Below are 71,654 nucleotides of genomic sequence, written 5' to 3'. Positions count from 1 at the left end.
TAATGGCGCACCATGGAAGCAGTGCGCCACTACTATATACTAATGGCGCACCAGAAACAGGGTGCGCCACTAGTATTAAATTATTATTTTTTCCATTTTTCCATACATACTAATGGCGCATCAGGTCGAAGTGTGCCATTACTAGTTCTAAGTAGTAATGGCGCACCAAGAAGACAGTGCGCCATTACTGTAAAAAAATTATTCTTTTTTTTGCAAAACTACTAATGGCGCATCGTTTCACAGTGCGCCATTACTAGTTTAAACTAGTAATGGTGCACTATTACCCGGTGCGCCATTAGTATATATATATATATTTTTTACTTTTTTGCAAAACTACTAATGGCGCACCACCTGCAGGTGCGCCATTAGTAACCAGGGTTACTAATGGCGCATTTGCTGGTGGTGCGCCATTAGTAACCTGGGACCCCAGCAAGATATTTTGGACAGCCCCACACCTACCCACTCACTTTCCCCACTTTATTCCCTCCACCTCCTTCTCCAAGCTTTCGGCCATCTCCTCCTCCTCACCTCATTTCCACCATATATTCATCAAAATTAAGTGGTGAAATTACCTTTTTTGATAGGTAAGTAAGGGGAAAGCTATCTTCATGATGTAGATCTACTTTTTTCTCCCTAGCTCGCTCCAACAACGTGCACATGCACTTTTTGTGGCCTAGCTAGATCTATGTATGTTTGTGGTGTTGCATGTGTTTGTGGTGTTGCATATATGTTTGTGTTTGAAGGTACCGGTATTTGAAATGCGATAGTTGCCAATATTTTGCCGGAATGTTTTGATTCATTTCCGTTTCGGCGAGAATTTTGGCACTATGCATTCTTTTTGGTCCTATTTTTAGGGAAGGTCATGCCAAATTTTTTCTTGGTTCTAAAATATTGTTTTGCTCTACCCCGCAGGAGACCATGGTCCGCACGATGACTGAAGGCATCGTGAATAGGTTTTTGAGCTCCGCGAAGGCCGAGATGCTTCAAAAGAACGAGACGGAGATAAGATGTCCGTGTCCAAGATGCAAGCTGAAGAGCCTTATTGCGGACCCGGATTCCGGGCAGGTGCGGGACCACCTGCTCTTGCGTGGTTTCATGGATGGCTATCGGTGGCAAGGTGATGAAGATGACTATGAAGTCGTCCATGGGGGCCGGGCAAGAAATGAGGAAGGGCAACAAGACAAGTACCACCGCGGCGAGGGCGGGCGAGAAGACGAAGAATCTCCAGGACATGATCACGACGGTGATGCTGTACACAGTCATCATGTAGAAGATGTCGTACATGATGATGAGGAAGATCAAGACGAAGGGCATGATCATGAAGATGAAGATGCCGGAGCAGACGACGATGGAGGCTGGGTGCAGGACCCTCATATTCAAGAGCTGCTTCTCAAGCAGACGGATAACGCAAGAGCTGCCGCCCGAGAGAAAGCCAAGCTGGATCAACTGGAGATAGACGCGGTTACTCCATTGTATGAAGGATGCAGGCCCGAGGATACCCGCCTGAAAGTAACGCTCATGGCTCTGGAGATGAAGGTAAAACACAAAATGACCGACGCATGCTTCGACGAGAACATGTCATTCTGGCACGAACGTCTTCCCAAGGGGAACAAGTGCCCGACCAGTTTCGAGGAGGCGAAGAAAATCGTGTGTCCTCTGGATTTACCGCACGTGAAATACCATGTGTGCATGAACAATTGTATCATTTATCGGGACGAGCACGCGGAGTCTACCATATGTCCGGTGTGCGGCGTCACTCGATACAAGAAGAGGAAGAAAGCTCCTCGAAAATCGGTGTGGTACTTTCCGATCACTCCTCGTCTGCAGCGGTATTTCACGGACCCTAAGGTAGCAAAGCTCCTGCGTTGGCACGCGGATAGGGAGGAGAAGAAGCGGGAAGATGACGGAAATGATCCGGAGATAAATAAAAAAGACAAGATGCTGAGTCACCCTAAGGATGCGAGCCAGTGGCAAGCGTTGAACTTCGAATACCCAGAATTTAGGAAGGATCCAAGGAACATCATGCTGGGCGTGAGCACCGATGGAGTCAATCTGTTTGGCAGCCAGAGAAGCACACATAGCACCTGGCCTGTGTTTGTGTGGATGTACAACCTTCCCCCCTGGTTGTGCATGAAGAGGAAGTACATTCACATGAGTATGCTAATTGAAGGGCCGAAACAACCAGGGAACGACATCAATCTGTATCCCGGGCTACTAAAGGAGGAGCTAGACACGCTGTGGAAAACGCCAGCCAATACGTGGGACGCCGCAGAGAAAGAATATTTCCCTATGAGAGCCGCACTGCTCACGACGGTGCACGACTATCTCGGTTACAGATATCTCATGGGGCAGGTAGTCCACGGATTTTCTGGATGCGTAAGGTGCATGGATGACACAACGTATCGCCAGCTAGATAGAGATCCCAGGTCTTCGAAAACCGTGTTCATGGGACATCGAAGGTGGCTTCGCGACGATGACTCGTGGAGGAAACGCAAGGATCTGTTCGATGGTGAAACCGAACCTCGAAAATGCCCGTGTACGAGGAGCGGCGAGGAAATAGACGAGCTGTTGAAAAATTAGAAAGACTGCCCACTGCCGGGAAAGAAGCAAAAGGCGCCAGAGCCGGGAAAGAAGCGAAAGGCGCCAGAGCCGCTGCTGAAGGTATGGAAAACGAGGTCTATTTTTTGGGACTTGCCGTACTGGAAGATCCACCGTGTGCCTCACAGCCTTGATGTCATGTATATCACGAAGAACGTATGCGAGAGTCTGCTTGGTACCCTGCTCAACATGCCAGAGAGGACCAAAGATGGGCCGAAAGCAAGGGCAGACTTGAAATCAATGGGCATCAGGCAGGAGCTTCACGCTAATGATGATGATGATGATGATGATGATGATGATGATGATGATGATGATGATGATGATGATGCGAAGCAGGACACAGAAAGTTGTCGCAAAGGCAAAAAGGCCAAGAAGACCGGAAATGACTACCCTCCCGCGTGCTTCACTCTAAGTCAGGAGGAGATCGAGCAGTTTTTCACCTGCCTCCTAGGAGTAAAACTTCCTTACGGTTACGCGGGGAAGATAAGCAGATACCTAGACCCAGCGAAGCAGAAGTTCAGCGGGATGAAGTCTCACGACTGTCACGTGCTGATGACGCAGATACTTCCAGTTGCAATCCGTGGGATCATGGACGCGCACGTCCGTGAAATGCTATTTGGCCTATGCAACTTTTTCGACGTCATCTCTCGGAAGTCGATTGGCGTGAGGCAACTCAGAAGGCTACAGGAAGAGATCGTGGTGATACTATGCGAGCTTGAGATGTACTTCCCGCCCGCATTCTTCGACGTTATGGTGCATCTGCTGGTCCATATCATGGAGGATATCATCCAACTCGGGCCGACGTTCCTGCACAGCATGATGCCGTTCGAAAGGATGAATGGTGTCATCAAAGGATACGTTCGCAACATGTCACGTCCAGAGGGAAGTATAGCCAGGGGCTTTCTGACCGAAGAGTGCATCTCCTACTGCACGAATTATCTAGGCATCGAGAACCCCGTTGGTCTGCCCGTCAACAGGCACCTCGGCAGGCTCGCTGGATGGGGTCACCGTGAGGGTCGCCGTGAAATGCATGTCGACTTCGAGGGTCGACTCGCCAACTTTGAAAGAGCAAACCTAGTCGCGCTACAACACATAGACGTGGTCTATCCATGGGTGGTAGAGCACAAAACCTTTATTGAGAAGACGTACAATGAATGAGGCCAACAGAGGACGGACGGAGATGTAATCAAAGAGCACAACTCATGTTTCACGCGTTGGTTCAAGCAGAAGCTTCTGTCGTACCCTTTACATGAGGATTCTTCCGCGGAAGAACAACTCATATTCGCCTTGTCACAGGGCGCCGAGCACAACCTGATGACCTATGAGGCGTACGATATCAACGGCTACACATTCTACACCGAGGACAAGGACATGAAGAGCGATGGTTATCAGAACTCCGGGGTAACGATGGAATCCTACACCGGTAACGACAAGGACAGATACTACGGAAGGATCGAGGAGATCTGGGAGCTGAGCTACGCTGGAGAGAAGGTCCCGATGTTCCGTGTCAGATGGGCCAAGAGCGTCCTAAAAGAAGACCGGTATTTCACCACCATGGTTATACCCGAAGCCAAATCCAAGACCGCAGGCGCAAACGTCATCGCGAAAAATGAGCCATGGGTACTGGCTTCCCAAGTGGACCAATGCTTCTTCATTACCGACCCGTCAAAGCCCAGTCGTGTTGTCGTGAGGAGAGGCAAAAGGAAGATCATCGGAATGGATGGAGTAGCCAATGAGCAAGACTTCGACAAGTACAGCGACCCGAAGATCGAACATGACGATGATGATGAAGTAGCAGCACACACCACAAGAAGAAGCAGAACCACCCTACCTAAAGGACGTCCGTTCCACAAAAGAACTCCATTTGCGAAAAATAAGGGCAAGAAGATTGTGAACAGATAGCTAGCTAAGATCGATTGTATTTAAATCGTAGTCTTCATTTCTCGATTGTATTTCATGGGAACTTTTTGATATCATGAATATTTTTAAATTTCATGGGCACTTTTTGAATTCATGAGGACACTTGATCTCGATCCCCCTCCATCTCGATCTCGATCCCCCTCCATCTCGATCCCACCCGCACCCTCCCCCGCTAGCTCCACCGCCGCCGACGACCCACCGCAACCCTCCCCCGCTCCACCGCCGCCAACGAGCACCCGGCCCCCCGCACCCTCCTCCGCTCCACCGCCGCCAACGGGCACCCCCCGCACCCTCCCCCGCTCCACCGCTGCCGCCGATGATATTTTCAAGTAACAAATTTGAACATATTTTTTAAAAAATTATTACTGTTTTTATAAAAAAAATATTACTGTTATGATTAAAACAAAATTCTAATGGCGCACCGAGGGGTGGTGCGCCATTAGAATAGTCGTACTTATGGCGCACGAGGGGGCGGTGCGCCATTAGAAAGCTTCCCCCACACTAAATTCTAATGGCGCACCGAGGGGTGGTGTGCCATTAGAATAGTCGTACTTATGGCGCACGAGGGAGTGGTGTGCCATTAGAAAGCTTCCCCCCACACTAAATCCCCAATCTCTCTAATCTCTCCCCTGCCTCATCGATCTCACCCGCTGCCCCCCGTGTTCGCCGTCCCCCTCGCCGCCCCCTCACCTCCTTCGCCATCCCCGAGCAACATGGCCAGTCCGGACCAGGGAGGAGTGCCCCACGCACCCACCCGACTGCGCCGCCGCCTCGTCTCCTCCCACCTCTCGGCCCTCCGGCCGGAACGGTGGAACCCCCTCCCCCGCCTCCCGCCGCCTTCCTGCGCGGCCCACTCCGACCTCGCCGTCCCCGAGTAACAGCAGCAGCAGCAGTGCTCCGCCCCCTCGCGCTAGCCTAGGGCTTCCGCTCAGGTATCGCCCCCTGTGACCTTGGCCACTTCGTTGCCTCCCGGTAGAGCAGAGATTCTACTGCTTGTCTTGTGTTTTTCTGGGTTGCTGTGTGCGCGCGAGAGAGGAGAGGCGGGGATGGCTGGGCTAGGTGGGAACCCGTCTCGGCGAGTGGAGGAAATCTGAGAGAACACGGAGTAGTCCGTCAGATGTAGTGTAGAATTGACTTTGTTTGGGCCGTGTTCATGATAGATTGTGGTAGCATATAGCTTTCGGTGTCACCAGTCGGACTGCCCGTCTGAGCAATTCCGGGGCTGCTTTGTACCACAGGGAGCTCGAAATTGTTGGTGTTGTCACTCTGATTTGTGTGACTTTGTGATGCATGGACTTGTTCTACCCCTGGTCTATGTACTGGAGATTTCTGAGGTAGATGCTTTTGTTCATCATAGTATAAAAGGTCAGGTCATGGAGCAGCGCCAGGCTGCTTGGGGAATTGAGAAAAAGGAACACTCCATGGTGCAGAGATGTGTCAGCCTTGGCGCGGTTCTGTTTCCACAGTTATAACGCAAGAATGCCCCTGACCTCATAGACTTAACGCATACACACTTTGGCTGGAGCTTGCTAGCCAACGCTCCAGAATCTAGAAAATTTTCCACTACTAGGCTGCCGACAACCATTGCATATATCGGATGGACCCATGCGTGAGCACCTCCAGGGAAACATACCCAACCTTGTGGTCTCCAACAGTGCTTGTACTCTGCAATTCCATGCCTGTAGGCTACTAGGCTGTAAGCTGCACATGACTGAGTCTCCTGTTCTGGGTATCCCTGTCAAGGTTCCTAGATCAGCCCCTTGTGTGGCCTATTTGATTTGTAAAACTGTTGATGCTACTCCAAACATATTCTGCTACTGCTGCTTGTTTTTTCACAGTTCTCCCAGTGAACTTACTAGCATTTTATGTTACTGCTTGATTACTAGCATTGGGTAGCACCAGTAAACCTTATTTCGTGTATATTCACCTAGGTTACATCACCACAACTCTATTTAAATCTCATTGCCGAAATTATATCTAGCAAATATCATCTCTGGCACTGCTTGTGCTTGTATGTGTTTGTAAATTGAAAACCTGGAGTAGAACAAGTCCATGCATCACAATCTATCATAATCTATTCCCCAAGCTATCACAATCTATCATAATTTATGTGTCCAGCTATCATAATCTATTCTTTGACCATGGCAGTAGGTGGCATTTTTATGGTAATTTCAGTATATATCTTACTGTCCTTTGCTGATCTCGTTGTATTTGGATGATTTTTTTATCATGTGAACTTGAATGTTGCAATGCTGTTTTCTTCAGAGGCTACTGTCAAAAACTTGAGCTACTGTCTTGCAAAGATGATGATCATCTTGCTAGTTTGCTGGGTTTTGTCTCCGACCATTGTGTCGTGATGAATTTGCAGGTACCCCGAGTTGCCCTTGAGTTTGCCGGAATGTCGATTAACTTCCGTTCCGGCAAATTCGGGTACTCCATATGTCCTATTTTCAGCAAAGGTCATGCTAAAATTTTTCGTGAATTTTAGCATGACTTTGCTAAAAATAGGACATATGGGGTACTTGCGACTAATGCATGGGCAGGGGTATCTTAGTACTTAGTTAAGTAGGATCAACTGCCCTGCCATTCTTGCTGCATTAAACCATAGGTGGCAATAGAGCCAAGTTATTAGGCCCAACTTAGAATTCTCCTTAGCATCGATAAACCCTAGATGATAAACCCAACATAGGTGGCAATAGAGCCAAGTGATTAGTGCCAAGTGATTAGGCCCAACCTAGGGTGCCTCGGCATCGATAAACCCTAAATGATGAAAACTTAACTTGGCTGCCCCGGATGCCTCGGTGTCGATGAGAACCTAAATGATGTACGCTTAGGCTTTTAGGGTGCCTCGGCGTCGACAAACCCTAAATGATGAAAGCTTAGGCTTTTAGGGTGCCTCGGTGTCGACAAACCCTAAATGATGAGACCATGATCTTGTTCCTTGACAATAACCAACTTTTTGACCAAACTTTTTTCCTATTTAGAGCAAAACATGGCCCACAACAATGAGGCCGGTGGTTCGGGCGGCAAGCAATTCTGGGAGCTGTCCCAGGAGATGGAGGAAGAACCTCACCGCTATGAGGACGCCGCGGAAGACACCGATCCTGACTACACAACCCCTAGTGGCGTCGGGGATGACACCACTGATGGTGCCGCTGAGGATGCCACCACAGATGATGGCGGCGCACACACAGATGGCAGCCAACCGAAGAAGCAAAGGAAGGACCGGCGCCCGAATGCGCTCCGCACCCTCAAGGAGGAATTCACTCAAGTGGACTCCGACGGGAATCCAACGGAGCCCAAGCATATAGTCAAGGGGTACTCGGTTCAGCTCGGGTGCATTCTCCGGAGCACCGTCTCGATCAACACCGAGAACCTTAGGCATAAGGACCGAGGGAATTTGCGCAACCTCCTCTTCACGAAGCTGCACGAACGATACAAGTTCCCCGCCGAATTTGAAAACACACGCCTCTCAGGGAATAAAGTGAACAGTGCCGCCCTCACGAAGATGAGCACGGCCCTGTCTACTTGGAAAAGCACGGTGAAGAGAATGATTGATAAAGGTGATAGTTATGAGAAGATCAAGGCGAAATATCCTTTGATGAGCGAAGATGAGTACAAGGAGTTCAAGATCAAGTGCGAGAGCAGTGCAACCTCCGAATCAAGTCAGTGGGGGAAAGAAATGCGGGAGTTGAACTTAGGGGAACACAAACTCGGTCCCGGCGGTTACAGAGTGGCGGAGCCTATATGGGACAAGGAGGACGAGGAGCGTGCCGAGCAAGGCCTACCGCCCCGCTTCGAGAAATACAGCGGTGACAAGCAGACCAGGAACTATGTCAGGGCCCGGTACAAGGAGGACCCGATAACAAAGGAGCTTACCACGGATCCGAAGACCAGGGCGCTTGAGCTTCTTCTGGTAAGGAATACACCCCCGCGTAATTAGCTCCATATGGTTGCACTCTAATTAATCCCCAATATTTCTAAATGGTTCACGTTCCTTTCGTAGGACACTGAAAGCAGTAGCGCCGGGTGGTCTAAGAGCTCCCCTTTCGACACCCCTTTAAATAGGGCGTTGAACGTAATGAAAAACAAGGATAAGCTCACTAAGCCGACGTTAGCTGGTCGTGTGGCCGACAAAGGCTTGTCCACAAAATGGGGGTCATACTATACCGCTGGTGTGCGGAAGGAGAAAAAGACCAGCTCGGAAAGCCAGACGCGCGAGGTTGAAGAACTCAAGGCACAAGTGGCGCGGATTCCGGAGCTTGTCCAAGAGCAAGTGTAACAACAACCTGGAATGACGCTCAACGCCATGGTGCCTACGTTGATTCATGGGCTGACGACGTGGATTGCGGGTGGCCAATAGGGGCCTCCCCCAGTTCCCAGCTTCACGGCCAGCAACTCGCACAGCGCGCAGGCGGCTCCATTGGTGTCTCCGGCGGCGCTATTGGTGTCTCCGGCGGCGGCGCCATTGGTGTCTCCGGCAGAGGCGGTATTCATGTCTTCGGCGCCGGCACGGGCATTGGAGCTTAATGCACCCGGGTGTACACCGGCCGGCACCTCACCAGCAAGCGCCCCCTCCGTCAGTTGCACGCCCGCCGTTGGCGGTGCCTCGACATTAGCCGAGCTCGACGGCATCACGGTAACTAAGCCTCTCGGCCAATGACTTCATCTCCTTGCCTTTGACTGGGCATCCCTGACGCCCTGTACATGTTTTCGCAGGGCACCGCCGACGTTCCTTGCACTCTTCTGCACTTCATGGGCGCCGAGTTGGTCGATGTCACCAAGGGCAAAATCGTTCAACCGGGCAACCCCATGTTCCACGGTAATCCGATGCCACCCACAATGTATAGGGTTGAAGTGGTTCGGGTGCTGCCAGGCTGCGACGAGCTGTTACCTCCGATTCGACCCGCTGGGGCCGACGAAGAAGATGAGATGACCCTCAGCACCTGCGTAAACTGGCCCCTACTTTGGCCGAAGAGCCAGATTCGTTTGGGGGCGGGGGACACCACCCCACAGACAAGACCGCCGGTCCTGCCGGCGCCAAGCCATGGCAAGAACGCCGCAATGCTACTGGACCTGCCAGACATCCCTATGGCACAGGATCCGGACAGCCCTATGGCACAGGATCCGGATGGCGACGACAACGACGATGGTGCATTTACCAAAGTTGATAAGTACTTTGCCGAACATGGGTACGCTGACGAGTTTTGCGGGCCTCTTTCTCAAGAACCCAACCAAGACGACTGTGATCTAGCTGGTACGACGGAGAAATCCAACTGCAACAGGCGTCGTCTGGCGTTCAGTTCTCAGGACACGCCTCCAGCTCCCGCCTTCACCGAGCCTCAGATAGCTGAGGTGCGAAATATTATCAGCCCCAACACGCTCAAGAAGGCGGTCTGTGAGCAGAACTCGGTCCCATTACAGGAGATCAAGAAGAAGGGACGGAAACGAAAGACTAACAAGGGCGCCGGTGCGAGCCAGCCGGCACCGAGTTCGATCCGTGCTCAGGACGGGCCACCTTCACCTAAGGATATCTCGAGGAGGGTGCATGTGGCGGGTAGGGCGATGCTACCGCCAAATATGCTGAATGCTGCAACCGGTGCTATGCGGAGTCTGCACGACAGTGTTCTTTCTTTGGAGAAGCGGCGTCTCAGAGAGAAGGATGTGGCATACCCGGTTTTCGTGGCCAAGGTGCCAGAGGGCAAGGGCTTTGTGGATGGCGACATCGGGGGTACGATCGTCCTGCGGTTTGATGACATCTTTGCTATGTTTAACCTTCATCCGCTGCACTACACCTTCGTTCGGCTGTTTTCGCTGAGTATGGAGATGCGGATCATTAGAGACAAGACCCCGGACATCGTGATAGTCGACCCCTTCTACATGCGTGCCAAGCACTTGAGCAGCGCTGGGGACCGCCAAGTTGCGAGTTCACACCTCGAAGGCGTCATTCTGGCAAACCCAGATAAGGATAACTTCCTTGTGGCTTACTTTCCCGAGTAAGTCATCCCTTAACCGCCCCGTAACATATGATTTCTTAGATTTCGATCGTTCTTTTTTTTCTAACATTCCGTGTTCTGTGCAGTGACACACATTGCACACTCATCCTCTTAAGCCCGAAATATTCCATGGCCACGTATTTAGACCCGAACCGTAACTCCAACATAGACTACACAAATGTCAAGAAAGTTCTTGATGATGTTCTCCCCGGCTACACCAAATCTGGAGGCACCTTCACCAGGGCAGTTCGTAAGTACGGCAAGCACATGTTCTCACACAATACGAAGTTCTGCTGCGTCAAGCAGCCGCCTGGCGGTCAGAAGGATGCCTACTACGCCCTCCATCACATGCGGGCGATCGTAAGGGACCATCATCAACTTCTGCTACCAGATAATCTCAAAGATTGGGCCGCGAGCTTGTCGGCAGTCCAGGACGCGGACCTCAGACAAGAATTCTTTCGCATCCAGTCGGAGTTTGCGGACATCATCCATCAAGATGTCCTTCATACCTCGGGGCAGTTCTTCCTCAGATATCAACCGTCCAACAGTGAGATAGATGAAATGCTACAAATGCAGGGTGACAACGACCGCGATTTCATGACCATCACGACAGACGGCGGCTTCATCCACGTTCCTGTCCGATGAGTCGAGTCGAAAGTAGTGATGTGTAGTTCTGAAACATTGATTGCCTCATGTTGTAATTATACTTTAATGAATTCGTATGTCTCTTTGGTTTGGACAGTCGTTCAACTTAGATGTAATCGATGCTATTTATTAGGAGGACCATGAATCATGCTATTAATGTCTTGCTTTTCTCTTCCGATCCTTTTGTTGCATACTTACATATTGCTTATGTATTGTCTGTTGTTTGGCTTGTGCATAGAGATGCCGTCGTATGTCATGTACAAGGGTAAGGTTCCCGGAGTCTACGACGACTGGGAGGAGTGTCGGAGACAGGTTCACCGTTTCAGCGGTAACAGTTACAAAGGGTACACCACTAGGGCGGAGGCCGAATGTAGATACGCCCGCTATCTAGCGGGAGAGAGGAGGGAGCGTTGGAGGAACCGGATAAAGACCAGTTTGATCGCGATGATGCTCATCGTGATGACCACAGCTCTCTTCTATGTGATGGTAGTTTAGATGATCGATATCGACTTGTAATGTGAAGGCAAACTCGATACTCGCGGTCTTGAGACTTGTAATGTTTTGTCTTTGTTCGGTCTTTTGAATTCGGAGACTAATATGATGAATTGTATTCGGAGACTAATCTTCTATTGTATTCGATGAATCTGATGTTGCTGTGTGCTGCTGTCTATATTCTGTCCAATAATATATTTTGTAACCTGTGTAAAAATCAGAAAAGCAAAAAAAATAAAACCTAATATTCATACTAATGGCGCACCACACAAGACACTAATGGCGCACTTTGATCATCACACTAATGGCGCATTAACTGCTAGTGCGCCATTAGAATGCCAAAGCACATGGGTACATATGGCCCCCTGGGAGGCATTCTAATGGCGCACTGCAGGCTATAGTAATGGCGCACTACATGGTGCGCCATTAGAACACCAGATACTAATGGCGCACCGGTGGTGCGCCATTAGAATTTAATTCTAATGGCGTGATGCCAGTGGCGCACCGGTAGTGCACCATTAGAAGGCAAATTCGGTGCGCCACTAGCATGCCTTTTCCTAGTAGTGCCAGGGGCACGGTAGAGACCGCTTATTAGTAGCGAGGGGTGAAAACCAGCGCTACTGCTATCAACTTAGTAGTAGCGAGGGTTAAAAACCCGCGCTACTACTATGGCATGTCCCGGGGCACGGTAGAGACCGCTGTTGGGGAATGTAGTAATTTCAAAATTTTCCTCATGGTGATGCATAGCAACGAGAGGGGAGAGTGTGATCTACGTACCCTTGTAGACCGACAGCGGAAGCGTTAGCACAACACGGTTGATGTAGTCGTACGTCTTGACGGCCCGACCGATCAAGCACCGAAACTACGGCACCTCCGAGTTTTAGCACACGTTCAGCTCGATGATGATCCCTGGACTTCGATCCAGCAAAGTGTCGGGGAAGACTTCCGTCAGCACGACGGTGTGGTGAAGATCTTGATGTACTACCGTCGCAGGGCTTCGCCTAAGCACCGCTACAATATTATCGAGGATTATGGTGGAAGGGGGCACCGCACACGGCTAAGAATATGGTCACGTGGATCAACTTGTGTCTCTAGGGGTGCCCCCTGCCCCCGTATATAAAGGAGCAAGGGGAGGAGGCCGGTCGGCCCCTATTGGCGTGCCAGGAGGAGTCCTCCTCCTAGTAGGAGTAGGACTCCTACTAGGAGGGGGAAGGAAGTGGGGAGGGAGAAGGAAAGGGGGACGCCGCCCCCCCTCTCCTAGTCCAATTCGGACCAGGGGGAGGAGGCGCGCGGCCCACCCTGGCTGCCCCTCTCTCTCTCCACTAAGGCCCATATGGCCCATTACTTCTCCCGGTAGGATTCCGGTAACCCTCCGGCTCTCTGGTTTTCCCCGAAATCACCCGGAACACTTCTGGTGTCCGAATATAGCCGTTCAATATATCAATATTTATGTCTCAACCATTTCGAGAATCCTCGTTATGTCCGTGATCACATCCGGGACTCCAAACTAACTTCTGTATATAAAAACTCATAAACTCATAATATAACTGTCATCGAAACCTTAAGCATGCGGACCCTACGGGTTCGAGAACAATGTAGACATGACCGAGACACGTCTCCGGTCAATAACCAATAGCGGAACCTGGATGCTCATATTGGCTCCTACATATTCTACAAAGATCTTTATCGGTCAGACCGCATAACAACATACGTTGTTCCCTTTGTCATCGGTATTTTACTTGCCTGAGATTCGATCGTCGGTATCTCAATACCTAGTTCAATCTCGTTACCGGCAAGTCTCTTTACTCGTTTCATAATACATCATCTCGCAACTAACTCATTAGTTGCAATGCTTGCAAGGCTTATGTGATGTGCATTACCGAGAGGGCCCAGAGATACCTCTCCGACAATCGGAGTGACAAATCCTAATCTCGAAATACGCCAACCCAACATGTACCTTTGGAGACACCTGTAGAGCTCCTTTATAATCACCCAGTTACGTTGTGACGTTTGGTAGCACACAAAGTGTTCCTCCGTCAAATGGGAGTTGCATAATCTCATAGTCATAGGAACATGTATAAGTCATGAAGAAAGCAATAGCAACATACTAAACGATCGGGTGCTAAGCTAATGGAATGGGTCATGTCAATCACATCATTCTCCTAATAATGTGATCCCGTTAATCAAATGACAACACATGTCTATGGTTAGGAAACATAACCATCTTTGATTAATGAGCTAGTCAAGTAGAGGCATACTAGTGACGTTTGGTTTGTCTATGTATTCACACAAGTATTATGTTTTCGGATAATACAATTCTAGCATGAATAATAAACATTTATCATGATATAAGGAAATAAAATAATAACATTATTATTGCCTCTTGGGCATATTTCCTTCAGTATCCCACTTGCACTAGAGTCAATGATCTAGATTACACAGTAATGATTCTAACACCCATGGAGCTTTGGTGTTGATCATGTTTTGCTCGTGGAAGAGGCTTAGTCAACGGGTCTGCTATATTCAGATCCATATGTATCTTGCAAATCTCTATGTCTCCCACCTGGACTAGATCCCGGATGGAATTGAAGCGTCTCTTGATGTGCTTGGTTCTCTTGTGAAATCTGGATTCCTTTGCCAAGGCAATTGCACCAGTATTGTCACAAAAGATTTTCATTGGACCCGATGCACTAGGTATGACTCCTAGATCGGATATGAACTCCTTCATCCAGACTCCTTCATTTGCTACTTCCGAAGCAGCTATGTACTCCGCTTCACATGTAGATCCCGCCACAACGCTTTGTTTAGAACTCCACCAACTGACAGCTCCACCGTTTAATGTAAACACGTATCTGGTTTGTGATTTAGAATCGTCCGGATCAGTGTCAAAGCTTGCATCAACGTAACCATTTACGATGAGCTCTTTGTCACCTCCATATATGAGAAACATATCCTTAGTCCTTTTCAGGTATTTCAGGATGTTCTTGACCGCTGTCCAGTGATCCACTCCTGGATTACTTTGGTACCTGCCTGCTAGACTTATAGCAAGACACACATCAGGTCTGGTACACAGCATTGCATACATGATAGAGCCTATGGCTGAAGCATAGGGAACATCTTTCATTTTCTCTCTATCTTCTGCATTGGTCGGGCATTGAGTCTTACTCAATTTCACACCTTGTAACACAGGCAAGAATCCTTTCTTTGCTTGATCCATTTTGAATTTTTTCAAAACTTTGTCAAGGTATGTGCTTTGTCAAAGTCCAATTAAGCGTCTTGATCTGTCTCTATAGATCTTAATGCCCAATATGTAAGCAGCTTCACTGAGGTCTTTCATTGAAAAACTCTTATTCAAGTATCCCTTTATGCTATCCAGAAATTCTATATCATTTCCGATTACTAATATGTCATCTACATATAATATCAGAAATGCTACAGAGCTCCCACTCACTTTCTTGTAAATACAGGCTTCTCCAAAAGTCTGTACAAAACCAAATGCTTTGATCACACTATCAAAGCATTTATTCCAACTCCGAGAGTCTTGCACCAGTCCATAAATGGATCGCTGGAGCTTGCACACTTTGTTAGCTCCCTTTGGATCGACAAAATCTTTCGGTTGCATCATATACAACTCTTCTTGCAGAAATCCATTCAGGAATGCAGTTTTGACATCCATCTGCCAAATTTCATAATCATAAAATGCGGCAATTGCTAACATGATTCGGACAGACTTAAGCATCGCTACGGGTGAGAAGGTCTCATCGTAGTCAATCCCTTGAACTTGTCGAAAACCTTTTGCGACAAGTCGAGCTTTGTAGATAGTAACATTATCGTCAGCGTCAGTCTTCTTCTTAAAGATCCATTTATTCTCAATTGCTTGCCGATCATTGGGCAAGTCAACCAAAGTCCATACTTTGTTCTCATACATGGATCCCATCTCAGATTTCATGGCTTCAAGCCATTTTGTGGAATTTGGGCTCACCATCGCTTCTCCATAGTTCGTAGGTTCATCATGATCTAGTAGCATGACTTCCAGAACAGGATTACCGTACCACTCTGGTGCGGATCTTACTCTGGTTGATCTATGAGGTTCAGTAGTATCTTGTTCTGAAGCTTCATGATCATCATCATTAGCTTCCTCACTAATTGGTGTAGGTGTCACAAAAACTGGTTTCTGTGATGTACTACTTTCCAATAATGGAGCAGGTACAGTTACCTCATCAAGTTCTACTTTCCTCCGACTCACTTCTTTCGAGAGAAACTCCTTCTCTAGAAAGTTTTCGAATTTAGCAACAAAAGTTTTGCCTTCGGATCTGTGATAGAAGGTGTATCCAATAGTTTCCTTTGGATATCCTATGAAGACACATTTCTCTGATCTGGGTTCGAGCTTATCAGGTTGAAGCTTTTTCACATAAGCATCTCAACCCCAAACTTTCAGAAACGACAACTTTGGTTTCTTGCGAAACCATAGTTCATAAGGCGTCGTCTCAACGGATTTTGATGGTGCCCTATTTAACATGAATGCGGTCGTCTCTAGAGCATAACCCCAAAACGATAGCGGTAAATCAGTAAGAGACATCATAGATCGCACCATATCTAGTAAAGTACGATTACGATGTTCGGACACACCATTACACTGTGGTGTTCCGGGTGGCGTGAGTTGCGAAACTATTCCGCATTGTTTCAAATGTACACCAAACTCGTAACTCAAATATTCTCCTCCACGATCAGATCACAGGAATTTTATTTTCTTGTTACGATGATTTTCAACTTCACTCTGAAATTCTTTGAACTTTTCAAATGTTTCAGACTTATGTTTCATTAAGTAGATATACCCATATCTGCTTAAGTCATCTGTGAAGGTGAGAAAATAACGATATCCGCCACGAGCCTCAACATTCATCGGACCACATACATCTGTATGTATGATTTCCAATAAATCTGTTGCTCTCTCCATAGTACCGGAGAATGGTGTTTTTGTCATCTTACCCATAAGGCACGGTTCGCAAGTACCAAATGATTCATAATCAAGTGGTTCCAAAAGCCCATCAGTATGGAGTTTCTTCATGCGCTTTACACCGATATGACCAAACGGCAGTGCCACAAATAAGTTGCACTATCATTATCAACTCTGCATCTTTTGGTTTCAACATTATGAATATGTGTGTCACTACTATCGAGATTTAATAAGAATAGACCACTCTTTAAGGGTGCATGACCATAAAAGATATTACTCATATAAATAGAACAACCATTATTCTCTGATTTAAATGAATAACCGTCTCGCATCAAACAAGATCCAGATATAATGTTCATGCTTAACGCTGGCACCAAATAACAATTATTTAGGTCTAATACTAATCCCGAAGGTAGATGTAGAGGTAGCGTCCGACCGCGATCACATCGACTTTGGAACCATTTCCCACGCGCATCGTCACCTCGTCCTTAGCCAATCTTCGCTTAATCCGTAGTCCCTGTTTCGAGTTGCAAATGTTAGCAACAGAACCAGTATCAAATACCCAGGTGCTACTGCGAGCATTAGTAAGGTACACATCAATAACATGTATATCACATATACCTTTGTTCACCTTGCCATCCTTCTTATCCGCCAAATACTTGGGGCAGTTCCGCTTCCAGTGACCAGTCTGCTTGCAGTAGAAGCACTCAGTTTCAGGCTTAGGTCCAGGTTTGGGTTTCTTCTCTTGAGTAGCAACTTGCTTGCTGTTCTTTTTGAAGTTCCCCTTCTTCTTCCCTTTGCCCTTTTTCTTGAAACTAGTGGTCTTATTGACCATCAACACTTGATGCTCCTTTCTTGATTTCTACCTCCGCAGCTTTCAGCATTGCGAAGAGCTCGGGAATAGTCTTATTCATCCCTTGCATATTATAGTTCATCACGAAGCTCTTGTAGCTTGGTGGCAGTGATTGGAGAATTCTGTCAATGACGCAATCATCTGGAAGATTAACTCCCAATTGAATCAAGTGATTATTATACCCAGACATTTTGAGTATATGCTCACTGACAGAACTGTTCTCCTCCATCTTGTAGCTATAGAACTTATTGGAGACTTCATATCTCTCAATCCGGGCATTTGCTTGAAATATTAACTTCAACTCCTGGAACATCTCATATGCTCCATGACGTTCAAAACGTCGTTGAAGTCCCGATTCTAAGCCGTAAAGCATGGCACACTGAACTATCGAGTAGTCATCAGCTTTGCTCTGCCAGACGTTCATAACATCTGGTGTTGCTCCAGCAGCAGGCCTGGCACCCAGCGGTGCTTCCAGGACGTAATTCTTCTGTGCAGCAATGAGGATAATCCTCAAGTTACGGACCCAGTCCGTGTAATTGCTACCATCATCTTTCAACTTTGCTTTCTCAAGGAACGCATTAAAATTCAATGGAACAACAGCACGGGCCATCTATCTACAATCAAACATAAACAAGCAAGATACTATCAGGTACTAAGTTCATGATAAATTTAGGTTCAATTAATCATATTACTAAAGAACTCCCACTTAGATAGACATCCCTCTAATCCTCTAAGTGATTACGTGATCCAAATCAACTAAACCATGTCCGATCATCACGTGAGATGGAGTAGTTTCATTGGTGAACATCGCTATGTTGATCATATCTACTATATGATTCACGCTCGACCTTTCGGTCTCCGTGTTCCGAGGCCATATCTGTATATGCTTGGCTCGTCAAGTATAACCTGAGTATTCTGCGTGTGCAACTATTTTGCACCCGTTGTATTTGAACGTAGAGCCTATCACACCCGATCATCACGTGGTGTCTCAGCACGAAGAACTTTCGCAATGGTGCATACTCAGGGAGAACACTTCTTGATAATTAGTGAGAGATCATCTTAAAATGCTACCGTCAATCAAAGCAAGATAAGATGCATAAAAGATAAACATCACATGCAATCAATATAAGTGATATGATATGGCCATCATCATCTTGTGCTTGTGATCTCCATCTTCGAAGCACCGTCGTGATCACCATCGTCACCGGCGCGACACCTTGATCACCATCGTAGCATCGTTGTCGTCTCGCCAATCTTATGCTTCCACGACTATCGCTACCGCTTAGTGATAAAGTAAAGCATTACAGCGCAATTGCATTGCATACAATAAAGCGACAACCATATGGCTCCTGCCAGTTGCCGATAACTTGGTTACAAAACATGATCATCTCATACAATAAAATTTAGCATCATGTCTTGACCATATCACATCACAACATGCCCTGCAAAAACAAGTTAGACGTCCTCTACTTTGTTGTTGCAAGTTTTACATGGCTGCTACGGGCTTAAGGAAGAACCAATCTTACCTACGCATCAAAACCACAACGATAGTTTGTCAAGTTGGTGCTGTTTTAACCTTCGCAAGGATCGGGCGTAGCCACACTCGGTTCAACTAAAGTTGGAGAAACTGTCACCCGCTAGCCACCTTTGTGCAAAGCACGTCGGGAGAACCGGTCTCGCGTAAGCGTACGCGTAATGTCGGTCCGGGCCGCTTCGTCCAACAATACCGCCGAACCAAAGTATGACATGCTAGTAAGCAGTATGACTTATATCGCCCACAACTCACTTGTGTTCTACTCGTGCATATAACGTCAACACATAAAACCTAGGCTCGGATGCCACTGTTGGGGAACGTAGTAATTTCAAAATTTTCCTACGCACACCCAAGATCATGGTGATGCATAGCAATGAGAGGGGAGAGTGTGATCTACGTACCCTTGTAGACCGACAGCGGAAGCGTTAGCACAACACGGTTGATGTAGTCGTACGTCTTCATGGCCCGACCGATCAAGCACCGAAACTATCGCACCTCCGAGTTTTAACACACGTTCAGCTCGATGACGATCCCCGGACTCCGATCAAGCAAAGTGTCGGGGAAGAGTTCCATCAGCACGACGGCGTGGTGACGATCTTGATGTACTACCGTCGCAGGGCTTCGCCTAAGCACCGCTACAATATTATCGAGGATTATGGTGGAAGGGGGCACCGCACACGGCTAAGAATATGATCACGTGGATCAACTTGTGTCTCTAGGGGTGCCCCCTGCCCCCGTATATAAAGGAGCAAGGGGAGGAGGCCGGTCGGCCCCTATTGGCGCGCTAGGAGGAGTCCTCCTCCTAGTAGGAGTAGGACTCCTACTAGGAGGGGGAAGGAAGTGGGGAGGGAGAAGGAAAGGGGGGCGCCGCCCCCCCCCCCCCTCTCCTAGTCCAATTCGGACCAGGGGGGAGGAGGCGCGCGGCCCACCCTGGCTGCCCCTCTCTCTCCACTAAGGCCCACATGGCCCATTACTTCTCCCGGTAGGATTCCGGTAACCCTCCGGCTCTCTGGTTTTCTCCGAAATCACCCGGAACACTTCCGATGTCCGAAAATAGCCGTTCAATATATCAATCTTTATGTCTCAACCATTTCGAGACTCCTCATTATGTCCATGATCACATCTGGGACTCCGAACTAACTTCGGTACATCAAAACTCATAAACTCATAATATAACTGTCATCGAAACCTTAAGCGTGCGGACCCTACGGGTTCGAGAACAATGTAGACATGACCGAGACACGTCTCCGGTCAATAACCAATAGCGGAACCTGGATGCTCATATTGGCTCCTACATATTCTACGAAGATCTTTATCGGTCAGACCACATAACAACATACGTTGTTCCCTTTGTCATCGGTATTTTACTTGCCCGAGATTCGATCGTCGGTATCTCAATACCTAGTTCAATCTCATTACCGGCAAGTCTCTTTACTCGTTTCGTAATACATCATCTCGCAACTAACTCATTAGTTGCAATGCTTGCAAGGCTTATGTGATGTGCATTACCGAGAGGGCCCAGAGATACCTCTCCGACAATCGGAGTGACAAATCCTAATCTCAAAATACGCCAACCCAACATGTACCTTTGGAGACACCTGTAGAGCTCCTTTATAATCACCCAGTTACGTTGTGACATTTGGTAGCACACAAAGTGTTCCTCCGGCAAACGGGAGTTGCATAATCTCATAGTCATAGGAACATGTATAAGTCATGAAGAAAGCAATAGCAACATACTAAACGATCGGGTGCTAAGCTAATGGAATGGGTCATGTCAATCACATCATTATCCTAATAATGTGATCCAGTTAATCAAATGACAACACATGTCTATGGTTAGGAAACATAACCATCTTTGATTAATGATCTAGTCAAGTAGAGGCATACTAGTGACGTTTGGTTTGTCTATGTATTCACACAAGTATTATGTTTCCGGATAATACAATTCTAGCATGAATAATAAACATTTATCATGATATAAGGAAATAAAATAATAACATTATTATTGCCTCTAGGGCATATTTCCTTCAACCGCTTAGTAGTAGCGAGGGTAAAAAAACCAGCGCTACCGCTATCAACTTAGTAGTAGCGAGGGTTAAAAACCCGCGCTACTGCTACTTAGCAGCAGCGCCTGATTTTAAAGCGCGTTGCTGGTAAGATTATGTGTATAGGCATTTCCCTAGTAGTGTTCCTTAGCCTTTTGACATGGCCCTCCGTGACGGAGGAGACCATCCACTTGCCTCCCGCTCCAGACATTGTTGGAGAAGGTTGAGGTAGGAAGTGCGGGCTTGGGCGCTGGAGCTCGGGTGCGCAGAAGATGGATAGGCAAAGGAGGAAGAAGGCGTAGGTAAAAAGGTGGATCCTTATCCCCTTATATGGGCGGATGCGACTATGCGTCCCCACCAGCCTAGTAAAACTCGCTTGCCTCTCAAGCGCCGTGATAAATGGCGCGGTTGGGTTACCCACGTCCGTATTGATGAGAATCCCGTAAATGGGGGACACAATCTCTGCTTTGACAAGACGTGCCAAGGAAACCGCCTCGCAAAACGCGCTGAGGTGGAAAAGTGAAAACAATTCGAATAAAGGCTTGGCTGTAGTGTGATGTCACGCTGCGGAATACGTCAGCAGATTAGATTTGTGTTAATATTATTCTCTCTGTGGCAATACGTGGAAACTTATTTTGCAGAGCCAGACACTACTCTTGGTGTTTACAAACATTTATGAAGAATTTGGAGGAGGAACCCGCCTTGCAATGTCGAAGACAGTCTACGCGCCGGACTCGTCGTCATTGAAGCCTGGTTCAGGGGCTACTGAGGGAGTCCTGGATTAGGGGGTGTTCGGGTAGCTGGACTATACCTTTAGCCGGACTCCAGGACTATGAAGATACAAGATTGAAGACTTCGTCCCGTGTCCGTATGGGACTTTCCTTGGCGTGGAAGGCAAGCTTGGCGATGCGGATATTCAGGATCGCCTACCATTGTAACCGACTTTGTGTAACCCTAACCCTCTCCAGTGTCTATGTAAACCGGAGGGTTTTAGTCTGTAGGACAACTTCATCATACAACAATCATACCATAGGCTAGCTTCTAGGGTTTAGCCTCCTTGATCTCGTGGTAGATCTACTCTTGTACTACCCATATCATCAATATTAATCAAGCAGGACGTAGGGTTTTACCTCCATCAAGAGGGCCCGAACCTGGGTAAAACATCGTGTTCCTTGCCTCCTGTTACCATCCGGCCTAGACGCACAGTTCGGGACCCCCTAACCGAGATCCGCCGGTTTTGACACCGACAACTTGCCTTTTAGTTTTTGTGGCACTCTCTTGTCACAGAGAATGCTAGAAGCTTGGCGCCACTTCATCCATCCGGCTTTGATTCGATGGTTCACATCTTCATCAATACCCCCATCCTCCTGCGGCATTGACCCCAAATACCGAAAGGTGTCCTTCTGAGGTACCACCTGGCCATCAAGGCTAACCTCCTCCTCACACCTAGTAGTACTGAAACAGCACATCATGTACTCGGTTTTAGTTCTACTAAGCCTAAACCCTTTTGATTCCAAGGTTTGTCTCCATAACTCTAACTTCCTATTTACCCCCGTCCGACTATCATCAACTAGCACCACATCATCCGCAAAGAGCATACACCATGGGATATCTCCTTGTATATCCCTTGTGACCTCATCCATCACCAATGCAAAAAGACAAGGGCTCAAAGCTGACCCCTGATGCAGTCCTATCTTAATCGGGAAGTCATCAATGTCGACATCACTTGTTCAAACACTTGTCACAACATTATCGTACATGTCCTTGATGAGGGTAATGTACTTTGCTGGGACTTTGTGTTTCTCCAAGGCCCACCACATGACATTCCGCGGTATCTTATCATAGGCCTTCTCCAAGTCAATGAACACCATACGCAAGTCCTTCTTTTGCTCCTTATATCTCTCCATAAGTTGTCGTACCAAGAAAATGGCTTCCATGGTCGACCTCCCAGGCATGAAACCAAACTGATTTTTGGTCACGCTTGTCATTCTTCTTAAGCGGTGCTCAATGACTCTCTCCCATAGCTTCATTGTATGGCTCATCAGCTTAATTCCACGGTAATTAGTACAACGCTGAACATCCCCCTTGTTCTTGAAGATTGGTACTAATATACTCCGTCTCCATTCTTCTGGCATCTTGTTTGCCCGAAAAATGAGGTTGAAAAGCTTGGTTAGCCATACTATCGCTATGTCCCCGAGACCTTTCCACACCTCAATGGGGATACAATCAGGGCCCATCGCCTTGCCTCCTTTCATCCTTTTTAAAGCCTCCTTGACCTCAGACTCCTGGATTCGCCGCACAAAACGCATGCTGGTCTCATCAAAGGAGTCGTCCAGTTCAATGGTAGAACTCTCCCCATTGAACAGCTTGTCGAAGTACTCCCGCCATCTATGCTTAATCTCCTCGTCCTTCACCAAGAGTTGGCCTGCTCCGTCCTTGATGCATTTGACTTGGCCAATATCCCTCGTCTTCCTCTCTCAGATCTTAGCAATCTTATAGATGTCCCTTTCACCTTCCTTCGTGCCTAATCGTTGGTAGAGGTCCTCATATGCCCGACCCCTTGCTTCACCAACAGCTCGCTTTGCGGCCTTCTTCGCCATCTTGTACTTCTCTATGTTGTCTGCACTCCTATCCAGGTATAGGTGTTTGAAGCAATCTTTCTTCTCTTTAATCGCCTTCTGGACATCATCATTCCACCACCAGGTATCCTTATCTTCGCTTCTCCTTCCCCTGGACACTCCAAGCTCCTCCGAGGCCACCTTACGGATGCAAGTCGCCATCTTCGTCCACACATTGTTCGCATCTCCTCCTTCCTCCCAAGGGCCCTCCTTAATGAAGTAGAAGATAAAAAAAGAGGAGAAGAAGAAAAAAAGGAGAAGAAGAAGGAATGGAGGAGAAGAAGAAAAAATAGACTCTATTTTTTCTTCTTCTCCTCTATTCCTTCTTCTTCTCCTTTTTTTTCTTCTTCGTCCTCTTCTTATTCTTCCTTCTTCCTTTCCTCCTGGCTAGATATATAAAACTTTTCTAAGAAATGTTATCGGGGAGGGGGTATATCGACCTCCCCTCATGTTGAAATTATTGGGGAGGGGGTATATCGACCGCCACCCCCCTCATCATGCATATATAGCTACCACATACATATATAGATTGAAAATAATTACATATATGCAACAAAAACATTAATACACATATGAAAAAAATACATATATGAACAAAAACATGCTCTGAACAAAAAAATAATCTAATAAATCTAATAAGAAATTAATCTAATAAAAACATGCTCTGAACTTACATATAGCCACATACATACAAATATACATTTTATATATATGAACAAAAAATTAATCTAATACAAAATAAAAAACAGAGCCGGACCGGCGCGGCGGCTCACAGCGGACGCATCTGGCGATGGCGACGGCGGGAGAGGCGAGGGCACCAGCGCGCGGGGAGAGCTGTGGGAAGGGGCTCGGGCGCGGAGCAGGGGCCGGCATGGCGACGACATGGTCGGGGGTAGGGGCGCGCGTTGTGGCGATGGCGTCGGAGGCAGGGCGATGACAGCGATGATGACGAGGAGCAGAGCTGGGGCGTCGGGCATGAACTGACGATGAAATTGTGAAATTTTCACAAGTCCAGCTTATATACCCAAAGCATTGGTTCTGGTTCGTGGCACCAACCGGGACCATTGCCACCTTTAGTCTCGGTTGGTGCCACCAACCGTGACCAAAGGTCAGTTTTCGGTAGCCCAAAGGGCGGGAAGCGGCGGCCTTTGGTCCCGGTTGGTGGCACCAACCGGTACCAAAGGCCTCGTGCTGCCCGTGGCCAAAACTTTAGTCCCACCTCACTAGTTGAGAGGGGCGCGTAGTGGTTTATAAGCCCCACTGCCGCACCCCTCTCGAGCTCCTCTCGATTGCAGGCTTACGGGCCTAATTTTCACTACTATGCCTGATGGGCCTACTGGGCCTTCTGCAGGCCTGAATCCTGGCCCATGGTAGGGTTTCTAGTCGTATTCAGGCCGTGGTGGCCCTGTTGTTGGAACTTTTTCATTTTTTTGTTGCTTTATTTATTTTATTTTGTTTCTACTTACAACAAAAAAACATATTGTTGCTATTTTTTACTTATTTTATTGAAGTTTATTTATTTTACTTTTATAAATTTTATTTCGTTTCTACTTCTTTATTTTATAAAAGTTTATTTTATTTTATTTTGTTTTGTTTCTACTTATTTATTGCATTAAATTTTAATTTATTTTATTTTGTTTCTACTTATTTATTTTATTAAAGTTTATTTTATTTTATTTTGTTTCTACTTATTTACTTTATGAAATTTTAATTTATTTAATTTTGTTTCTATTTATTTATTAAAGTTTATTTTGTTTCTTTCTGCTTTTCATGTTTTGAACAGAAAATACTTTGATAATTTGAGTGGCATGAATTTTATATAATTTTAGTTTAAAAAATACTAGAGGTTTATAAAAGCTTTTTAGTTCATTCCTTTTGGTATTAGAGTTTTATAAAAGTTTTTTAGTTAATTTTCTTTTTGGCATGGTATCATCATTTCATCCACATAGCATGTGCAAGAAAGTAGAGAGGGTTACGGCAAAAACTGGATGCACTTCGTGTACAAAACGGACAATCTCTTTCGAAGTATCAGGGTTTCATACGGAAACTCGTCAGTTACAAAGTGATGTCAATTTTTGAACTTATTTGAACTCCAGAGTTTTTCTGTGTTCGAAATGCACCATTCAAAACCACATCAGCAATTTTCAACCATTTCTGACTTCATTTGTCATTTTTCATACATTTACTGATTTTTGTGAGCTAAATGACCCTGAAATTGAAAAGCATTTCAAATGAACTCTGAAAAGGCTGAAAGTTGGCATGGTATCATCATTTCATCCACATAGCATGTGCAAGAAAGTAGGGAGGGTTACGGCAAAAACTGGATGAACTTCGTGTACAAAACGGACAATCACTTTTGAAGTAGGAGGGTTTCATACGGAAACTCGTCTGTTACAAAGGGATTCCATTTTTATGAACTTATTTGGACTCCAGACTTTTTCTGTGTTCAAAATGCATCATTCAAAGCCACGTCATCAATTTCAACCTTTTCTGACTTCATTTGTTTTTTTTCATGCATTTACTGATTTTTGTGAGCTAAATGACCCTGAAATTGAAAAGCATTTCAAATGAACTCTAAAAAGGTTGAAAGTTGGCATGGTATCATCATTTCACTCACATAGCATGTGCAACAAAGTAGAGAGGGTTACGGCAAAAACTGGATGCACTTCGTGTACAAAACGGACAATCACTTTCGAAGTAGGAGGGTTTCATACGGAAACTCGTCTGTTACAAAGGGATTTCATTTTTTAACTTATTTGAACTCCTGACTTTTTCTGTGTTCAAAATGAAGCATTCAAAGCCACATCATCAATTTTCAACCCTTTCTGACTTCATTTGTTATTTTTTATGCATTTACTAATTTTTTGAGCTATAAGACCCTGAAATTGAAAAGCATTTCAAATGAACTATGAAAAGGTTGAAAGTTGGCATGGTATCATCATTTCACCCACATAGCATGTTCAAGAAAGTAGAGAGGGATACGGCAAAAACTGGATGCACTTCGTGTACAAAACGGACAATCTCTTTCGAAGTATGAGGGTTTCATACGGGAACTCGTCTGTTACAAAGGGATTTCATTTTTTTGAACTTGTTTGAACTCCAGACTTTTTCTGTGTTCAAAATGCACCATTCAAAGCCACATCATCAGTTTAGTACATATAGCTCTCATGAATAGATAAGTGATCAAACTAATAGAAGTTCATCATCACATTAAAAACAAAGTACATACATAGTTCTCATTGAAAAACATATAGCTCTCCAGAGCATCTAGTTAAACCATACATTAAAACTATGTAAAACCTTTCAATGCAACAACAAATGCGATCATAATCACAACCAAGGTAAAAATTGATCCAACGGCATAATGATACCAAGCCTCGCTATGAATGGCATATGTTCTAATCTTTCTAATCTCCAACCGCACTGCATCCATCTTGATCTTGTGATCATCGACGACATCCGCAACATGCAACTCCAATATCATCTTCTCCTCCTCAACTTTTTAATTTTTTCCTTCAAGTAATTGTTTTCTTCTTCAACTAAATTTAACCTCTCGACAATAGGGTCGGTTGGAATTTCTAGTTCAACTACCTCCTACATAAATAAAATCTATGTCACATTGGTCGGCATAATTGTCAAAAACAATAAATGAATCAAATAGTTATAAAAAGATAATATATACCACATCTGAATCATAGACAGGACGAGGGCTGGCGGGGGCGGATACCAAAACCATCGCACTATATAATAACAGGCAATAATAAAAGTTAGAAAATTAGACAAGTATCTATCTAAAGTAAGAACTCTTTCAGAAAGAAGATAAGAACAAGAGGCTCACCACGGTGGTGCTGGTGACGAGATCGGCATGGGCGATCGACGGCGGTGAAGACAGTGACGGGGCGTGACGGACTGCTAAACCTATGCAAATCTCGAGGAAAATGAAGTTTGGAGGTCGAGCTTCGAGAGTAAAAAGCTTAACTAGCGTGGTTCGGGTATTTCATCGAACACCTCATGTGCATAGGAGGTGAGCTAGAGCACCCAAATGCCCTCACCTCGCCGGCCAGAAAAAATAGAGCACTATGGAGTGCTCTGCTGCAGTGACGGGGTATATATAGGCAACTCATTTGTCCCGGTTCGTGGCTGGAACCAGGACTAAAGCCCAGCCTTCTGTCCCGGTTCTTGCCAAGAACCAGGACCAATGTTTGTGGGCCAGGAGCGAGGCCCATTGGTCCCAATTCGTGCCTAGAACCGAGACAAATGGGTCCATACGAACCGGGACCAATGCCCACGAGGCCCCAGCCGGCCCCCTGGGCTAAAGAACCGGGACGAATGCCCCCATGGGTCCCGGTTCGTGACTGAATCGGGACTAATGGGCTTGCCCTGCCCGAACCAAAGCCCTGTTTTCTACTAGTGCCTGCCTACTCTCTCTCTCTCTATGTGTGTGTGCTACAAACTACTATATATGTATTCGATGATGGATTATATGATGATCTTTGCTCCAAACTAGGTTCGATGATGATCTTTGCTATAAACTACTACAAACTACAAATTTTAGGTGTTTTAGTTGTTATATGATGATCTTTTCTACAAACTACTATATATGTAATCGATGATGGATTGTTAATTACCTATTAGGAAATGTTTGACGACGAAAGAGAATTTGCTATGTGCGAGTACTGCGAAGATGAGCGCGTTATGTGCAATAGTCCTCACCTGGTAGAAGGTCGGCGCTTCAGCATCAAGCTCCAAGAGACCTTCGATGTTGAAACAGTATGCAACGACGACAAGTGTTTTTTGTTATTTTTTGCATGACTTCTCTGCTTCTTCAACGTGTAATTTCCGTCTTTTACAATTCTACTAGCTTATCCCATGCCATGCAAGACGCTATGTCTTGGAGAAGATGGGTTTTGAAGATCATAAAAGCATTGAGACAAAGATAATTCAACTAAGGACCCATCATGGTTATGATTTTGCTGTAAATCTAAACAATTTTGTGAACTCATCTAATTTTGGTTGCCTGAATTGGGAAGCACTTTGCAAGGCGTATGATTTTCATGGGGGTATGCTTCTCACCTTCAATCTTGGTGATCCTGACATCGACGAAAAGAATATGACCATTTGGGTCCTTGTTGACACACTTCCAGTTCTGCCGCTGTGTGAGTTTCTCAAACATATTTATTAAGTAATTTATATTGTTTATTTCAAAATAGCTGACAGCTTGACAGCTTATTTTCATTCTTCAAAAAATGTACAAAAGATGGTAGACAAAACCTACTACTACAATGATGAAGCACAATTAACTTATAAGGAGAAAGATGGTCGTATCGCATTTTTTACTGATCTTGAGAATTACAATAGCTATTATCAAACTCCTCCACATTATGGTCAATACGTGACACTAGTGCATGTGTTGAACTACGGTAACATCAATGTAGATAGCATGGTAAGATTTTCTACTATTACGACATCCGTACATCTTTTGCATAAATTCTTCTAAAACTAAACTACATTGCTAACTACAAAGTTATTACTATGTTTTTGAACAGAAAATCCCGATGGATTGTGTGCCTCATCTGATGTTGCCGAGAGGTCGGGTTGATGTTATGAGCTTATGGCCACCACAGCCAGGTCAGCCGCAGTTTCCACATCACTCTTGTCCATACCGAATTTCTAAAAGCGAGGAAGCCTTGATAATAAATGATTTCAAAAAAAATCAACCATCGTAGAGAGCTACTTGGAAGCAACATTGTGCGTGGGCCAAGACTTGGAGATAGGATGATCTCCGTTCTTTATTATGGAGAGTCCATTTTCCTTAATGGAGAGTCAATTCCTATCTTGTTTTATGATATTTTACCTAATAGAGGGTAGAGTAGGTCCTGTGAGAGGAGTAGGTCCTAGCTAGAATGTGTTATTATGTGCTACAATGTGTTAGAGTTGATGATGATGAGGAGTTGTGATTATGACTAGTGACCAACTTGTTATATGATGTCTCGTTGACGAACATTGTTTGGTGGTGATGATAAGTGGTAATGAATATGCTATTTAAACAGACTAATTCATGATGAGTTGTTATTGTATAAAAGATATATCTGTTTAAACATGTACATTGCCAAAATATGAAAAAAAACATAAATTTTAGCAGTGGCGCGGGCCAAATATTTCCAGTAGCGCTTTCCAGTGCCGTGCTACTAGTATTTGAACTTACCAGTAGCGCTGGCCTAAACAAGCGCTACTGCTAAAAATAGCTGTAGCATCGTAGCAGTAGCGTTGGCGCCCGCGCTACTGGTAGCTCAAAAACCAGCGCTACTGGTAAGGTTTTCCCTAGTAGTGTTACCTCTACTACATGTGTCGGGTTATCAAGACCATGTATTTCTTCAATAGGCGGTAAATTTTTAACATCTTCAGCTTTAATACCTTTTTCTTTCATAGATTTCTTTCCCTCTTGCGTATCTTCAGGACTGAGAAATAGAATACCCCTTTTCTTCGGAGTTGGCTTAGGAGTTGGTTCAGGAAATGTCCAATCATTATCATTACTCAATATATTATTCAACAGCAATTCAGCTTGCTCAACAGTTCTTTTCCTGATAACACAACCAGCACAACTATCCAGGTGGTCTCTGGAAGCATCGGTTAGTCCATTATAAAAGATATCAAGTATTTCATTTTTCTTGAGAGGATGATCAGGCAAATCAGTAAGTAATCGGAGAAACCCCCCAAGCTTGCGGGAGACTCTCTTCTTCAATTTGCACAAAGTTAAATATTTCCTTTAAAGAAGCTTGTTTCTTATGAGTGGGGAAATATTTTGCAGAGAAGTAGTAAATCATATCCTGGGGACTACGCACACCACCAGGAGCAAGAGAATTAAACCATAAATTAGCATCACCCTTTAATGAGAAAGGAAACAATTTGAGTATATAGCAATAGTGATTTTTTTCCTCATGAGCAAATAGGGTGGCTATATCATTCAATTTAGTAATATGTGCCACAACGGTTTCAGATTCATAACTATAGAAAGGATCAGATTCAACTAAAGTAATTAACTCAGGACCAACAGAGAATTCATAATCCTTATCAGTAACAAAGATAGGTGAAGTAGCAAAAGCGGGACCATACCATTCTAGCATTCAAGGATTTTTTTCATCTTAGCTAATAATTTCTTGAGATCCTCTCTACCATTGCAAGCAAAGAAGTCTCTAGCAGTTTCTTCATCCATAAGATAACCCTCAGGTACAACAGGCAATTCATATCTAGGGGGAGAATCATAATCATCAGTTTCAATAATATCATCAGTTTCAGTAATTTCATTCTCTCTAACCCTAGCAAGTTGTTCGTCAAAAATTCACCTAGTGGCACAGTATTATCAAGCATAGAAGTAGTATCATCATAAGCATCATGCATAACAGAAGTGGCATCATCAACAACATGTTACATATCGGAATCAATAGAAGGTGTAGGTGTCGCAAGTTTACTCAAAACAGAAGGAGAATCAAGTGCGGAGCTAGATGGCAATTCCTTACCTTCCCTCGTAGTTGAGGTATAGATCTTGGTTTTGTTGTCTTTCAGATTCCTCATAGTGATCAACAGATATAAATCCCAAGTGACTCAAATAATAGAGCTATGCTCCCCGGCAACGGCGCCAGAAAAAGGTCTTGATAACCCACAAGTATAGGGGATCGCAACAGTTTTCGAGGGTATATTATTAAACCCAAATTTATCGATTCGATAGAAGGGGAGCCAAATAATATTATTAAGTATTAGCAACTGAGTTGTCAATTCAACCACACCTGAAAGACTTAATATCTACAACAAAGTATTTAGTAGCAAAGTAGTATGGAAGTAGCCATAACGGTGGCAAAAGTAATAGTGGCAGTTTTGTAGCAATCGTAACAGTGGCAACAGAAAAGTAACTAAGCAAAGATCAATATGTGAAAAGCTCATAGGCAATGGATCAATGATGGATAATTATGTCGGATGGCATTCATCATGCAACAGTTATAACATAGGGTGACACAGAACTAGCTCCAATTCATCAATATGATGTAGGCATGTATTCCGAATATAGTCATACGTGCTTATGGAAAAGAACTTGCATGACATCTTTTGTCCTACCCTCCGGTGGCAGCCGGGTCCTATTGGAAACTAAGGGATATTAAGGCCTCATTTTAATAGAGCACCGGACCAAAGCATTAGCATTTAGTGAATACATGAACTCCTCAAACTACGCTCATCACCGGGAGTGGTCCCGACTATTGTCACTCCGGGGTTGCCCGATCATAACACGTAGTAGGTAACTATAAATTGCAATATCGGACCAAGAACACAAATATATTCATGAAAACATAATAGGTTCATATCTGAAATCATGGCACTCGGGCCCTAGTGACAAGCATTAAGCATAGCAAAGTCATAGCAATATCAATCTTAGAACATAGTGGATACTAGGGATCAAACCCTAACAAAACTAACTCGATTACATGGTAAATCTCATCTAACCCATCACGGTCCAGCAAGCCTACGATGGAATTACTCACGCACGGCGATGAGCATCATGAAATTGGTGATGGAGGATGGTTGATGATGACGATAGCGATGGATTCCCCTTTCTGGAGCCCCGAACGAACTCCAGATCGGCCCTCCCAAGGAAGAACAGGGCTTGGCGGCGGCTCCGTATCGTAAAACGTGATGAATCCTTCTCTCTGATTTTTTTTCTCCCCGAAGGAGAATATATGGAGTTGGAGTTGAGGTCGGTGGAGGTCCAGGGGGCCCACAAGGTCGGGTGGCGCGCCCAGGGGGTGGCCGCGCCCCCACCCTTGTGGCCAGGGTGTGGGCCCCCTTCACTTGATTATTTCGCCAATACTTTGTATTAATTCCAAAACTGATCTTCGTGAAGTTTCAGGTCATTCCGAGAACTTTTTATTCTGCACAAAAATAACACCATGGCAATTCTGCTGAAAACAGCGTCAGTCCAGGCTAGTTCCATTCAAATCATGCAAGTTAGAGTCCAAAACAAGGGCAAAAGAGTTTAAAAAATTAGATACGACCGAGACGTATCAAGAGGTTTGACCATTCACTTAGAACATCCTCAAGAACACTTTTCACTCTCTCTCTCTCTCTCACTCACTCCTACACCAAATCTTAGATCCCCAAGGGATTTGAGAGCATTTGAGAGAAGTTGTCCACTCAAGTGATAGATCCACTCCTTCCCCATCCTTGCACCAAAGGAGTACGTGATTTGAGCGAGTCTTGAGCCTTTCCCCATCGTTCTTATTACTCTTGGAGGTTGGAGACTCCTAGGCGGTAGGAGTCATTCGGAGAGGAATCGACCATTGTGATTACCCCCCGAAAGTTTGTGAGGGTTTGAAGACCACCCCAAGGTCTACCACTAGTGGTTGAGAAACGCCTTCGTGGTGTTGTCTCAAAGGGAGAATAGGGTGAGCCTTTGTGGCGTTGGTGTGCATTCGTGGTAACATCCACCTCTCTAACAGTGACGTAGCTTCCCTCCAAGGAAGTGAACATCAGCATACATCCTCGTCTCTCGAAGTTGCAGTTATTCCTAACCCTAACTTCCTACTTGTGGTTACTTGTCTCTTAGTATTTACTTATATCATATTGTGCTTGCTTACTCACATACTTGTGTTACTTGTTTACCTTGCTTAGCTCTTAGCATCATACTTGCAATTGTTAGGCTCACTTTCATATTCTGCATTATTGGCTAAAAATTGCTAAGTAACAATTAAAATTTGTAATTGTACCTATTCACTCCCCCCCCCTCTAGGTCCATCTCGATCCTTTCAAAACAGAACATTAGAAATTGCTGCGGCATCTCTGTTGACCTTAACTCCAGACATGTTATCAATCTCCTCTGCATTCGCTAAAAGGGATGTCGGACCCTCAGTGCACAACAAAAAAAGTAGGGCAAGAGAGGATCCCCCTGCCTCAGTCCTCTCGTAGGTTTAAAACTCGATGTTTCTTCAGTATTTAATTGGACACGGTACTCCACTGTGGAAACACACTACATAATTAGATTCACCCAGTTCTCCTTGAAACCCAATTTCAGTAAAATTCCTTCCAAGAAAACCCAATCCACTCAATCATATGCTTTATGCATGTCCAATTTGATCGCACATGGACCCTCTTTACCCGCCTTTTTCTTCTTTATAGTATGGAAGCACTCTTTTGCCACAAGACATTATCAGTAATCAGTCTTCCAGGAACAAAAGCACTCTGAGTTGGGCTAGTAATCTCTGATAGGATTAGCTTCATGCGGGCCTCTATTATTTTTTATATAACTTTGTACACCATATTACACAAGCTGATCATTCTAAATTGAGTTACCTTCTCCGGAGAACTATCCTTTGGGATCATTACAATTGCAATCTCATTCCATCCAGGCAGTATAGTACAAGTATTCACAACCTATAGAACCTCCTCGATCAGATCATCCCCCAACATAGACCAAAATCTTTTGTAAAAGGACTGAAGGACCACCTCAGTCTATTTCTTTCAAGCGTGAAATCTTGCTTGTTTCCTCAAAGGCACATGTACGGAAAGCATGGTTTTTTCATGTTGTGTGATCAATTTTTCCTTCGGCATGGGGTCTCCAATGCTGCCATCAGTGCCACCAATTGTCGACACTGTCATGTTTCATCCGGGACGCCATCGACACCCACCGTGACTCTCCGACGTTCGCCATCTCATCATCAAGTCGTAGTTCCACGATACTCACCTTCCTCGATGCCACCGAGCGCTACCGTATCACCAGGCATGGCCCAATCCACCACGAGGGAAACACCCTCTTCTTCAAGTATCTGAAGCAGACGCTGGTGGCTCACTTATCACCCAAGCCGCTACCAATGACATCTACGCGCCGGCTGCTTCCATGCACACACGCACATCCCTAAGTCCCTGTTGGCCCGCTCTGTCAGCTTCGTCGACATGCTGCTGCCCGATGTGATGGCGGAAGGCAAAATAACTTTTTAGAACATGGTATGGAATATATTTGTTTTTGCAAAAGAATGAATATATAAGATGGAATTGAATGTACATTATGTTAAGAGAGGAAGTACTGTGTAGGAAAAAGATTCACTGTTGTCATGGCGGATGGCAAAATCACTTTCCGGCTTGCCACCATCGTCAACCTGCAACACCTAGTTTCAACGGAAACAAAAACTCAACCCAAAAATACAGTTGAAGCAAAATCAAAAAATGGTCCCATCAAAAAATAACTCTGGTTCCAACAAAACAACCAGAGCGCTGGAAATTCAGGTAAATTGTGTGAAGCAAAAATTTACCACGGTCCCAGCAAAAACAAATTCTGGTTCCAACAAAACCAAAACTGAGCAAGTAGGAATCTCAGGTAAAAACATGTTTGAAGCAAAAATTTACCTGGTTCCATCAAAATTTACCTCCGGTTTCAGCAGCATAATCACATCTCACATCCAACCTTCTAGCTCCCCTAAACGTTGGTTGCAGCTTCGACGTGCACGGTTGCAACTCCGCTGACGAGGGGCACAACTGAGTGCGGCCCTCCTCATCGTTGTATGCAGCTCCTGTGATCCACAGTTGCAGTCGGCACCACTGGATGTAGCTCGACCAAATAGACGGTTGCAGCTCCGCCAAACGCCGGTTGCAGCTCATGTGGCCCCTGATTTGTTGCTAGGTGTGGCTGTTGGGAGACGTAGTAGAAAACAGAAAAAGTTCGCACCAATTCACCACCCCTGTTGGCCCTTTGACGCTCCTCCGCGGCCCCCACGCACCGCCGCCGCCACCGCGACGCTGCCGCCCTGAATCACGTTGTGCTGCCACCGCCCTAATTCGGCCGCCGCCCAATAGTTTCTACATCTTCATTTTGCATCATCTATTGGAGTTGCCCTCTTACATCTCCAATATACATCATCTGTTGGAATTGCCTCTTTTTTAGAGATGTAAAAAGCTTTTTTTGGAGATGTAAATTTGTACATCTCTAAATTTGCATCTTGTATTGGAGATGCTCTAAGAGTCACTCTCCGCTGCGAAGGGGCTAAATCGCTACACGATATAGTACACGTGTGTTCTATTTCCTTCGTCAAACCTGCAACAGTCTGGTATACTCATTCCTATATTGTTTGTGAAAATACCCCTAGGGTGACGGTACGCGTTCGTTGACAGATAAAACAAAAATATCGGCCGCCTTCATGGTCATCAGATTGACGCAAAAATAGCCACCGTGTGCGTCGTGAATTGCAATAAGCTGGCTGTTGCGATGTTCACTCTGCAACTACGGTCCTGATTGCAAAACCATCTAAAGAGTTTTTTAGCATGACATGTTATTTTCTTTAGCGTTACTTTTGCAACAAAGGTCATGTTGCATAAATATATTTGCAACAAAGGTTGTGTTACAAAAATCTTTTTTCATCTTTCAACTTTCTGCAACAAAGATGATGTTGCGGAAGTATTTTTGCAACAAGGAAGATGTTGGAGAAAATATTTCAATGAAAAAAATGAACGGGCTGGCTACTTGTTGGCCTTCGTATGTGTTGTAACATAGTTTGTGGTACAAACTTGTATTTGCAACATGCCCAATGTTGCAAACTTGTTGACCCATCTGCGTAGTGCTACATGTCGTATGATTAAATCAAATCGGATGGCCATGGAGATGACGGACATGCGCGAGTCATCTGCGGATATGCGCGAGTCACTCTTTCTCATGCCAAAATACCACTTTTAATAAATAAAAAAACAAAGTGCCAACATGGCACTCAGCTCTCAGTTATTTCTGAATTACTCCCTTTCTCCCTTAAAAAGACAAATATACCCTTTTCTTCTAACCCTATCACCACGCGCGCATCTCTCCTTCCTCTTCTCCCGCCTCCCGAACCGGCCGCCGCCGCCACCCCCCGCCGCCGCTGCTTCCCATCGACCTCCGCCTGTCCTCCCGACCGCGTCCCCGCTCGCCTCCGCTGCTCGCCCCGCACGGCCCGCCCAATCTTCTGCTCGCCCCCGCGCGGCTTGTCGCCTAGCCTGCAAGTCTGCTCGCCGCCACCCGCTCGACCACGCCCCCGACGACGAAGGCGCGGCGGCCGCGACCTCGACCTCGACGGCCCTTGCTCGGGCGCCCTCCCAGGCTCGGCCCCCGCGACGTCGACGACGTTTCTTGCTGGGTCTGTTCCTCACTTTCCTTTCTTTCCTGCTGTCTCCTTACCTAGTCCCATGAACACCAATGTGGGTTGCTTTCTTTCAGCATTTGAACAAAAGGGATCATGCGGCTTAAACGGGGGAAAAAAATACAACATACTACTAGTTTGTAGGCTTGGAAGTTGGAATGTTCAGTGAAGAGAACCACAGGAACTATAATCATAGCAACATCAAACTCATTGCCATCAGTGTCAATGCCAATAATCCGATAATCACCGGCTGATTTCGCCCTCCCAGCAACCTAAATATGAAAGTTCAGATGTCAAACAAAGCTCATTTTTCAGACCCGGTTACATCATCAGTAATTCAGTATGTCCAGATATATTTTACTCATTGCAAGTTGAGCTATACTGCCCACTGCAATGTTATAGCCCTGCACGGGAATCCATCCCCTGAGAGCCGGCCGCCGCTTATGGAGCACGAACCATGAGGCCAAAACAATGGCAAGAAATTTGAGTTCTCGTAAACCGGATAGAGTACAAGTTAACAATCGACGTGCTTCTGCTTCATCTGTCTTTACTTGGCTACTATAGCTGACACTGTATTGTTTCTGTTTCTCAGCTTATGGACATGGCGGGTCCAAGATGGAAGAAGGGCAAAGATGGCAAGGACTTTGCAGCTCTGGCAGCAGCTCACCCCATGTCAAGCATTGTTGCTGAGCTCCAGTCCTCGCTGAAAGGCTCGAAACTTGTGGCAACTTTATCTTGTCGGGGCAGGGATGCGACCCTCGGTGTGAATCTGCAGCAAGCTGCACTTCTTAACCGTGCGGCCTTTGGCCGGGCGCTGGATAATGCCGAAGCAGAGAAACAGTGGTTCCAGCTGGGGGCTGAGGAGGTCTTCTATCTTTACCATGGTTTGAAGTGCATCTCAGTGTCAGAGAGCAAGAAGCTGTTGAGCGAAGGGGAGCTGTGGGATCACTTATGCTCTGCATCGGAGTCATTTCCCGAGATGTACAAGGCATACTCGCATCTCAGATCGAAGAACTGGGTGGTGCGGTCAGGTTTGCAGTATGGTGCAGATTTTGTAGCTTACCGTCATCACCCAGCACTCGTCCACTCAGAGTTTGCTGTGGTTGTTGTTCCAGAAGGAGCGGAGTTCGGCGGTAGGTGTGGCCGCCTGAATGTGTGGTCTGATCTACTGTGTGCACTCCGAGCTTCTGGCAGTGTGGCCAAGGCACTGCTGGTTCTAACCATCTCCAGCAGTAATTGTGGATTGAGCTCCCCAGATTGTTTAGAACAACTGGTTGTTCATGAGAGAACAATTACTAGGTGGATAGCGCAGCAGTGCCGTGAGCAGCGAAGTGAACTGTGCAGAGAAGAAGCAGAGAAGGAAGAACAATATCATGCAAGAGAAACTGTAGCCTTCAACTATTTGGGCGTAATACTAGGCTTCACAGTTCTTTCTAGCTTACTTGTATACACGCTGAGATTCCTATAATAAAGCTAAATATTTCTCTGTACTCCTATTGGTGATGTGTAACTTCTCATCTTATGGCAATCCTGTGCCAGTACTCATGTGCATTTTGGAAAGATTTCTGGAAATGGTCCATACATATATCCATACAACTGTATCTGCAGAGTGCACACATCATATTATGGTATGCTCTGGAGTGGCATTTTCTGTGCCTTTTCAAGGACTGCAGGACTAGAAACCTCTGAATGACCAGCGCACCAGCCTATTGAAGAAAAGAGATACGCTAGATACATTTTCTTCAAATATTTGCAGACATTTTTTCCTTATATACTTTCAGTGTTTAGTACTTGAACACATTCAGGCCTTAAGTATACATTTAGTAAACATCAGAGTCGATATCTACTGTATTGAAGAACTGAAGGTACAATGTCTGTAAAGCATGTATGATCATAGACAGAGGTGGCAACATGAAGTCTGTAAATACACATACTATATCATATTATTATTATGTATATATATTCAACAATTTGACTTGATCTGTCTCTGAATTTATAGATCCGCATACAGTAAATAATTTAATTGCCATAATTAGAGATCATTATGTGATCTTAAAGCGCAACTGTGGAAATAACAGCATGCACAATGGTAGCTATTCATTCTTTCTTCCTATTTGAGGCTCCTGCCTTTAGGTGCGCATTGGCAATTCTATCTGGTAATGCACTGTGTGGTTCTTCCATATACCACTCTCGAGGTACTTCTCATATAAGCTAGCTTCTCCATCATAGTTCACTGAAAGAACTGCTGTGCTCCTTGTCCCATAGAGCCCCTTTGCAAAACAGAAACATGTGAAAAAATGTAAATATAGCATTGCAGTATCGATATAGGGTTCTGTACTAGAACATCTACGTGTTATTTTAGTGGTTAATAGGCATAATTTTAAAGATAATTCAACTCTGAATGTACTTGTAAAGTGCAATTGAGTCAAAGATTTTATGCTCACTTCGTCAGTTTGCACCTCGATGAAGATGGAGCTCAGACCGTGCTCCCAGTTGGGATCACAACCGGTGTTTGGCAGCCTATCTTTATCAGCCCTCGTGGTGTCAGTCATTAGTCTATCAGCTATATCCTTCGCTTCAACTTCATCATCACCATGCTTCCTTATAAACTCCCTGAAGTTTTTACCAAGGCGAATTGCCTACAAGCAATATATGCAATAATGAAAAATTGTCTGCACTGTGTTCATTGGCACATTATAGTATACTGAATGGTCCCTAAGACAGAGTGGCTTGCAATCATGTGCTATCTACTCCTGTCTTGCTGCTCGTACATGCAGTGCTATTAATTGAGTTAAATGCACTGCCCTCTATAACTAGGGAAGTACTTGAAAGGCTTTCATGTTGCTTTCTCACATCTTTTCCGGCTCAAAAGTCTCCTTTAGGATTCTTAGTGCAGTACAAGTAAAATCAACAAAGGACACCTCATTGGACATTCTAGCTATTGGACATGGAGTAGTTCTGTTACCTTCTGCCAAGGGCTGTCTAGCCTTGCATTGGACAACACATGGAGTCCTGGTGAGACGAGCTGAATCGTCGCAGGCTGCCCCTTTGGCCGGTTTGACACATAAACCATGACATTCCTGGTTAGATCAGCTAGTATAAGGTTGAAGCCATTGTACTCATCAGCTTCTTTTGCGACTTCAGTTGCAACCTCCAGTGGGCTCTTGTTGCCCTGCACAATACAGATTCTGAGGTTCATGCTTATGTTTGGAGCAAGATATTTCGATGCTGATTGTGCTCACCCTTAGCGCACATCATATGCATGTTTTAAACTGTAAAACCATGAATTCATGAATTATCCTATGAATGCTTATTTGTTTGAAGGACGGCAGCAGTTTAACCATTGTAATAGCAGCAACTAAAAATATTTTAAAAGGTAAAGTTTTCGTTTCTAAAAATGGGATTTTATGTCTTTGTCTTGATGTAAGCAATCTCTGTACCAATCACCATCAGTACTCAGAAGAATGGAATAAACACTAGACAGATAGCGACTTTCAGCACATAAAAAAGATTCTGACAGGAAAGCATAGTACAAAACACCAACTTTGTTTGTACAAATGAAACATATCTTTCTTGTCATGTGCATATCTCCTACATTGACAACCACCAACTTGAGTTTTGATTTACCTGCAGGAACCTGAGGGGCAGGTCTCCCCTAGTGCGTGCGCCAGGCATCACATCAGGCTCGAGCACATTGGTCAGGAAGGCAAGTCTGCCATCTTTGGTGCTCCCCATCCATGTTCCTCCACCAAGTACATCCCTGCCACCAAGAATCTTCATTGAGCCCTCCCCCCACCATCCTACTGCCTTTGTAGGCCTGCAATACATGGAGAACAGCAGTTGAACATACATCATTGTTATTCTGCAATGGGAATAGGCTTCTCTAAGATAATTTGCGATGTGGCCTAGTGAAGAAAGTGAGCAGTGATATTAGGATTGGAATGTTGGCATGACATATGACTTCGAACATATAATTCAGGAGTGAGAAGAGCTAAACTCGAAAACAAAAGCTTACAATTCAGAGATTCAGATCGGAGTACCGCGAGGATGAATGAAACCAAATAAAATCCTGTACCTGCTATGGAACTCATCTCTGTTGAGCAGCAGCAGGAGCTGGTGCTGAGGGTGAGCCTGCCAAATCCATGCAGCGATACACATGGCTTCAGGTGGTTCCTTACTCCTTGCTTCTAAATAACTCCCTTGTTTTGCAACCGTGCGCCTTGTGTATGGTTGTGTGTTTACCTGATACTTCTCCCCGTACATGCCTTTGTATTTATAGGAAGAAGAAGGCTGAAGGGGAGAGAGAAGAGGAGCAGAGCCCACAGAGTGTCTTACATTATTGCGTGCAACCAGGTGCTCTGTAGTCTGTTATTCTTCTGTCAGAGAGTTCCAGCCTGTTTCACTTACCAGGCCATTACCTGCCGTCTCAGGTCCTGAGGGTCCCCTACTTACCACTAACTTCTTCCCTACAGGTACCCTTGACTTGTGTGATAAGTGGGGAAATATTTAGTATTTTCTTTCAGGATAACTCCCATGCCTTGTGACCATGAGGTCATAGGTTCAAGTCCTGGAAACAGCCTCTTACAGAAATATAGGGAAAGGCTGCGTACTATAGACCCAAAGTGGTCGGACCCTTCCCTGGACCCTGCGCAAGCGGAAGCTACATGCACCAGGTTGCCCTTTTTTTTTCTTTCAGGATAACTCCCAGTTTGGCCCATCCTCTTGGCTCAGAATGGGGACAGCATCTACCACGATTAACGCCAACTCTATTACTTTTAGTGCTTGCTTGGAGATGTAACTTTGATGCTCTTTTCCTGTAGGTTGCTGTTCTATTATTTCTGGGGACAGAAACCAAAAGGCACGTGAATCGCTATTAGGGTAGATTCATACAATGAGTGATTAGCAGGCAGATCTGCCAAAACAATTCTCTAGATTCTGGACAATGATCTTGCTGATCCATATCTTCATGGAAGTGGGATCTTGACTGGATCACTCTCCTGTACTGGATTGGAATCGGATATACACAAGTGGTAAACAACGGCCTGGTCTTTCCAAGCATACTCTATGACTCTGCGCCGTTGCGTATTGAAACCCGCCTACCTGTATCCTGTGGGTAGTTGGCTTTGATGGTTCCACACGTGTCACTCCAGGAAAACAACACGCCTTTCAGGTATACATCATCTGCCCTATCTGCTTCCAGGCAAGTCAATTTTGTTTTCCTGTGCAGCAACATACTTTTCATCTTTGCCTTGGTCATGCTTATCATGTCATGAGATAGACATGTCAAGTGGAGTAATTAAAAAGGGTAAAAAATTGCTGATTCGTAGCACCCAGAATACCAAGATAGCACATACGCTGTGGTTTAGGATTTGCAGAGGGGAAGGGTCATATGTTATGTCCACTGGTTTGACAAGTTGTCTAATTTTCTACTGTTGAAAGGGGAAGGAAAACCAGTAACTTTCTGGTCACGGTATAGGTACATGGTTTATATCTCCTTGTGATAACATTCAGGTCATCATACTCTTAATTATCCATTACATCACTGCCTTCTAGAGCTGACATGAGTTGGATATCATACCAAACAAAGTCTCGGAAGATTGTTGGCCACTATTATGCACTGAACTTCACTCCTTATCTGCAACCTCCCAGTTTTACCACAAGTAGTAACGAGATATTTCACAAGTAGTAACGAGATATTTGGCTGCGTTTCCTAAAAAAAAGATATTTGGATGCTTAGCTTCATTTAGCTCTGTAGTACGACTAATGTGTATTTTTGTTGGTGTTAGGAGGATGATACCCAGCATTTAGTAAGGACGGTCGAATCAGGTAAAGTTGTTGATTCTCACTAATTCATTCTAAGCAGACAACTTCATCCTGTTTGGTGGGGAGGCACTTTCAGAGCCTTCTTATGCAGTGGTGGTTGCTCATGGAATCATCAGCGTGTAACAGACCGCAAGAGCCTAGGAGGTAGTCTGGCCCCATTTTCGGTGCACACTTGGTAGTTGTCAGTGCTACCCATGCTACAATAATGTTGGCATGCATCTGCTCATTTTTGACATGCAATTGCTTGAACAAAAAAGGAACATTTATTATGGGTCAGCAAAATTAGAAGGATAACCACACAAGGTGCCCCCATAGGCTGGGGCCTCACTCAACCTACAATGTCGGCTGCCCAATTACTCTGTCACCATGCCTTTGCCATTATGCATATGAATGGCACTACTGCCCCTTGGCTGCCAATTGCTAACTGCTACATTTCTTGCCAACTCTCATGCGCCCTTAGTTATTGCCACCATAACAATAATGCTCGCTGCTCTAACGTGCGGGCGTACGCATATGGGCGGCTATGATGAACGCCGTGCAAATCAATTCCATGGAAACAAAGGTGGGGATGGAGGAAAAAGTTGGTGAGACCTCTGCTATTCCTGCAACCAGAAACACCATGATTTTGCTGCTGCTTGTCATCTTGTTACTTATGCTTCTGTTTTTGTACCCAGGTTTGACTACTTTTTTACCAGCTTGAGATTCTTGTTTTTACTATATAATGATGAGTTGGTGAGACCGCTGCCCTGCTCTTCCTGCAAGCAGAGCCAGTGATGATTTTGCTGCTTCTTGTCATCTTGTTACTTGTGCATGTGCTTTTGTACCCAGGTTTGACTACTTGTATTTTCAGCTTGAGATTCTTGTTATTACTATTTTATGATTGATTGTGTGGTACTCTGGTGGTTAAAATTACTATTTGTTACGGTAGAGGAATCACTAGAATCTTTAGGTCAAACGTCAAAGTTGCGTTTATGAGAGACTTACAGTGAGTTGTAGCTGAACATGGAGCAAGTATAATTAAAGCTGCAATATATTTCCTGTTTGGAAATAAATAGATTACAGTGTTCCTGATTTTTTCCCTGTAAATTTAGTATATATTCCTTTTTTAAAATGCTCCTGAGTGTTGAAAATGTTGAAAAGGCCATGCTGGGCCCAGTTAACATTAGCCTATTTGGCCCATAATTGACCAACGAAATGGGCTTTGACTACAGTGGTGGTGTCCAGGGGATGTAGCTCTGTAGAATTGGCCAGGCCGGTTTAAACTCAGGTTCCATTTGTTTTCTTTCATTCCCCTCGGTCTGTCGGCCCTTTTGAGCTGTAAAATGGGTTGTCCCAAAGTCACGGCTTATTTCTCCTTTCTTAGACTTTTTCCATAGAAAAAAAATTGGAATCTGATGCTCTCTTTGAGGCTCTCCTTGACATCTTAATGACTCTTACGAAAGCACACGTTTTTTGTTCATGTTTTTGTGTGTGCATGGAAGCATCACTTTCGGAACAGAATGTTACTAGAATAGTGAACTCCCAAAGTTTCATCCCTTTTTTTAGAAAAAGAAAACAAGGATGCATCTGAATAACTAAATTTCACATGGAAACATGCCAAGATAAGAGACAAAGAGAAGGTAGTGATGCGACGAAAATAGTAATTACATACTTCGAAATTTTGGGTAATAAAAAAACTATGGTTTATCCTCTTGTATTTAGTTATCTAAACTAATTCAGTGTTGACGATGATCTGTTGGCAACTTCCTTGTCGGCATTGGCGAACCTAGAGTTAAAGGCCTCCAGCTCCTCAAATTGACGAGCTCTTACCTATCAAAAGGGCCAAGCTCATGCTACTCACATGACATTACTAAAAATAACAATTACCTTCTTCATTATCACACTCATATGTATGTTATGACTATGATTATGACTAGTGTTGGCTGTTAATATATTTTATGGAGTCACAAAATTATATACATACCTCAAAACGGCCTCCTGGTTTTTCTTTATCGCCCTGAAAAGAAGGGCTTGTAATGGTGAGCATTGAGAACCAAGACATGGAATTTAACTGCTGAGAAAAACTGGACAAATAATACCTCGCCTTGGAGCGTGGGAACTGCACGATGGACAACGTACTGCATGTCTACGACGCCGATTTGCTCTTCAGGATCCTGCCAATTTCAAATGAGAGGCATCAATCAATATGTAAAACCAAATGCTGTTAGGCATATGTACACGAACATATATTTTGAGTCGCTGCTCAAAAAAGAGGCAATGCTTATTACATCGACGCATCTCCAGAAATAGGAGTCGATAGGCCATCCACTACCGGAAACTGGCCCTACCCCGACGGCCAAATCAATGCCGACGGCTGCCGTCGGCCTACTTTGCGCTATGCCGACAGCCACGTCTTGGCCGTCGGCGTATCTTCGCCGTCGGGCTACCACGAGCTAAGCCGACGGCACCCGTCGGCATACATATGTCGTCGGCCCAGCTGCGAACATGGGGACAGCAACCGTCGGCATACCCAGGCCGTCGGCATACCCGTGGGCCCGGTGACCCCGCCCGTGACCAGTGGTTAACGTCGTCAAATCTATGCCGACGGCCTGGACGGGCGGCCTTCGGCATATATCGTCATGCCACGTCACTGATCCGCGACGCACTGTCCACGAGCTAAGCCGACGGCTGCCGTCGACATACCAGCCACGTCAGCGATCCGCGGCACGCCGCCCGCCGCCTAAAACCTGGCCGTCTCTATGCCGACGGCATAGCCGTCGGCATAGGTAGACTTTTTTTCATATGTATTTTTTAAGCTTTTTTATGTATTATTATATAAACTAACAAGTAGCATGTTAAATATAAACATACATATGAATATATATGTAGTTTGTATTTTTTTCATATATTATGAATATATATATATATATGGTTTGTATTTTTTTGAGCACGTTAATAATGTGCGGTCATGTTCTTTTGAATATAGATCATTATATTTTATTAAAATCAAAAACAGCTACGCCGACAAAAGTTTTGTGGCGGTTGCAAACGCCTGACACCCGTCTCCAGAGTGTGACCCCCCTCACGTCCGCGGTGTGCCCCCCTCATGGACGGCGCTGGCACCTGGAGGGGGGAAACGAACGCGTCGGGTCTACACGGTGGATGTAGCTGTGGGTTTGGCCCGGATGGTGCTCCCGGGTGTCCCTACGGGCGACCTGACACAACCGGGTGCAGAGGTCCACTGGTCAAAGCCCGTCCGTGGGAAGTCAAAAGGCTAGATCTCGTGGTCAACTGCTCCACGGTTAGGCGGGACGGGGGCCTTGGGGGGGTAGCAATGCCACCGGAGCATCGTACCGGACCCTCATACATGCGAGGTGGTGTTGTGGCATGTCCGAAGAGGCGGCACGCGTCTCCGGGGTTTGGCCCCCCTCACGGACGGCGCCACCGCCGGCACTTGGAGGGGGGAAACGGACGCGTCGGGTCTACACGGCGGGGATCTTGCTGTGGGTCTGGCCCGGATGTTGCTCCAAAGTGTTCCTATGGGGTGAACTAACACAACCGGGTGGAGAGGTCCACTGTTCAAAGCCTGTCCGTGGAAAGTCAAAGGGCAAGATCTCGTGGTCAACCGCTCTAGGGTTAGGCAGGACAAGGGCCCTGGGGTAGCAATGCCACCGGAGCGTCGCACCGGGCCCTCATACATGCGGGGTGGTATGGTGGCATGTCCAAAGAGGCGGCACGCATCTCCGGGGCGTGCCCCCCCCCCCTAACGAACGGCGATGACACGGTAGTAGCCATTCTGCGGTAACGATGCGGCATGAATATTATTAAATACTCGGAGCGCGATAAAATCATGAGTTTTTTTGCACGACGTGGGCACATGTTCTATAGGAACGATAATATTTTTTTCATAATTTTTGGTGATGGAGAAGCATCCGAAAATTTCCCTCTACGCGGATTGCCCTTCGCGCGTCTACGGCTGTGGCCGGCGGCCTCCGGGGGCTAGCATGCCGCCAAATCTTGCGTAGGCGGCCTCTCACAAGTTTGGAAGTGTTGTGGTGGTTGCAAACGCCCGGCACGCGTGTCCGGGGTGTGCCTTCCCTCACGGACGGCGCCGCCGCCGGCACTTGGAGGGGGGAAACGGACGCGTCAGGTCTACACGGAGGGGATCTTGTTGTGGGTCTGGCCCGGATGTTGCTTCAAAGTGTTCCTATGGGCTGACCTAACACAACCGGGTGGGGAGGTCCGCTGGTCAAAGCCCGTCCGTGCAAAGTCAAAGGGCTAGATCCCGTGGTCAAACGCTACAGGGCTAGGCGGGACGGGGGCCCTGGGGGTAGCAATGCCATCGGAGCGTCGCACCGGGCCCTCATACATGCGGGGTGGTGTGGTGGCATGTCCGAAGAGGCGGCACGCGTCTCCGGGGTTTGGCCCCCCTCACGGACGACGCCACCGCCGGCACTTGGAGGGGGGAAATGGACGCGTCGGGTCTACATGGAGGGGAGCTTGCTGTGGGTCTGGCCCGGATGTTGCTCCAAAGTGTTCCTATGGGCTGACCTAACACAACCGGGTGGAGAGGTCCACTGGTCAAATCCCGTCCGTGCAAAGTCAAAGGGCTAGATCCCGTGGTCAAACGCTACAGGGTTAGGCGGGACGGGGGCCCTGGGGGGTAGCAATGCCACCGGAGCGTCGCACCGGGCCCTCATACATGTGGTGTGGTGTGGTGGCATGTCCGAAGAGGCGGCATGCGTCTCCGGGGCGTGGCCCCCCTCACGGACGGCGATACACGGTAGTAGACGGATCAGACACTCGCATAGTTACCGGATCAGGCACTCGGTAACGGTACCCCTCAGTCAGTTGCTCTCCTATGTATCACCTTTCGCGAGACCATAGAAAAAATATACGTGATATTTTAGAAAATTGTTGTACAATATAAAAAAGATCATGTCATTAAAAATAATGTTTCAAACCATTAAAGAAAATGTATGGTACATTTTAAATAATGTTCATGCATGTAAAAAATATGTATAAGAAAACATTAAAATATTTATATAAAATAAGAAAACATTACAAAATTTATACAAAATAAGAAAAGTAAAAATAAAAATATGCCAACGGCAAAGACGTCGACATAGCTGCGGCCATACGAAAGCTTATACGCGGATCGGTGACGTGGATAATAAAAAGGAAAAAAAAGTATGCCTACGGCTAAGCCGTCGGCATAGGTGCCACGTGGCGCCTCAAACTATGCCGACGGCTTAGCCGTCGGCATAGTTCACCTTATCCACTCACCCTCTCCCCCATCCACTCACTCTCTCCCCCACACCCCGAGCTGCGCCGGCGCCGCACCCTCCGATCCCGACCTGCGCCGTCGCCGCACCCCCCACCCCGACCTGCCGCCGCCGCCGCACCCCCCACCCCGACTTGCCGCCGCCGCCGCACCCCCCACCTCCCCCTGCTGCCGCCGCCCTCCCCGCCTCCACCACGCCTGCTGCCCTCCCCGCCTCCACACCCGCGTCGCCGCCCCCGCCTCCACACCCCCCGTCGCCGCCGTCTCCACCCGCCGTCGCCCCAGCCTTCCCCGACCACGCGCTGCACCGGCCTCCCCCGACCCCGCCACTGCGCCGGCCTCCCCCGACCCCGCCGGTGCCCTGGCCTCTCTCGACCCCGCCGGCCGCGGCTCCTGGAGCCGGCCGCGGCTCCGTCCGGCCCCGTCCCTCCCGTCCCCGACCGCCCCTGCCTCACCATCCCCTCCACCGCCTCGCCCCCTGCCACGCCCCTCTCGGTGAGCTACGTTTTTTTTTCATTTTTTTGCATTTTTTTCTACTGTTGGATGGATGAATGAATGCATGGATGGATGTTGGATGTTAGATTAGATGTTAGATGTTAGGTTGTTAGGTTGATATATAGTTGAATGTTGGATGTTAGGATGTTAGATTGTTAGTTTGCATTATTTTTATCATGATGATCTTGTCATTTGAGATGTGCTCTAAAATTGGTATAAGATGAGTGATTATTTTTATCATGATGATCTTGTCAAAAAATTGAACCGGACAAAATTTGACACTTGACAAAATAAGATTTTTTTCATAGTTTTAAGTGTCAGTGCTTAATGTTAAGTATCTATGTGAGATGTGCTGCAAAATTATGATATGATGAGTGGTTATTTAATCATGATGATCTTGTCAAAAAAATTGAACCGGACAAAATTTGACACTTGACAAAATAAGATTTTTTTCATAGTTTTAAGTGTCAGTGCTTAATGTTAAGTAGCTATGTGAGATGTGCTGCAAAATTATGATATGATGAGTGGTTATTTAATCATGATGATCTTGCTAAAAAAATTGAAGGACAAAATTTGACACTTGACGAAACATGATTTTTTTTCATAGTTAAAAGTATCAATGCTTAATGTGAGGTGATGACCTAAATTTTTTTCACTCGGTGTAATTAATAGGATTTGTGGTGTTCCATCTTCGTGGAGTGATTGTCGACGTTGGAGGTGTTGGTCCACGATCTTCCGTCTCCTTTGATCGACTACATCGGAGGGTGAGCAACAATTCCATGACCTCGTCCACTTTTTTCCATGTCACTAGATTAAATTTTCACATCAAGTCGCGTAACCTAGGTCTCCCGTCCGAAAGGGTTGCATCGATAAATATGCATTCAATTGCATATTTATCACCGCAGCTCTTTCGGATTGTCCAGCGCTTTCCACGGACAGCCCGAGGATGTGTAGATTGGGTACGTTGTTCATTCTCTACCCCATTCCGAGACAGGATTTCGGCGGCGCGTCCTTGTTGTTCTCCGGATGCACATTCTCTCGGCATTTTTCCGAGACGTGTATTTGGAGAACAGCGGGGAGGTGCTGCCGAAATTTTGTCTCGGAATGGGGTAGAGCATGGACAACGTACTCAATCTACACATTCTCGGGTGGGATTAGGACCCATCTTTACCTATTAGAGATGTAGGTGGATTAAATGTCGTTTCTCGTCAACCTTGTAAAAAATAAAATATTGATGTGAGTAATTTAAATGAATCCTTAATTTTGTTGTGTGGCTTCCAATAAAGCAGAGATGGCAGATAATCAGTGGATGTATAGTGGGTTTTTCCGTCGGAATCAAGTAACAACAGAGTGGGTCGAGAAAACTGATGTGTTTTTGAAAGAGATATTTCGTAGTCCAATGAGGATGGTGCCAGAATGCCCGTGTGCCAGATGTAAGAGGCGTATCCGCAGAGATAAGAGTGAGATGACTAAGCACGCTCGCACGCATGGATTTATGCCCAACTTTAATATGCCGATAAACTTTGCCCAGCGGGCCGTGGTAGACAGGATGTGATACGACAACGCGTCGCTGGTTATGAGGACGATGGGGTTAGAGACATGCTAGATGATGTCTTTGCTGCACAGCCGACACCTCCGTCACATTCAGCGAATGAACCGGAGGAGCCGGAGGAAACCGCAAAGGCCTTCCTGGAAATCTTGGCCTCATCAAAGAAACCTCTCTATGAGGGTGCCAAGCTGTCTGTGCTGGATGCCATCTCGCAACTGATGGCAGTCAAGGCTGAGTACGGCTGTAGCCGAGGTTGCTTCGAAGCATTTCTCGAAGTATGGGCTAACAGCCTGCCTGAGGGCCATGAACTGCTGAAAACCATGATGTGAATGGGTATCGCTTCCATACAGAGGAGCACCAGAACAGTCGGCCTGATCCCAAAACCATAAATACCGGAGTCTTCACTGAAGGAGATAATAAAGTAGATTACTACGGAAGGGTAGGAAAAATATACGAGCTTACATTCAAACGAGTTAGAATCTTTTCTGAAACATGTAGGGGACCGGTGGCTCGACTCCTGCTCCGTCGACCCCAGTCACTCCGATCTGGCAGAGTGGTGGTGGTCGTGATGGCGGTTTTGGCGGAGGTGGTGGTGGTGGTTTTGGCGGAGGTGGTGCTTTTGGCGGAGGTGGTGGTGGTTATGGCGGAGGTGGTGGTTTTGGCGGAGGTGCTCTTGCTTGATGATTCCGTGCATGTGGCCATCGTGCCATGCCTTTCATATTCCTACTTTTATCATGTTTCATGTCTTGCACTACTTTTATGTTCATGAACTTCCGTCGGTGATAATCTTTAGATGATGTGATGAACTTGAGTATGTTTAGATGATGATGGTTAACTTGAGTATGTTTAGATGAACTTGAGTATGTTTACATGATGAATTATCATATTTCTGCATAATTTCATATTGTTCTGTTTTGAAATGCTGTCAAATGAATTGGAAAAGAGAAAACAGGGGAAAAAAAACTATGCCTACGGCAAAGCCGTCGGCATATATACGCCCAGGAGTTACCAGGGCTTGCCACGTGGCACATCTATGCCTACAGCAAAGCCGTAGGCATATATGAAAATCTATGCCGACGGCTTTGCCGTAGGCATAGCCCTGCTGCCAGGAGAACCCAGGAGCTGCCACGTGGCAAAGATATGCCGACGGCAAAGCCGTCGGCATAGATTCATCTATGCCTACGGCTTTGCTGTAGGCATAGCCCTGCGACGTGGCGTTGCGTGATTCGTCAGTGCTTTTGACGGCGCCGTCCGTTGCCGTCAGACGAAAAACACTGCCGACGGCTATACTATGCCGACGGCTGACGTAGGCATAGATCTATGCCGACGGCCCGTGGCCGTAGGCATAGCCCGCGAGTCCGGTAGTGATCCATGGACCAGGTCATTCTGCAGGCAAAACACAGTGTCCCTCCTTGAGATCACACAAGCCCAGAAATTTCAGTCCTGTGTACTCCATCATGCATACCTGGATCATGTGCCACACGCATCTCCAGGCATCCCTCGAGAACACCGGCGCCATTACCTCCACAAACCTGCATCCATGCTTGCATCTTCACTTTCGAAACGAAAAATCGCAAACGAGAGTAAATGGTTCTGGAGCGGGGTTACCCGCTGCAGGGCCGCTTGTGCACGTCCCAGCAATGCTCACCCCCTGCATCTGTCCTGTTCATCCATGGCATTGCAGACAACTCAAATTCAGACTGTGCTAACATGTTTGCCTAGACACGTACTTCCTCCGTCCCGTTATATAAGATCTTATTACATCCAAAATGTGAGGGAGTAGTACGCATCATCATGGCGGCGCGCTTACTTGTGCATCTCGCTGCCGTTTCTCCTGACGGTGATGTCGTACATCGGCGCCGGCCCCTTGGTCGCGTCCAGCCCCGGCTGCGAGATCTCCAGCCCGTGCCTCCTCACGACGTCAAGGTACCTAAAACCATGCATCCACAACCTGCCTGTTCATCATCATCCACCACATATATTGAGAGCTCGGGAAAAAAAGCATATATAGCTGGAGGGAGACATACGGTTCCGCGGTGAAGTTGTCGATGCCGAGGTCCTCGTCCCACACGAACACGTAGTCATAGGGCGTCACCACGCTCGGGTGCAGGAACCTCTTGGCGAACCACCTTCGTTGTTGTTATTGTTTTCAGGCCAAAAAGTCTGAAGATTGTCAGTGCACTTAGAAATTCAGAGAGTGTGGGGAGTGTACAGACAGTAGTTAAAAGCTTGTACCATTTGGTCTGCTTCCTGGCGCTGACATGGGTGACCTTCTTGGACCACTCGAACTCTTCATCCCACTCCGTCGTGCGGCCATCGTAGTGGAACAGCACGACATCGAAGCTGTCGGAGAACTGCATCATTTCATTGGTCATTTGATCGATGGTCATTGGTCAGAGTCAGACTAGTGATGGTCATTTGATCAAAGTTCTACATCCGGAACACTGAAAGTCACTCTTTCTTCACCTTGTGGACGGTTGCATTGACATTTTCTCTCTCACCATACCCTATCGCGAGCGCGAGGAGGTACTTGCCAGTCGGGCTGTCCTGCGCATCGTACGATCAAATGAAACCATGAATTCAAGATGAAATGAAACAAGATCGTCAGATAGAGCGAAGGATGAACTCTGTCAGGTTGTTCAGAGATGGAAACTGAACACGAAAGGCAAGACGAAGACGTACCTCTCTCGGGGACCCCCAGAGCCGGCGCAGGTGAAGATCGGACTCCGGGACGACGATTCCCGGCGGCAGCCGCCTCTCCGCACCTTCAAATTTTGTTGCCGCGACCTGTACAATCTACGACATACATTGATCAACAGACCATTTACTTACTTAGCTGGGACGAAGTTAAGCTGGATCGTTCAGAAAGTTGAGAAACTCAATGTACCGGTGCTGAACCGGTGGCATTTGCGGCACCGGTGCTGTTCCTGAACGGCGCCCCCCATAGTCTGCCCAGCGTGCTGCCTTGACTGAAGCTGCAGTTCGTGGTGCTCCAAGGCAGGATGCCACACTGAAGCTGCATGTAAGAGTCCCCAAGAAGAGAACATACCATTCATTATCTGTTCAGATCAAATACCAGCTCACAGAGCCTCAGAGTCGACACAGAAAGAACTAGCAATGCTTATGCTACCTTTGGTGTGATGTCCACAGGAAAGGAAATGCCGACGAGGAACCCGATCGCCGCTGCGAACAGCGCCGCCAGGACCGGGCTTGCTTTCATTTTCATCCTCGGTTGCTCAGACTTGCTTGGTTTAGGGGAATGGAGAAGAAGACTTTAAAATTAGCATCGATCGAACCTACAGGATGACTGCAACATACTGACACACTTAATTAGCATTGAGACTCGAGAGGCAGCGTGAGTTTGACTTGTACACTGACCCAAGTGCAGCACACTGACACACTTCGTTTAGACGTGGGCGCGCGGCGCTCTCCTCTCCACCCAGTCCAAATGCCACCTTTTATATTGGATGGAACGGAAGAAAATCGAGGAGTTTAGCGGGGGAGATCCATCAATGCAGCTTGATGCATTTGGTTTGACCGTGAGAAAGGGTTTATAGGGGTTAGGTTATCTGTAACAACAAACTTTTTTTTTGGCCATATGTAACAAAACAACAAAGTTTTGAAGGACATCAACTATTTTTGCTCTTTAGCTAGATGTATGTAATAAGTTTCCTGAAAATTAAATTGGGGACAGTCGATCTTTTGACCGTTGATTGATGTTTCAAGATCTGTGCTCCTTTTTTTTATGCTATGTGATGTGTCTTATTTTGGGCTGGAATTTTTTGACTGACCTCTTTATTTTGGGTCTGTCAATTCCTTAACAGGCTGGCCCAACAAGCTCTATGTAGCCCACATCTCATGACCTAGCCCTCCCTCTCTTCTTTTGTTTTTTCCGTTTTCTGTTTTTATCTGTTTGTATTTTTTATTTTTCTTTCTTAGTCTGTCTTTATTTTTATTTTTGTGGTTTGAGCGTGAACACATACACACAAATACTGTACAACATGTGCAAAAATTGCAATGCTATATGATTATTCTTTTGCATACCGAAAAGTGCAATTTTGTGTATTGCTAGCGAATTCATGCTATATGTGTTTCTTTTTGCAGGGAATGTTTAGTTGCCAATCTTTGAGAAAACGTTGATTCATTTCCATTTCGTCAAATTACTAGCAGTAATTCTATAGGTTTTATATATACTTTTGAGTATTACGTAACCATTTCATTTTTGTTTGAAGACGTCCGGACACGGTGGCATCACAGGCTCTTCTTCATGCTCGACACATTCGGGCGATGTGGGGGAAGATTTTTAGATGGATTAACACATCAATAAAGTGCCCGAAGCCAGTTATCATTTTCTGGTGTTTTGTGTTTTCAGGGAAGATAAGTATTTTGTACTAACAAGAAAATACGAGGATAGGTTTCTAGTAAAAAAAAGCAGGAGGACCCAACCACCAGGCCTTAGGTGCCTGAGGGGAGCCGGCTCCCTTCCTATAAAAAATATATTGATTAATGAGCAAATAATAATTACATTCTTCAAAATTTTGGCTGATAAAAACATGGGTTTATCCTTTTGCAATCAGTTGTTAAACTAATTTAGTGTTGATGACGATTTGTTGGCGAGTTCCTTGTCCGCATTGGCAAACCTAGAGTTAAAGGCCTCCAGCTCCTCAAATTGACGCGCTCTTACCTATCATAAGCGGCACACACAATTATTTTGAAGGTACAGTTGAAAGTAGTAGCATATGTTTAGTCATTTCATATAAAAGCAGGAAAAGACCTTCAATCTCAAGCTAAAGCTACAAATACGACATTATTAAACATAACAATAACCCTCTTCACTAACACATCATATACATGTTAACTAAGACTAGTATTGATAGTTTGCATATTTTATAGAGATGCAAAAATAATGCAGGTACCTCAAAACGGCCTCCTGGCTTTTCTTTGTCGCCCTGAAGAAGAATAGTCATTAAGTTGCGAGAAAATTAAAATGAGCATAAGAAACAGAGCAATCAAGTTTTGACATTGAAGCTTTAAACTGACAAAAAAAACTGCACAACCACCTCGCCCTGGAGCGTCGGGACTGCACGATGGACCACGTACTGCGCGTCTACGACGCCAATCTGCTCTTCCGGATCCTGCCAGATTCAAATGATAAAAAAAATCAATATGTACATCAAAATGTTGTTAGGTAATCCTATATGTATTCATGATATATTTTCATATGCTGCTGCTCGTTAATTGGACTATATATGCTTACATCGACACATCTCCAGAAATAGGAGTCGATAGGCCATCCATGGACAAGGTCATTCTGCAGCCAAACACATTATCCTTCCTTTCAGATCAGACAAGCCAACAATCTCAATCATGTACACCAATCATGCATACCTGGATCATGTGCCACACGCATCTCCACGCATCCCTCGAGAAGACCGGCGCCATCATCTCCACGAACCTGCATCCGTGCTTGAATTTTCAGTTTCAAAACGGAAAAATCGCACACAAAGATGACACTGGAGTGAAGAATTCAGTTAGTTTACCCGCTGCACGGCCGCTTGTGCACGTCCCAGCAGTGCTCACCCCCTGCATCTGTCCTGTTCGTCCATGGCATGACAACCCAAATTCAGACTGTGCTAGCATGTTGCCTAGAAATGTACTTCCTCCGTTCCTAAATATTTGTCTTTTTAAAGATTTCAAATGGAATATCACATACGGATGTATATAGACATATTTTAGAGTGTAGATTCACTCATTTTACTCCGTATGCAGTCACTTATTGAAATCTCTAGAAAGACAAATATTTAGGAACGGAGGGAGTACTAAGCATCATCATGGAAGGCATGCTTACTTGTGCATCTCGCTGCCGTTTTTCCTGGCAGTGATGTCGTACATCGGCGCCGACCCCTCGGTCGTGTCCAGCCCCGGCTGCGAGATCTCCAGCCCGTGCCTCCTCACGATGTCCAGGTACCTGCAACCAGTGCATCCACAGCCTACATGTTCTTCATCATCCAGAATATATATTCAGAGCTCAGAGGAGAGCATAAAGCTCGAGGGACGTACGGTTCCGCGGTGAAGTTGTCGACACCAAGGTCCTCGTCCCACACGAACACGTAGTCATAGGGCGCCACCACGCTCGGGTGCAGGAACCTCTTGGCGAACCACCTTCATCAGTCATCATTATGTTTTTCAGGTAAATGTCTGAAGATTGTCAGAGGACTGAAGTTTCCAACTGAACTTGGCTGAAATGGAACCCCTAAGTTTGAGCACATTTGACAAATGTGTGACAAAGGTCTGAATCCTATTTGAATTTGGCTCGAAATCATGTGCCACTGGGAACATGTTGGTACATAGTAATGGGAATGAGAAGACACTTGACTGAAAGAAAGTCTGCTGAGTCATGTTACCATTTGGTTTGCTTTCTGGCACTGACATGAGCGACCTCCTTGGACCACTCGAACTCTTCGTCCCACTCCGTCGTGCGGCCATCATAGTGGAACAGCACGATGTCGAAGTTGTCCGAGAACTGCAAGTGCCATTCAATTTTTGTTTTGTTTTGGCAAATTACACTGAAAGCCTAGTGCTTATTTACCTTGTGAACAGTTGCATTGACGTTGGCTCTCTCGCCGTACCCTACCGCGAGTGCGAGGAGGTACTTGCCAGTCGCGCTGTCCTGCGCATCACATGATGAAACCATGAATTCAAGATGAAATGCAACAAGATCCAATCTGACAGAGTGAAGAATGAAGTCTGTCAGGTCCTCGGGGAGGTTGTTCAGAGATGGAAACTAAACACTTACCTCTCTCGGGGACCCCCAGAGCCGGCGCAGGTGAAGATCGGAGTCCAGGACCAGGATCCCCGGTGGCAGCCGCCTCTCCGAGCCTTGAGGTTTTGCTGCTGCAACCTCTACAGTCTACACCATACATTGATCAATAGACCATTTAAATTTAGCTGGGACGAAGTACAACTGGACCATTCAGAAACTCAATGTACCGGCGCTGAACTGGTGGCATTTGGGGAACCATTGTTGCTATTCCTGAACGGCGCCCCCCATAGTCTGCCAAGCGTGCTGCTGTGCCCCCCATAGTCCCCCCATAAGCTGCAGTTCACAGCGCCACCGCTGCTGCTCCAAGGCAGGATGCCACACTGAAGCTGCATATATAGCACCATATATAGTCCCAGTAAGACAACATACTGTACATTTTCTCAGATCAAATCAGCTCAGACTCAGTGTAGAGTCAATACAGAATCAATACGGAACTAGTAATGTTATTGTTTACCTTTGGTGTGATGTCCACAGGAAAAGAAATGCCGACCAAGAACCCGATCGCCGCTGCGAACAGCGCCGTCAGGACCGGGCTTGCTTTCATGTTCATCCCCGGTCACTCTATGCACATATGTGTATGTATATTCACCACGGAAAAACCACCGGAGAAGATGGATGGATGGATGCTGGGTGACACAAGAAAGAACACGAAGAACCTGAATGCTGTGTTGTGATGTGAAGGAGGAGCAGAGCAGAGCAGGTAGCTAGGGTGGGATGGAGAAGAAGACTAGCTTTGTTCAAGGGAATGGAGAAGAAGACTTCAAAATTAGCATCGATCGAACCTAAGCATGCATCGAGACTCGAGAGGCGTGAGTTTGACTTGTACACTGACCCAAGTGCATGCTGACACACTTGGCTTCGTTCAAGTAACGGGAACGTGGGCGCGCTCTCCCGTGGCTCTCAAAAACCTCCACCCAGTCTAGACGACACCTTTTATATTGGATGGAATGGAAGCAAATCGAGGAGTCTGCCGGCGGAGATCGATCGACGAAGCATGAAGCATTTGGTTTTACGGAAGAAAGGGTTTAGGCTATCTGTAACAACAAATTTTTTTTTGCATGGACTGTACAAGAAAGTTAGGACATCAATTTTTTTTGTTTAGTTATTAGAGTACGATTCTTTCTTTCGGCTATACCATTTGGCTGAGGTGAGTAAGGAGGCGTCCTCTCATGGATTATATATACCATGTTCCGCACAAAAAAAAATCAAATTTGTTGAAAAAAACACTCTCCACCACGACGAGACCTAAGCCTCTTGATCTTTCGATCAAGTTGGTTTAACGCCTCAGCTTTATAGATCTTGAAAACAATTCAAAGCCTCATCTTTTGATTTCAGAAGATACACAGAGTTGTATCTAGTGGAGTCATCAATTAACGACATGAAATATTTATTTTCACCTTTTGTCAAAACACCATTTAGTGGTGCCGGATTTGTCATCTCCGCAGTTGTATGAGACTTGCAAGGTAACTTAGCTTGCACACAAACTTGACACTTAGATCCCTTAATAGTAGTGAAATTAGGAATTAAGCTCAATTTGGCTAACCGCGTCATACAACCAAAATCAATATGAAAGAGATGTGAATGCCAGACATTTTATCCACTATTGTTGCAAACATGATTAACAATTTTATTACAAACATCTGACAAAGATAGGGGAAATAATCCTCCTGTTTTGTAGCCTTTACCAACAAAAGTTCCACACTTGGACACTACAAATTTATTTGACTAAAAAACAAGCTTGTAGCCATCTCGACACAGAAGAGATTCACTAAAAGATTTTCATTTATGCATGTTCTTCAGCCGCATGATCTTTTCCGAAATAAACTTCAGATCGACTATGCCAACAACACGAATACTCCCTCCGTTCCAAAAATACTTGTCATGGTTATAGTTCAAATTTGCGAACAACAAGTATTTTGGAACGGTGTGAGTATGTTAATATGTGGTGTACGCAAAAAAGACAATTACATAGATTAATAATTTTTTTCTTTCTTTCTTGTAGTTGGGCCAGATTTTTTGTCTTTTCGTGTAACCTGCAAATAATTTTATTATTTAATGAAGCTTGTTTTGGAGGTTTATCTTAATGAAACTTTTCATATACTTAGAGGCCATGTATATCATACTTTTTATCTTGTAATATATTTTTATTTTTATTTTCAAAACATGGTCTCACTGAAGCCCATCCTCTAAAGTGTTGCACTCTTGTTTCTACATTCTTTTAGTGGAAATGGCAAACCTACGGCCACGCTCCATCGAGGGTGGTAAACTGACCTAGGCCATGAGAGGGTGACTGCGCCAAATGCTAAAGTATACTAATAAACACTGTACTATTGTCCAATAGACTCAAGGGACTATTGGATAAATATAAGGCTTAATTAGTACGAGCAAGTGCACACCACATATTAATAGCATGTGCCATGTAGAAACAAACGAATGTTTTCAATGATTATTGTTTGTAGTTTTTTGTTGGTAGCTTACTAAGTTGACCGCTCGGTACAAACCAATTTTCCAGTGACATCAAAATTAATTTGGCAACTAGTATCTCTCTGTTCGACCCTCTATAGGGTGTATTAAAAGCTATGTTAAACAGAGTGTTTAATTTTGTGCATGCATTTCTTGAGAAATTAGTACGAGCACTTTTAAACACCAGATTATACTGGACAGAGTTAGGACGACTATACAAAATAATCAAATATTATATATGGATAAGTAGTAAAATCCGCAACACTTCTATGATTGTCACTATTAGCAATGTTATTTTCAGTACTAAATACAGAGCGTGCACACATTATGAAGGTATATTACCCATTGTAACTTGTGAGCTATATTTCACCATGAAAAAAAGTAAAAAAAAATCATGCCAATGCTTGAATTTAAACTCTCAAAGTTTTTATAATTTTGTTTACCTAATCATATTTTTCAAACCGATGGTAAGATATTTTTTTGTCCATGTGGTGTAGAGATATCTATCAAGATATTTAATGATATTAAAATACTAAGAAATACAAAGACACTATACCATCTCTACGAATTGTCAAACATTCATTCAAGGATCTATGCAATTTTTTTTATTTGTTGCATTTAAATATATTTGGTTTCTAAAATCAAAATTATATTCATATAACAAAGAATATTTTAAATACAACTTCGTCCGTCCGGGTTTACTAGCCCACCCCCTCTTGTATTTTGAGTCAAATTTTAACCATTATATGACTAAAAAAATATTTTAGAAAAAAGTATATCATGGAATTTGTATTTGAAAGAGGATAACCATAGTATAATTTTTGATATATAATTTACATTTTATTACTTAAATGTAAGGCAAAGTTTGACCCTAAATACGAGAAGGGCAATAAAGCCTGATGGAGAGAGTAATTATAAAGTTATTATGTTACTAATGATGCTAATTATGTAATAATAATGAAAATATTAAGATCATACTATAATTAAATTAAGTTACAAAAAATATAAAAGTTTTGTAATAAGTTATAGTAGATACATCTATGAAAATGTTATTTGGAGGCCGAGTTACCTAGAGGCCGATATCGCACACGTATGTTTCTACCGGGATCAACCCCAGCCATGTATTCCTACCTGTATTCCAGGAACGAGCCATTTAGAGGAAACCATATTCTTTTCTGATGAAACAGTGGCATCTCATGTAGCTCGGCCGGACCAGCAGCGCGCACAAGTGCCATCACCATTCCCTTCATGTGTCATAGCTCAAACTAAAAAGCAAAACATGTGGTCTTTACTCGGTCAACAAAAGCACATATCGAAGCCTCCAGTTCTGACACTATGTTGGAATTGTTCTGCTTCACGAATTCTGCAGAGTTTAACATGGCGACTAGTTATTTTCTTGAAATCACACATTTGATTCTGAATCGCAAAACAGAGATATGCACTGCTATAGATGCCCCTAATCAGCTTCTAATCTCACATGAAGAAGCAGGACCGCGTCATGAGCTATCATTTTATACAAAGTAACAAATCACAATATATATTAATAGTTAATTACCTCCTTGTCCTGCAGGGAACCTTGTGATTTTGAGACGACCACCCCTTCGGCATCTCCCATCTTCTTTGGGTGTTGTGCCACTCATATTGTCAGAAGACATATCGTCTCAATAGGCCACCACCTCGCTAGCACCGTTGTATGAGTCATTAATCTCCTCTGTCACTATTCTCATTAGGATGCTGCCAACCAGCCTCCCTTGCCGGCGTCACACACATGTGTAAGATTCTAATCAGTCCATGAGGCACATTCTGCCTGCATCACCCAGCCGAAACGGAGGCCGGTGTACAAACATGAAACAGTTTCTTATTTAACACTACCTTAAATTTCGTTTCCTTATTTAACGCTGAAAAACCTCTTATTCCCTATCTAACAACGAGCTAAAATTTTATGCTTTTTATGACACTTTCATCTATTTTGAGCCTAAATGATATTTTCGTCTATTTTAAGCCTAAATGACACTTAGGTCCATTCTGTACGTGCAGCAGAGACGTGTGGGTATTCAGAAATGCATGCGTACATCGGCTAGAGCCAAGCCACGTACAGAGTACATGCTACTGCCGTGCATGGCCTTCGATGCATGCATGCAATTGTACGCAAAGCTAATGATAGACCATCTAATGTATGCATCCACTATATAATGTATCTAAACATACATATATTCTCCCTTGGAGATCCTGCACTAAAAAAACTCAGGCATTCAAAATAGATTACATGAGCTCCATAAGAAAATCCAACAAATAATAGTATAATAATTATTACTAAAGATGATAAAGAAAACGAACAGCACGCGTACACAAACATACCACATGATGGGTAAAAGGGTCTTTTCAATTGTCATTTAGACTTGTCATAAAAGACATAAAATTTAGACTTGTTGTTAGATAGGGAAAAATTATTTGTCGATGTCAAATAGGACATAAAATTTAAACACAGTGTTAAATAAGAAATTCTCTCTACAAACATAGCATTGTACATGTAGCCCATGGCACCGTGTATTCCCACACCATAGGCTGCGTATACGCACTGAAAAGAAAACTAGCACACATCTGTTCAAAGAAAAAGTAGCACACATCACAAGGCTACAATGCATGACACGGATAATGGCCTGTAGGTAGCTAGGCCACCAAAACGCTCCACTCATACATCTAGTATTATATAGGATTTGAGTGATGTTTTGAAGAATTGTGTGTTAATCACAGTAGATGAACAACATGCCATATTGATGGCATTATAATATCATGATGGAAAAATCAAATAATTTTATCAAGTTCCACCTGTCCATTTTGTTGAATGCAGTTATGTAAGATAGGGAGTTACTTTTTTAGCCGTTGGTCGGCAGACTTATTTATCTCTAATGTCGATGGTACGTTGCGTACGACACCATGTTGATGTTGGTCGGTATTGCCTCAACAGGCATATGATGCCACTTCCCACCGATAGCATGATCAACATCAAATTAACCACAACAGTATTTTCATGACATGAAACCAGGTAAGAGAACAAGTGAGTGGTCAACTTAAGAGAGAAGTTATACCTCATTTAGAACATTTGAGAGAACCTGTGTGCACATTTTTTTTTATACTCAAGGGGCGGTAGGGGTCATCAATTTACTTACTATTTCTACTTGTTTCCCATCCCGATGGAGAGTGCACATCCAAAATGTCACATTGACATGGTAGGAGCTAATAGATTATCAACAATTTAAAATTATATTTGTGAGCATTGGAGTATCAGATGCGTACCGACCTTTGAGATTTTGTATAACACACACACACACACACACCAGACTATTGCATTAGTTGTACGTTTGCAGCAACTCACAACTAAGAGACATGAGCTTTCTCCTGTTTTTTTCTTTGAAATCCTCATGGGTCTTTTGATCTACCTCATGAACACATGCTTTCGGAGAAGAATTTTTTTTGTCGCAATAACCTAAAAATTCAATGTTGCCATCACAAGCACAAGGTGTTGTCAGGGTGAAATCACTGAAACATTTCTCGTCATTACCTTAGCTTGGGCAGAATTTCTTAGCAAAATGTAGAAAGTATGTTATGATCTAAGAAAATCATTGCTAACATTGGACCATATCTTATTTTAGTTGGCAAGTCATCATTTCAGTTGGATGTGAATATAAGGGTGATGCAGTTGACCTGCAAGATCTTGAGCAACTTGTAAGGATTGTCAATATGGAAGCTCTGTGGGTGACGGTATGATGCCGCTATATCTATATCATCCTACTGAAAAAGTAGTTTCAACTTAATTATCATATGCCACGTGTAATTTGATTTATTTTTCTAAGCACGAGAATACATCCATTGCAGCAATGCTCGTTCAAGGTGAACATGGCATCCAAAAGTCGGTAACAGTGATGACAACATTGGATGACCTTGCTTGTGTCGAAATCCTGCTTAGGAACCATTTACCTCCCTATTATTATTTTTAGAGAAATGGCACGAGCCCGACTTTCTATACTACTATATTGTGTATCAGTTTGAATTCAGGCATTGAAATGCATATCCGGCCATTCATTGGGCTCCATCCAACGGCCTACAGTGCTTAGATTCATAGCTACAGTAGCACCGAGTGCCATATGGGTCGTTCCAAAGGTAGCTATGAATTAGCATAGAGTCAAAACTATCTGCGTCATTCCAGAACCATCCCACTGCATGTCTGTTTTAGCAAGTTGCAGCTAACTGAGTTACCAGAGACCAGAGTCCATTGCTCGCATCCCCCGGGTCAGCGCAAATCATTTCAACAAAATAGACTCGGGCAGCGGTACATGTGGCTGTTAGGGATCATAGGGTGCTTCACTACTACTAAGTCTGACAAGCGATAACAAATAGAATGAAGAAATAGAGTATATAAAAGTAAACAAACTTGGTCGTGCTTGTCACAGTTTGCCCGATTAGCCAATATTTCTGAAACTTGTAAAATGCAGAACAAGTGAACAACCAAGTAAGAATAAGAACTATCATCATTTGCAATGCACAGAGACTACCGACTTCACCGTGCAGTCGATGCTCACCCTCCACCCCCTAGTTGGAGCTAGGTAATTTTTGCGCCTATTCTGTGCATGGTAACTGCGTCTGGTTCCAAGGGATTATGCCGAGGACGGCCACATTTTCTTCCTACGTGATTGTTGTTTGCAACTGCGTTGATATTTTTCTGAAGAGAAAAGGATGATGCAACACAACAATAGAAGTATTTCCCTCAGTTATGAAACCAATATCTCAATCCAGTAGGAGGATCCACCAACCTATGTAAACAGTACCTTCACACAAATAATTAAAAAACTTGCAACCCAACGTGTAAGAGAGGTTGTCAATCCCTCCTGGTATTGAGATAGATTAAATTGTATGATGTTGGATAAATAGATCTAACAAAAATACAAAATAAAATAAGTAAAGAAAAAGTGCAACAATGTATTTTTCGATTAATAGATCTGAAAATAATATGATAAGAAATGGACCGGGGGGCCGTTGATTTCACTAGAGACTTCTCTCAAGAAAATAGCATACGTTGGGTAAACAAATTACTCGTGGGCAATTGATAGAAGAGAAAATAATTATGACGGTATCCAAGGCAATGATAATGTATATAGGCATCAGGTCCAAGATTAGTAGACCGACTCCTGCATGCATCTACTACTATTATTCCACACATCGACCACTATCCAGCATGCATCTAGTGTATTAAGTTCATGAAGAAACTGTTGGAAATATGCCCTAGAGGCAATAATAAATTAACTATTATCATATTTTCCTGTTCATGATAATCATTTATTATCAATGCTAGAATTGTATTGATTGGAAACTCAAATACATGTGTGGATACATAGACAACAATATGTCCCTAGTAAGCCTTTACCAGACTAGCTCGTTGATCAAAGATGGCTAAGGTTTCCTAGTCATAGACATGAGTTGTCATTTGATAACGGGATCACATCATTGGGAGAATGATGTGATGGACAAGACCCAAACTATAAACGTAGCATATGATCGTATCAAGTTTATTGCTATCGTTTTCTGCATGTCAAAGTATATGTTCCTATGACCATGAGGTCATGCAACTCACTGACACCGGAGGAGTACCTTGTGTGTACCAAACGTCGCAGCGTAACTGGGTGACTATAAAGGTGCTCTACAGGTATCTCCGAGGATGACTATTGAGTTGGCATGGATCAAGACTGGGATTTGTCACTCCGTATGACGGAGAGGTATCTCAGGGCCCACTCGTAATACAACATCACAAGAAGCTTGCAAGCAATGTGACTAATGGGTTAGCCACGGTATCTTGTATTACAGAACGAGTAAAAAGACTTGCCAGTAACGAGATTGAACTAGGTATGGAGATACCGACGATGGAATCTCGGGCAAGTAACATACCGATAGACAAAGGGAACTGCATACGGGATTAGCAGAATCCTTGATATTGAGGTTCGACCGATAAGATCTTCATAGAATATGTAGGAACCAATATGGGCATCCAGGTCCCGCTATTGGTTATTGACTGTAGAGGTGTCTCGGTCATGTCTGCATAGTTCTCGAACCCGCAGGGTCTACACACTTAACGTTTGGTGACGATATAAGTATAGTTGAGTCATTATGGTGGTTACCGGAGGTTGTGTGGAGTCTCGGATGAGATCCCGGACGCGATGAGGAACTCCGGAATGGTCCGGAGGTGAAGATTGATATATTGGACGAAGGGTATTGGAGTCCGGAATTGTTCTGGGGGTACCGGGTGATGACCAGCATGACCGAAAGGGGTTTCAGGGGTCCCAACAAGTGTTGGGGGGCCTCATGGGCCAATGGGACGGGGCAAACCAGCCCACTAAGGGGCTGAACTCCCCTCTCACCCCATCTCATGCAACCAGGGGAGGTGGGGCGCCCCATCTAGGGTTCCCTCCACCCAGCTTGGGGGGGGGGCAAGTAACCCTAGGGGAGATCCCATCTGCCCTGGCTGCCCCCCCTAGGGGAAACCCTAGGGGCGCCACCCCCTCCTCCCTTCCCCTATATATAGAGAGGTAGAGAGAGGGCAGCCGCACACAAGACCACATCTCCACGCCATGGCGCTGCCCTTCCTCTCTCTCGTAGTCCATCTTCTTCTCCGTACTACTTAGCGAAGCTCTACCGAGATTTCTCCACCACCACCGCCACCATGCCGTCTTGCTGCCGGAGGACTCGAGCTACTACTTCACCATCACTCGCTGGATCGAGGAGGTGAAAGCATCATCAAGCCTTTTTCAAATCCGGTTCAACTAAGGTGGGATAGACAGACACCCGCCAGCCATCTTTATGCAACAAAGTCACATGTCTATCGATGGAACTGATCTCATGTACATGGACATGTAAGGTTGGTAAGAATTGTGGCTTTGCGTAGGTAAGAATCGTTCTTGCTAGATACCCATAGCATCCACGTAAAACATGCAACAACAATTAGAGGACGTCTAACTTGTTTTTACAGGGTATGTTGTGATATGATATGGCTAAAGACATGATGAGATATATTTGATGTATGAGATGATCATGTTTGTAATAGTTTATATCGACTTGCATGTCAATGCATACGGCAACCGGCAGGAGCCATAGGGTTGTCTTTAATTATTGTATGACCTGCATGTCAATCATTAAGCACTATGTAATGCTTTACTTTATCGCTAAGCGGGAGCAATAGTAGTAGAAGCATGGTTGGCATGACAACCCTGATGGCGACACGATGATGGAGATCATGGTGTCATGCCGGTGACGATGGAGATCATGCCGGTGCTTTGGCGATGGAGATCAAAAGCACAAGTTGATGGCCATATCATGTCACTTATGATTTGCATGTGATGTTAATCCTTTTATGCATATTATTTTTCTTAGAACGACGGTAGCATTATAAGGTGATCCCTCACTAAAATTTCAAGATAAAATTGTGTTCTCCCCAAGTGTGCACCGTTGCGAAAGTTCGTTGTTTCGAAGCACCACATGATGATCGGGTGTGATAGACTCTATGTTCACATACAACAGGTGCAAGCCAGTTTTGCACATGTGGAACACTTGGGTTAAACTTGACGAGCGTAGCATGTATAGACATGGCCTCGGAACACAAGAGACCGAAAGGTCGAACATGATCATATAGTGGATACGATCAACATGGAGATGTTCACCATTGAAACCACCTCATCTCACATGATGATCGGACTTGGGTTGGTGAATTTGGATCATGTTACACTCGGATGACAGGAGGGGTGTCAATTTGAGTGGGAGTTCTTAAGTAATATGATTAATTGAATCATTTATCATGAACATAGTCTAAGTTGTCTTTGCATATTATGTTGTAGATCAATAGCTCGCGTTGCAGCTCCCTATTTTAATACGTTCCTAGAGAAAGACTAAGTTGAAAGATATTGTAAGCAATTATGCGGACTAGACCCGCAGTCTGAGGATTGTCCTCATTGCTGCACAGAAGGCTTATGACCTTGATGCACCGCTCGGTGTGCCAACCCCTCAAGCGTCGTCTATGGATGTTGTGAACATCTGGCAGACACGTTCTGATGACTACTTGATAGTTTAGTGCGCCAAGATTTACGGCTTAGAATCGGGGATCCAAAGGCGTTTTGAACGCCATGGAACATATGGGATGTTCCAAGAATTGAAATTCGTATTTCAGGCTCATGCCCATGTTGAAAGGTATGAGACCTCTGACAAGTTCTTTTCCTACAAGATGGAGGAGAATAGCTCAGCCAGTGAGCATGTGCTCAGAATGTTTGGGTGCTATAATCGCTTGAATCAAGTGGGAGTTAATCTTCCAGATAAGATAGTGATTGACAGAGTTCTCCAGGCACTATCACCAAGCTACTAGAGCTTCGTGATGAACTATAACATGCAAGGGATGGAGATGATCCCGGAGCTATTCGCGGTGCTTAAGGCCGCAAAGGTAGAAATCAAGAAGGAGCATCAAATGTTGATGGTTAACAATACCATTGGTTTCAAGAAGGGCAAGGGTGAGAAGAGAAACTTTATGAATGGCAAGCCAGTTGCTGCTCCAGTGAGAAACCCGAGGTTGAACCCAAACCCTAGACTAAGTGCTTCTATTGTAAGGGGAACGGTAACTGGTAGCAGAACTGCCCCAAATACTTGGTAGATAAGAAGGCTGCCAACTTCAAAAAAGTATATCTGATATACATGTTATTAATGTCTACCTTACTAGTACTCCTAGTAGCACTTGGGTATTAGATACTGGTTCAGTTGCTAATATTGGTAACTTGAAACAAAAGCTGCAGAATAAATGGAGACTAGCTAAGGGCGAGGTGACGATGTGTGTTGGAAGTGTTTCCAAGGTTGATGTGATCACCATCGCACGCTCCCTCTACCTTCGAGATTAGTGTTGAACCTAGATAAATGTTATTTGGTGTCTGCGTTGAGCATGAACATGATTATATCGTGTTTATTGCAATACGATTGTTCATTTAAGTCGAAGAGTAATGGTTATTCTGTTTACATGAATAATACCTTCTATGGTCATGCACCCAATGTGAATGGTTTATTGAACCTCGATCGTAGTGATACACATGTTCATAACATTGATGCCAAAAGATGTAGAGCTGATAATGATAGTACCACTTTCTTGTGGCACTGCCGTTTGGGTCATATTGGTGTAAAGCGCATGAAAAAACTCCATGCTGATGGACTTTTGGAGTCACTTGATTTTGAATCACTTGACACATGCGAACCATGCCTCATGTGTAAGATGACTAAAACCCCGTTTTCCGGAACAATGGAATGGACAAGTGACTTGTTGGAAATCATACATGCTGATGTGCGCGATCTGATGAGTGTTGACGCGCGTGGTGGATATCGTTATTTCTTCACCTTCACCGATGGTTTGAGTAGATATGGGTATGTTTACTCAATGAAGCATAAGTCTGAAATGTTTGAAAAGTTCAAGCAATTTCAGAGTGAAGTTGAGAATCATTGTAACAAGAAGATTAAATTCCCACGATCCGATCGAAGGGGAGAATATCTGAGTTATGAGTTTGGCAATCACTTAAGACAAAGTGGAATTGTTTCACAGTTGACGTCACCTGGAACACCACAACGTAATGGTGTGTCCGAACGTCGTAATCGTACCTTATTGTATATGGTGCATTCTATGATATCTCTTGCCGATCTACCACTCTTGTTTTGGGGTTATGCATTAGAGACAACTACATTCACATTAAATAGGGCACCATCTAAGTCCGTGGAGAAGACGTCGTATGAACTATGGTTTGGAAAGAAACCTACGTTGTCGTTTATTAAGGTTTGGGGCTGCGATGCTTATGTCAAAAGGCTTCAGCCGGAAAAGCTCGAACCCAAAGCGGACAAATGCATCTTCATAGGATACCCAAAAGAGATGGTTGGCTATACCTGTTGGAAATATGCCCTAGAGGCAATAATAAAAGTATTATTATTATATTTCCTTGTTCATGATAATTGTCTTTTATTCATGCTATAACTGTATTATCCGGAAATCGTAATACACGTGTGAATACATAGACCACAATATGTCCCTAGTGAGCCTCTAGTTGACTAGCTCGTTGTGATCAACAGATAGTCATGGTTTCCTGGCTATGGACATTGGATGTCGTTGATAACGGGATCACATCATTAGGAGAATGATGTGATGGACAAGACCCAATCCTAAGCTTAGCACAAAGATCGTGTAGTTCGTTTGCTAGAGCTTTGCCAATGTCAAGTATCTCTTCCTTTGACCATGAGATCGTGTAACTCCTGGATACCGTAGGAGTGCCTTGGGTGTATCAAACGTCACAACGTAACTGGGTGACTATAAAGGTACACTACAGGTATCTCCGAAAGTATCTATTGTTTTATGCGGATCGAGACTGGGATTTGTCACTCCGTGTAAACGGAGAGGTATCTCTGGGCCCACTCGGTAGGACATCATCATATGCGCAATGTGACCAAGGAGTTGATCACGGGATGATGTGTTACGGAACGAGTAAAGTGACTTGCCGGTAACGAGATTGAACAAGGTATCGGTATACCGACGATCGAATCTCGGGCAAGTAACATACCGATAGACAAAGGGAATTGAATACGGGATCGATTGAGTCCTTGACATCGTGGTTCATCCGATGAGATCATCGTGGAACATGTGGGAGCCAACATGGGTATCCAGATCCCGCTGTTGGTTATTGACCGGAGAACGTCTCGGTCATGTCTGCATGTCTCCCGAACCCGTAGGGTCTACACACTTAAGGTTCGATGACGCTAGGGTTATAAAGGAAGCTTGTATGTGGTTACCGAATGTTGTTCGGAGTCCCGGATGAGATCCCGGACGTCACGAGGAGTTCCGGAATGGTCCGGAGGTAAAGATTTATATATAGGAAGTCCTGTTTCGGCCATCGGGACAAGTTTCGGGGTCATCGGTATTGTACCGGGACCACCGGAAGGGTCCCGGGGGCCCACCGGGTGGGGCCACCTGCCCCGGGGGGCCACATGGGCTGTAGGGGGTGCGCCTTGGCCTACATGGGCCAAGGGCACCAGCCCCAAGAGGCCCATGCGCCTAGGGAACCCTAGAGGGAAGAGTCCTCGAGGGGGAAGGCACCTCCGAGGTGCCTTGGGGAGGATGGACTCCTCCCCCCCTCTTGGCCGCCGCACCAGATGCCATCTGGAGGCTGGCCGCCGCCCCTTGGGGTGGGAAACCCTAAAGGGGGCGCAGCCCTCCCCTTCCCCTATATATATGAGGCCTAGGGGCTGCCCATAACACGCGATTTGATCTCTCATTGGTGCAGCCCTGCCCCTCTCCCTCCTCCTCTTCTCCCATGGTGCTTGGCGAAGCCCTGCGGGATTGCCACGCTCCTCCACCACCACCACGCCGTTGTGCTGCTGTTGGATGGAGTCTTCCTCAACCTCTCCCTCTCTCCTTGCTGGATCAAGGCGTGGGAGACGTCACCGGGCTGTACGTGTGTTGAACGCGGAGGTGCCGTCCGTTCGGCACTTGATCATCGGTGATCTGAATCACGACGAGTACGACTCCATCAACCCCGTTCACTTGAACGCTTCCGCTTAGCGATCTACAAGGGTATGTAGATGCACTCTCCTTCTACTCGTAGCTGGTCTCTCCATAGATAGATCTTGGTGACGCGTAGGAAATATTTTGAATTTCTGCTACGTTCCCCAACAGTGGCATCATGAGCTAGGTCTATTGCGTAGATTCTTTGCACGAGTAGAACACAAAGTAGTTGTGGGCGTTGATGTTGTTCAATATGCTTACCGTTACTAGTCCAATCTTGTTTCGACGGTATTGTGGGATGAAGCGGCCCGGACCGACCTTACACGTACTCTTACGTGAGACAGGTTCCACCGATTGACATGCACTTGGTGCATAAGGTGGCTAGCGGGTGCCAGTCTCTCCCACTTTAGTCGGAACGGATTCGATGAAAAGGGTCCTTATGAAGGGTAAATAGCAATTGGCATATCACGTTGTGGTTTTGCGTAGGTAAGAAACGTTCTTGCTAGAAACCCATAGCAGCCACGTAAAACATGCAAACAACAATTAGAGGACGTCTAACTTGTTTTTGCAGGGTATGCTATGTGATGTGATATGGCCAAAAGGATGTGATGAATGATATATGTGATGTATGAGATTGATCATGTTCTTGTAATAGGATTCACGACTTGCATGTCGATGAGTATGACAACCGGCAGGAGCCATAGGAGTTGTCTTTATTTTTTGTATGACCTGCGTGTCATTGAAGAACGCCATGTAACTTACTTTACTTTATTGCTAAACGTTAGTCATAGAAGTAGAAGTAGTCGTTGGCGTGACAACTTCATGAAGACACGATGATGGAGATCATGATGATGGAGATCATGGTGTCATGCCGGTGACAA

At 45.1% G+C, this 71,654-nt stretch overlaps 4 protein-coding genes and 1 long non-coding RNA gene across 5 annotated transcripts; 2 read left to right on the top strand and 3 right to left on the bottom strand.

Moving 5' to 3' along the window:
• Positions 1-36,465: 36,465 nt before the first annotated feature.
• LOC123149784 (probable tRNA-splicing endonuclease subunit Sen2) lies at positions 36,466-38,618 on the top strand. The gene is made up of 2 exons (XM_044569519.1): positions 36,466-36,797; positions 37,393-38,618. Exon 2 carries the CDS (start codon positions 37,396-37,398, stop codon positions 38,266-38,268), a length of 873 nt encoding a protein of 290 aa, XP_044425454.1. The 5' UTR covers positions 36,466-36,797; positions 37,393-37,395; the 3' UTR covers positions 38,269-38,618.
• A 99-nt stretch (positions 38,619-38,717) lies between these two features.
• LOC123149783 (transport and Golgi organization 2 homolog) lies at positions 38,718-41,119 on the bottom strand. The gene is made up of 5 exons (XM_044569518.1): positions 40,876-41,119; positions 40,428-40,617; positions 39,766-39,972; positions 39,245-39,439; positions 38,718-39,070 (listed from the first exon to the last, which is right to left on the bottom strand). Exons 1-5 carry the CDS (start codon positions 41,061-41,063, stop codon positions 38,930-38,932), a joined length of 921 nt encoding a protein of 306 aa, XP_044425453.1. The 5' UTR covers positions 41,064-41,119; the 3' UTR covers positions 38,718-38,929.
• A 1,951-nt stretch (positions 41,120-43,070) lies between these two features.
• LOC123150391 (uncharacterized) lies at positions 43,071-43,677 on the top strand. Its single transcript, XR_006475085.1, has 2 exons — positions 43,071-43,207; positions 43,298-43,677. It is a non-coding gene; the product is annotated as an uncharacterized lncRNA (long non-coding RNA).
• Positions 43,678-51,736: 8,059 nt separating this feature from the next.
• On the bottom strand, positions 51,737-53,238 carry LOC123147185 (uncharacterized). The gene is made up of 7 exons (XM_044566420.1): positions 53,061-53,238; positions 52,818-52,946; positions 52,613-52,726; positions 52,397-52,477; positions 52,166-52,284; positions 51,958-52,059; positions 51,737-51,860 (listed from the first exon to the last, which is right to left on the bottom strand). Exons 1-7 carry the CDS (start codon positions 53,154-53,156, stop codon positions 51,737-51,739), a joined length of 765 nt encoding a protein of 254 aa, XP_044422355.1. The 5' UTR covers positions 53,157-53,238.
• Positions 53,239-54,407: 1,169 nt separating this feature from the next.
• On the bottom strand, positions 54,408-57,472 carry LOC123147184 (uncharacterized). The gene is made up of 13 exons (XM_044566419.1): positions 57,208-57,472; positions 56,921-57,079; positions 56,727-56,840; positions 56,520-56,600; positions 56,335-56,453; positions 55,991-56,092; positions 55,779-55,898; positions 55,471-55,524; positions 55,319-55,385; positions 55,188-55,241; positions 54,991-55,065; positions 54,847-54,879; positions 54,408-54,614 (listed from the first exon to the last, which is right to left on the bottom strand). The coding sequence occupies exons 1-13, from the start codon at positions 57,301-57,303 to the stop codon at positions 54,516-54,518; spliced, it is 1,173 nt and encodes a 390-aa protein (XP_044422354.1). The 5' UTR covers positions 57,304-57,472; the 3' UTR covers positions 54,408-54,515.
• Positions 57,473-71,654: the final 14,182 nt, after the last annotated feature.

The sequence above is a fragment of the Triticum aestivum genome, chromosome 7A (assembly GCF_018294505.1).
Source record: "Triticum aestivum cultivar Chinese Spring chromosome 7A, IWGSC CS RefSeq v2.1, whole genome shotgun sequence".
NCBI lineage: Eukaryota > Viridiplantae > Streptophyta > Magnoliopsida > Poales > Poaceae > Triticum > Triticum aestivum.
Note: the sequence above shows the minus strand (reverse complement) of the source record. Positions and strands in the feature narration are given on the sequence as shown.

Excerpts from the sequence above, each read along its gene's own strand:
- LOC123147185 (XM_044566420.1), bottom strand. The coding sequence starts at position 53,156 with ATGAAAATGAAAGCAAGCCCGGTCCTGGCGGCGCTGTTCGCAGCGGCG. Across the intron at positions 52,727-52,817 it reads ATGCCACCGGTTCAGCACCG|ATTGTACAGGTCGCGGCAAC; the intron begins GTACATTGAGTT and ends TGTATGTCGTAG. Across the intron at positions 52,285-52,396 it reads TCAATGCAACCGTCCACAAG|TTCTCCGACAGCTTCGATGT; the intron begins GTGAAGAAAGAG and ends GAAATGATGCAG.
- LOC123149784 (XM_044569519.1), top strand. The coding sequence starts at position 37,396 with ATGGACATGGCGGGTCCAAGATGGAAGAAGGGCAAAGATGGCAAGGAC.
- LOC123147184 (XM_044566419.1), bottom strand. The coding sequence starts at position 57,303 with ATGAACATGAAAGCAAGCCCGGTCCTGACGGCGCTGTTCGCAGCGGCG. Across the intron at positions 56,454-56,519 it reads TCAATGCAACTGTTCACAAG|TTCTCGGACAACTTCGACAT; the intron begins GTAAATAAGCAC and ends TGGCACTTGCAG. Across the intron at positions 55,066-55,187 it reads ATTTCTGGAGATGTGTCGAT|GATCCGGAAGAGCAGATTGG; the intron begins GTAAGCATATAT and ends TGAATCTGGCAG.
- LOC123149783 (XM_044569518.1), bottom strand. The coding sequence starts at position 41,063 with ATGTACGGGGAGAAGTATCAGGTAAACACACAACCATACACAAGGCGC. Across the intron at positions 40,618-40,875 it reads AGAGATGAGTTCCATAGCAG|GCCTACAAAGGCAGTAGGAT; the intron begins GTACAGGATTTT and ends CATGTATTGCAG. Across the intron at positions 39,440-39,765 it reads TAGACAGCCCTTGGCAGAAG|GCAATTCGCCTTGGTAAAAA; the intron begins GTAACAGAACTA and ends TATTGCTTGTAG.